This window comes from Cnephaeus nilssonii, assembly GCF_951640355.1.
Source record: "Cnephaeus nilssonii genome assembly, chromosome: 9".
NCBI lineage: Eukaryota > Metazoa > Chordata > Mammalia > Chiroptera > Vespertilionidae > Cnephaeus > Cnephaeus nilssonii.
Window position 1 is genome coordinate 35,137,746 of NC_137080.1, and position 72,089 is coordinate 35,209,834.

Consider the following 72,089-nt stretch of genomic DNA (forward strand, 5'->3'; position numbering starts at 1 on the left):
GTGTTCTGTCTCCTTTGATTAAGCACTTAAGGATATTTGAAATAACTTGGCAAGGTGATAGGCTGCTGTTATTTTTACCCACGGATTAGCTCTAAGTACAGAAGTTAAAGTGACTTTTCCTTGTCAAAATAATTTTGGGCACCATGGAAGATAGTGACTTCAAGGGGTAGGAAATTTTAAAGTAAAGATTCAAGGTCTTTAAATACAGGGAGAGAGAGAGAATATAGAAAGAGGAGGGAAGACGAAAAAGGTGAGGGGAAGGAAGGGGACAAGAGGAAAGGAAATAGAAAAGGTGAAAAAAGAGAAGAGGTTTCGTATACTGACTGTATTCAGTTTACCCTCTGACATTTCCTCTCTCAAACAAAAGACACAATCCCAACTCGTTTTTTTACATTAGAAACCAGAGCACCAGTTCAGAGTCCTCTTTTACCTTCTCAGAGCCCTCACTTAATCAAGTACCAAATTCTCTAGCTCTAACTTTAAATACCTTTCCTGTCTAATCCCTCACCCCTTTCATTGGCACTGCCCTGACGCAGTCGCTATCATCCCTTTCATGGACTACTGAAAGAACCTCCTGGCCAACCTCACGGTCTCCTTTTTTTATTTTTACTAGCATCACCAATTCACTCCCCACTCTTAAATTAAGATGAGAATTGGGAAATATAAGTCTTATCATGCAAGTTTTATACCCTGCAATGGTATATACTATCAAATCTGTTCTTTACTTTTCTGCTTTCCATCCTTTCTCAAGGGGTCAGTTTGGTGTCAACTATTTAAGGAAATCTCTTTACAGCCTAATCATGCTCTAGGTGCTTTTCTGATTTGGTAATCTTCTAAATAATGTACACAATTTATTATACTAGTCTGTTTCATTTTTCCTCAGGATACTATAAACTGCAAAATTTTACAGCAATTGCTTATTTTGGTTACCATGTTATTTCTAGTAGTTAATACAATTTATAGTATTAAATATTAAGTAGATACTCAATAAATATTTGTTAAGTAAATGAATGAATAATTGAATTTTTCAGTGTTCCCTTTGTCATTTGGTATCTATTGAAATGGACAACATCCATCAAAGAAAGGTTAACATTAAGCTGAAGCAAAATATTTTTATTTGTTCGAGCATTCTTGGCTATATGATATTCCTACATACTAAATCATTTATGTGTCATTCGAGAAGAGTGTATTGATTTAATAGAATGGTCAGTGTTTGATATTAATCACTTTTAATTACCCAATCAACTAGACTAAAAAATCTTTTGAGAAAGGAAAAGAAAAACATAATCCAGAAGAGTATTTGACAACTTTCTTTTCATATCCAAATCTAGAAATGTAGAGAACTGATGATTACATATATGCATAGAAATACTGAGAAATCATCAAGCAGAGGAAAGTTTCCAGAAAACTAAAAAGGTGAACCCATTGGCAGATAATGGAAAAGCAGAAGCATCTCAGAAAGAGCACACAAGTAATCCTGATGCTAATGCCCACTGCAGAAAAAGAGAACAAGGGGAAGTTGGTTGGTCAGATATCTGGGTTTTAGTTGACACCTTTAGTCTTCAATGTTTTGTAGCAAGTAAAAAGTTTATATAATCTCAATTTGTATTTAGAGTTTTTATAACTGTATATCAAGAACTAAGAATCCTTGACTGTCTTTGGATGGCTAACACCATATAAAGTATTGTGTTAGAGTCTCAGCAATTGTTTGTAAAAGAAACATTTGTAACTATAAATGTGTATAAATAAGGCAATCAGTTTATAAAGGATTTAAAACCAATGGCAAAAGAAAAAATGAAAAAAATATATTTTGAAAGATTAAAGAGAAACAGAATATATCTATTTTTAAAATTTCATATGTAGAGTATGCTATTTATCCTACATGGAGAAAGAGTAGAGAAGAGATGTTATAAAGGAGAGAGGGGGGAATGGAGAGATGGAGGGGCCACTTTCTTTCAAGAAAAAGGCTCGAACTCTCCTACAGAAAGTGCCCTATGCCCATCCATTTGCAAAGGTGATGCAGTGCTCCAAAATTTTGGCAGATTAAGATTCCCCTTTCTTTGGACATGAGGAAAAACTGAAAGCCTCCACTAGGATATCACTTTTAATGTTTGCATTTTTTTAATAAAGTGATGAATTTTAAAATTGACTACTAATACTAGTAAGTTATACAGTTCACATACTATTTTTCTAAGCACAAGTGCATTATAGTTCTGTCTCAGCTACAAGGAATGAATTAAACGGTGATTAGCTTGGCATCTTTATATTCCTCTCACACACCACATTATTTTACATTCGATTTGTTTGCTTTGTGAGATTAGAAATTTAAAATGAACTGAACCAGGAATTTCATAGTTCCCCGCTAACAGTAATTATAGACAAGCTGGAATTAAAAAAACAAATAAATAAATCCACCTGGCAGAGTCACTAAGAAATGATTTCTGAATGACCTGAGTCCAAAAGGCACATCAAAATGTTCTCAGACCGTAAATGGGATTCTGCCAGGGCTACATGTCCCAGCTGGCATCACTGCAGGCCGGGCAGCAAACGCAAAGCACCCAATCATGGAACCATTCTGAAAGACACTATCTGCTGGAAAGGAGCAGGCTCTCTCTATTTAAAACCTAAGTCCCCTCATGAATAAAGCCTCTGGTTCTTTCCAAACAGCTACCTTGAAAAAAAATGAATTGGACACAAGCAATTTTAGGTAAATCATTCCAATTTTAGTTAACAGTAGGAAATCACCTTTTTAAAAAACTACCTGGACCATGTGATTAAACACAAATAAGCATAAGATCCTCACACATGATTCTGCTTTCTAGTGAGATCAAACTAATTTATTTCGATGTGTAATGTCCCCATAAAATAACACCATAGTAATTCATCATGCTCACCATGACTTTGATGGTCTCCGACCAAATACTACATTCTCTTGTTACTGTAAATAACTTTGGGAGACACAAATCCTAAGATTGCGGGGGCCTGATGTGGCGGGGATCTCCCTTTTCCGCGTCCCGCGCGGAAAGAGAGATGAACGAACCGGTTCTAAGTGGAGGCGGCCAGGGATTGAGAAATAGTAGAAATAAAGAAAACAAGACGCAGAAATAGATTCATGAAGCTGGGGCTGGGTGGGACGCCATCTTTCCTCTCTCATGGAGAGGCAGCATGACGACGACGACGAGCCACCCAGCAGGTTTATTTTATATCCCCAAAATCCAGGAAGTAACACCAAAACTTAGGATCAAAGGAGCTTATTTGCATTCTTAACTAGGCCCCAGCATTACTGGATTTACATATCTAGTCCCGCCCCTGCTGACACCTGGGCTGCTCTCTACATCTCACCCTTTCTTTTGTTTTTAAGCTGCTATAATAAAAGTAAAATTTAAACATTAAGAATAAAGCTCTAATATTAACACAATTGCAAACAATGCCAATGCAAAACTAAACTATATACATGTTATCATTTTCAAAACTTGAATGTCAAGAGCAAAACTCTGGCTATTAAATAATAGCTATTAAATAATAACAAAACAACGCCAGTGCAAAACAACAATAAGAGAAATCAGAACTATGGACATGTTAACATTTTTTGCTACTAAATGAAAGAAAGTCTCTCTTGCTGCTGGTGTATATTTACTCAGAGTCCTTGGACTTGGCTGCGCCAAGATCTTTGCAGAAGACTGGCAGCTAACAGATGCTAGCATAAGCAAGAACATGGTTGAAGAAGTAGCTTCAACTTCTTGCTTTTCCACAATCTGCTGCACTTCAGTCGTTAACTTCTTCAGCTGACTCCATGTTGGCACGTCAGTCCCTTGCGTAGCTTTCAGTTTTCTTCTTCTTCCCCTTTGCTGTCATGGGGCAGTTCTCAGTCCTTTTGAGTGAAGGGACACAGGAGCTTCTCTGGGTCCATTGTGGTGACGGATGTAACGCTCTGGCACCCAAATTGGCTGCATTGCTCCTTCTGGAAAAATATAAAACACAACCTATTCCCCACATTATTACTGAATCTGATAAAACTCTTGTCTGGTTTTGTGCTTCCTTCCACCTAGCTGACTCAGTGAAGGCTATTATACAGGAGGCCTGATGCCTTTCACCTGCTGTACAATACTTTGCATTACAATTAAAAATTTTTTAAAGTATAAAAAGCATGACTGAGCCTCTTTAGAGGTGACACATAACACCTGTCTCCCCCTTTTTGTTTTAATAAATGATTTTAAGAGTACGATTGGCTCTTTCTACAATTGAGTGACATCCATTTTGTCAGATTTGATTAGGTTTAAGTCCTCGGGGATTTACCCCTAAAGTTGGCACAGAGAGGTGGATAACACACTGAGGACATTGCTTCCAATAAAACATGGAAATTGTCCTTCTCTAATAACATTTAAAAGGCTGAAAATTAAATGAAAAGTTCCACTGAATTAGTGTGCCCTATAGTAGCTGTTACAATAATTTTGGCCATACTTACCACATAAGCACTATTACTATAGGTTGATGGGCTCTGTAGCAAAATCTGTTAAGGCACAAATAAGAGCTTGTATTTCTACTGAAATATAAAAAGTTTGAAGGATCTTTACTTCCCTGCTGCAGTAGATCCAGCCTTTCCAGTACTGGATCCATCTGTAAAAATGGTTAATGTCTGAGGTATATTTCTTTTAATGTGGCAGTTAATACCATTCCCTGAGTTAGAAATAAGGCAAGACCCCAAGTCAGGAGTCCTGATAAAAACACAAAACATCAAACATTGACTTCTATGCAGAAGGGTGTGCACACATGGTCTGGAAGCATGCACACCGACCTTCCTTGCCCTTGGTCCTGGGCAACCTGCAGCAATGCACAGGTGCTGACTGCTATCATGGCAAGGCATCTTCACTATTTTTATTTCTGGACTATTTCTCCTCTGCTCTTGTGGGCCACTGCCTATTCTGTGGCTGCAGTAGTCCTATCAGGTCCTCTCTGGGATCTGTTGTTGCAGGAATCCACATGGTCTTGGAGTTTTCTGGAAATATAAACATATTCTCGACCAAAGGTTAATAAAGAATTCTTTTCTATAAATTAGACTTGGGATCCTTTTGATTTTTGCCCAAACAATTTTCCTTTGGTTTATTTTGACACCATGTGTGTTTTTCATGGGTGTCTTGCTGTTTGTATTACAAATAAAAATTGATTTTCAAAGTAAAAAATTTCTAGATGTAATTTACTTTCAGGATATTTTTCCTTATAGAATATTACTCCACTATCCCCCCTTATTTTTATTTAATTATTAGGAGGCTTTTGGAAAATTTTTATAATGAAGTCTTGATAACTTTAAATTTTATTTTTTTTGCACAAAAATATGACTGCTTTAGGTTCATTGCATGTTAAGTAATTTTACCATGAAATGAACTATCAATAGAAATTTTGGTTAATACTTTAGGAACAGCTTTTGTACAATTAAATTTTCTTGAATATTCACTTATTTCATTTTGCCAATTTAAATTAATCTGAAAACTTGACTATTTTAGTGTCAAATTTAATACTCTAACAACAATCTTAGTTTACTCTGTAAATATTAATGGAAAGGATTATTTTGCATCCTTGAGAAAGCCCCGAGCATTCCTGGTGCTAGGCTAGATTTAGACATAGGGCAGCTGCCATTGGCCAACTCTCTGTTGCCTGGGTCTCTTTCAGATCTGAGCTGGGCCAAGTCTCTGTTCGCTGCCTGGGTCCCGATCTGAGCTGGGCATGGGAAGCGTGAAGCAGCCATGGGGCAGGAGAACTCCCTCAGAAGGGGCGAGTGTTCAAGCCCCTGCAATGTTGGGGGGATGAGGTTCTGTGCCCCACCTCTGTTGACCCCCAAATTCTCTCCTGATGGCCCCTCTGCGACTGTGCCTGTCTTAGGTTGTTCCTCCCTTGAGGAATCTTACCCGTCTTTGACTAACCAGCCATCCTCCGGGGCCAAGCAGGGTGATGTGAGGTTCAGTTCTGTCTCCTTAGTAGCCTATGCCCCTATGGCCTCCATGCCCAGCACCTGCCTTGGGATCCCCTTGCCGGCTGGCGGGGCCCTGGCATTGATCACATATCTTGGGGAACCCAGGTTTCTTTTCCATGGAGGGCGCCCAGCTCACGCAATTGGGCGAGAGAAATATCCATGGTACCAGCCACCATGAGGCTTCAACCTCAGCATGAACTGAAAACTCAGGCAACAGCTGTGGGCAATTGGATTGTGAGAAGAGGGTCCCTCTTGGCAAAAAGAGCAAGAAGGGCCAATATAGAATGCTCAAATGCTTTCCTAGGGGCCCTTCCACACCGTGGAAGGGATTAAATCCTTTCATGTCCTTTTTAATTGCTGCCAAACATTCAAAGAATTATTTTGTAAGTTTGGGATAATTGTACAATATGCTGTTGTAAAATATCAAAAATTATAATGAAATTGTAGAATATCATGTAAGAATATTCTTTGTTCTAGGCCATGGCAATTCAATCTCAAACTGGCTATCAATTTATTTTTGTATAGAAAAGGTTTTAACCAGTTCAAGTCTCCTAATAATTTCTAAAAGTCATTTAATCTTTTCTTATCTACACCTTCTGAGGCCTAATGCATTGGTTATCAATGACAATCTCTATGATATTTGAAGGAAACCTCTCTTTATTTTCTTCCAAAATAATTTTCAGGCTATAGAGAGTTTTATTTAAGAATCTTTGTCTCTCTTTTTATAATAAGCAATCTGGATGGTTACAGCTTGAAAGGCAAGCCTCAGGCAACTAGCTAGCTATATTACAAGTACTCTTACGGTAAGGCTGACTACTAATTTACTCTCAGATTTAACATTTTAACAATAATCTTAGTTTACACTGTAAATACTAGTGAAAGAGAATTTAAAATTTTAAAATTTCTCCTTATAATAAATTTATAATTATATTTTTTAAGTATCTTCTTAGGCTTATTTGCATATACAGAGGGATCATGGGAAGCCTTCAGTAACTTTCTTAAAAGATTTATTTAAATTGCTTATAAAGACATTGGCTTATTCAAAGGAAAGGGGTTGGCCTTTGTTATTTCAAGATGGCGGGCAGTAACCACGTGGCCAGAGGGGCAGACAAGATGGCGGCTGCCTCACAAGCCGCAAATGTTGCTCCTCCTCTAGCTTAATTAAGAATGCAGGCTACTACGAGTCAGGATTCAACTACTTATAAAAACATTGGCTTCTCATGTAACTTAATTTATATGAGACCTTGATTATATTTTAAAAATCTAATTTATAGGGTAACTTAAGTAGGTATCTTTATTTAAAAAAGCAAAGAAACTTATTCAGTAAAACTTACAGGTTTGATACTTTATTGGTCTGATCCAAAAGCATAAACAGTGTCCCACCTCCAGCCGATTCAAAAATGCAGGCTGCTTGAGGCTTTTGTCTTGCTTGAAATTCTACTGCTATTGAAAATTTTGGCTATATTTAAGAAATATATTGTTTTTGCCCTTCTTACAGGTGAAAACTTTCATAACACTTAATATATATGTATATAAGTAAAATATATTAATTAATTTTTATTTGATAAAGCTTTCCATGAGATTTCAAGTATCAATCGGTTTAATTAAAAATATTTCTTTTAAGAGAATAAACTTTTGAAATACATTTCAAAGGCCCAATGAAATGCCCAAAAGCCGCTCTCAAAACCTTGAAATACACCTGGAAAGATCAAATATATGACATATATGATTTAAAGATTATATACTTAAATTATCTTAAAGAATATCAATTAAATTTAAACTGTATCACAGAATTCTCTTTTTAAAAAAAACACATTTTTATATTTTAGGTATTATACCACATTTATATAATTTCTCTCAATTCAATTTGCACTTTAAACTTTCAGAGCTTGCAAGTCAAATATTAGCAGTTCTTTGATTAACAACTCTTTTATATTCTTAATAATAAATTTCTAAAACACAAGACATAATCAAATAGATTCAATGCTGTCTTCTAAATCTTTCATGAGGCAAATTTAGATTAATAATTTAGCGTTTTTTCATTTCAAAATATCTAGATATTTAATAAACTTTTATTATTTATATAATTAAGCAAACTTTTAAGTTTTTAAGCACCAAAGCCAAACCTATTTAAAGATGGCGAAACAGGTTTGGTCTATTCAAATGTAAATGACATTCTTAAAAATGGCTATTGGCGGGAACTTGCCTACCTGAATGCTGGGGGAAGGGCGACTACGCCTTCCTGCATTAACAAGGGGCATAGCCAGTCTTTATCTGGGCTACTTTATTTTTATATGTTTTTCAACAATTGTGAGTTTCAAATCCAATTCCAATTGTTTTAAGGCATTTACTTTGGATAAATTTTGTCTTGAAGACCTTAAGGTTAAATTTTTAACACCTTTCATTAGCATTTTAAAAACTACTCTTTATTATGGAAATGTCAATCTGCTGCTGGAACTAGCCTTTTTTTTTTTTTTTTTTTTTTTTTTTTTTTTGGTCAAATCCGCCATTTCTAAGGCTAAAAACAGTCTCGGGTTTTTATTCTGTACACAGCAAAGAGTTAAGTTCAGCTCAAAACTATGCGCACTCGTTTTTAAACTGGCCTTTCCTTTACATGTGCACAGAAATCCCGGGTGCATTTATGAATTTGTAAAATCTTTAAGTCATTAGCTGGAAAATAAATAAAGATGGCGAAGATGAGGCCTCTCAAAGTGGCCTTCTTGGGGAGTGGCGTCCATATTGGATCGCCACGTGTCTCCCTTCCCCACCTCCTTGTTTCTTAGGGGGAAGATTCAATAATGGTCTGGCATCTACTGTTTTTATTTTATTTATTTTTTCCAATTTTTATTTATTTTTATTTTTAAGGAAAAAATGATTTTTAAGATAAAGAATTATTGGCAGTTGCTGAGAAACTTCTTTTAATCTTTTTTCTACTTGGTTACAAGTAGTTTACACGTGGAGGCAGAGGAGGTGCAGATGGTCTTAGAGACTTGCACCCTTCCACTGCAGGCTGTAAGGCCGTGGCTGCACCCCACTTAGACATTCTTAAACTCTCCTGTGCTGAATCAAGCATGCAACTGCTTTCTGACCTTTTCCCAGGATTCATCAACAAAACTGAAGAAAGAAATCAAGAATCTGACTATGCTTAACAGAGCATAGTTTAAAGCATTTTTGAGGATTACCCATGTTTTACACCCGGCTATTTCAATTCAGTTCAATACAATACACTCCCCATTACCTTACATTTCTTAAATCTGTGGCGCGCGCAATTCTTGGGAGCGATCCCTTGCCTCTTACCTCTTGTTGCCTCTTTCATGCCCCACGTTGGGCGCCATTATGCGGGGGCCTGATGTGGCGGGGATCTCCCTTTTCCGCGTCCCGCGCGGAAAGAGAGATGAACGAACCGGTTCTAAGTGGAGGCGGCCAGGGATTGAGAAATAGTAGAAATAAAGAAAACAAGACGCAGAAATAGATTCATGAAGCTGGGGCTGGGTGGGACGCCATCTTTCCTCTCTCATGGAGAGGCAGCATGACGACGACGACGAGCCACCCAGCAGGTTTATTTTATATCCCCAAAATCCAGGAAGTAACACCAAAACTTAGGATCAAAGGAGCTTATTTGCATTCTTAACTAGGCCCCAGCATTACTGGATTTACATATCTAGTCCCGCCCCTGCTGACACCTGGGCTGCTCTCTACATAAGATCATTAATAGTTCTTCAATAAGCTATTTGTGTATCTGAACTACAGCTATAACATTTAAAAATATCAGTTGTGTGGAAGGACACATTATCTTTTCAGAACTAGCATTTCATTGAAAAGCCAGGTCTATAGAAGAAGCAAGAAAAAAATAACTCTTATGAATATCACCATCCACACTAAAAGAACAAAATACCCATATTTTAGAGTTTAACATTGAAGCCATCCAAATTAATTTTAAAAGAGTATACTATTCTTTAGTTTGAGTACTGTATATAAGTCTCCTGAAATGCTTTCAAGACTGGATTGTGATCTAACTCAATCTAACTTGTAAACTTTCTCTCCCCCTAGTCCTTTTTCTGAGTTGGCAAATTCATCCTTACACTAGTGCATCAAAACAGTAAGTGGGATTTTTCTTGTTGCCATGGAATTGATGACTAGGGCTTTCTTGTTGGGGACAAGAGGAACCAAGAACTTCACCTTTTAAAAGGAAGCTTAGACATGAACTACCCTGCCATAATTTGCACCTCTCTCTCTCTCTCTCTTTCTCTCTCTCTCTCTCTCTCTCTCTCTCTCTCTCTCTCTCTCGTCTCACACACACACACAATTCTGAAAAATCTGGAGATATAAAAATGAAAATAAAGAAGGAATTGTTAGAGCTATGAGTTCCCAATCTTGCAGGACATAGAGTGGGTTTTCTTTTACCATTTAAGCCAATGGAAAGAAAGGGTGCAACCAAGAGAATTGCTTACAGAGACTAAGACCCCCCTCAAGAAGGTACCATTGGTATCCATCTTCTGTGCAATTTCTACTAAAGCAATGGATTTCTTGTCTGTTCCCTGTACCTTATACTAGTTACCACATTTGAGCCAATCTGTTTGTATCCTGCCCAGCTCATTCAGAAATGCAGGTTGTTGAGTAAGGAGCACAGTAGTGAAAAGCTGGGCAGAATAGAATGGGAGGGGGTGTACTAGCACATGCAGAGATGAAATGATTATTGACACAGAGGTTTGTAAGAGATCTTGGGTATACACACTTGGGAATATCCCATATCTACAACACTAGTGTGCTCCTCCCCGCCCCCGCCACTACCAGTTAATACCCCACTGAAGAACTAACTTCCTTATGTACCCCAGAGAGTGTCAGCATTTGAATGTTTGTCCTCAGACACCTTTCGGGTGCCGACAGCCACTCAGTGGTATCTAGAGAAAGAGCAGCAACCAAAAGACAATTCATGTTAAGTACTTGGAAATGTGTTATACACAGTCAGTGGTCAATAAATATAGACTATAATTCTTTTATCCTTGGGACTCTAGAGTTCTTCTGATTGACTCAGAAAGTATTTGGCTAAAGGGCAAGATTAAATATAATTAATGAATACTTAAGTAAAAACTTAAAATATGTAATATATTATGAGATACATAAGTGACAACTTCTAAAATATGACATTTTTTATTTTTGCTTGAGATTAAGAAGAATATATGCTGTTACCACAAGACATAGATCACTGCATATAATGTATTAATGCAATTAAACTAAATATAAATTCAATCAGAGCTCTTAAAGTCACTGTCTTTAGTATTAATCACTGACAAGATATATAGAGTATTCAAGGAAAGTCATGTGGTTTTTCTCCTAAACCTAATTAGAAATATCCAATAAACATACCAAAGAACATTAGTCAAATCAAATTAGTATGGGGCACAGCTAATTTCATTAATTTGAAAGCTAAAATTTAAGAGAAAAATTATAATTCACTTAGAGATGTTAAAAAGGTAATTGATTAAGAAAATATATCTTTTTGGGTCATAATGTAATTGTCATATAATTTTACAAAGGAAAATGAATAAAAATTCATTTCACATCACCTAACTCTTGTTCTTCATTTGCTTTGATATTATGTACTTAGGTAGAATAATTTAAATTTTCTTAAATAACTAAGGTAAAATAAAAAAGTATTTGAAAACTAAAAGAGCAGGCATATTTTCATGCCACATATTTTAACTATTTCACTCATTTAATTATATTATAAACAAGCACTAGCTCTTATATTAATTATCTCAGGAGTATATAGTAATTTAATCATCTTTTAATTAAAGTCTGGTCTCACTTTGCTTTTCTAGTCTTTTGAGTATTATGCTGCTAATTGCTAGCTCAAAGAGTTGTCAATCAATTGATTTTCATCTCATAGTGACACAACACCAAGTAGAGTTGGATCCATTGCCAACTCTGCTCTAGAATATGAAGTGTGACTCACTGCAGCATCACTGTATCATAGAAGGCACTGGTTGTTGAAGAGAGCAGATACAGACTACACTTTGTTAAATCAAGCAAGGTTTTCTTATCTGAAAGAAGGTTTGAGTTTTAGCACCTGAATTTCCCCCAGGAAGGTACATGGTTATAGACTATAGCATCTGAACCAGGCTCACATTAAACTCTTTATCCTGCTAACTATTGACCTAGTTCAGGAGACACCTAATTTATCTAATGTAATTAATTATAGTATTTTCTTCTTTTTAATCAATAAGTCTATTTTCATGGTTTTAATATTTTGTTATTAAAAAATCTAGAATTTATCTCCAAGTGCTCCCTCAGTAAAGTTAATACTAGTATTTCCCTATTTCTGAAAATTTTCTCACATAAAACCAATTCTAATGCAAATGCATTTAGCCTACTGGAGCAGCATTCACAAAGGACACAAGAGAACCACATGCCATATATGGGGAGCAAACGATTTCAACAAAGCCATTACTTGCATCATGCAATAGAAAACTAAAAAGATTTTTATAAGATCTCACAACAATTCACTGGGTGAATTGATTTAAATAGACGCCTTATCACATCAAACTTAACAGGAAAAAATTTTTAACGTATCATGACATTTAATATTTGGTGATTAATTCATTCATCAAAGTGTAGGGTAAGCCAGTAACATCTGTAAAATGGTGAGTCATTACACTGCTGGTTACTAAGAAGGAATATACATTTCCTTGAATCCGAAAGGCTCATTTTTGTCTTCAAAACACTTGACCCCTTCTTCCCTTATCTTAACGAATTATCAAGTATCAGGAAATAGGTATACCACATTGCTACTAAAGTAGGAAAACTCATCTTGCATTTGGTACTAAGATTACTATAAAAACAGAACCTCATGCAAATAAACAAGTATCTGCTGTGCAGCAGGGCTGCACTGAGCACTGCACCCAAATAGTGGTCTGCATGAGAAGTAGATGGTGCTCTTTATGTAACTTAATTCTCTGTGAAATGTGTCATAAAGGCGTGCTTAGCAGGATAAAGAGCCTTCCAAACCCCTGAAAAGCTTACCTCACTGAATGGAAGCCAAGGCACCACTTGCTCTATTGACTTCTTTTATATGGAATGTATGATTCATGAGCAAGTTGGCTCTATCAAAAAGTTGTGGCTTCAGCTTATAGCCTAAATGGCTACATGAACTCCACCACGTGTGTGTGTGTGTGTGTGTGTGTGTGTGTGTGTGTGTGTGTGTGTGTGTGTGTGTATTTAGGGATAAAAAGTCAACAACAGCAATACCACACACGCAGTTGTAACTACACAATGAAACCTTAAAGTGGACTGCCCTAGGAGGTGACCACTTATGCTGGAAGAATTCTATCCACATTAATAAGGTCACATATGTGCAATTCACATTCACAAAAGTTTTTGTCTGGAGACAGAAATGTAAATCATGGAAAAAGCATGTCTCCATTTCACCCATGGGCTGATGGGTGAATCTTGTAGTCCTGGACCTGTTCTCAAAAGGGCCTTAGCCTTTGCCACAAATAAGCAGCATGCCCTTGTTAGATTCATGTCATCAAATTCCTGAACAGCCTTATAAAATAAAAACTGCACATGGTTTTCATATTTTAAGGAAGTCCTGAATGGGTATGTTCATAGGTCAATGCTCAACCGTTGAGCCACGCCAGCTGGGCAAGTGAACTGTATTTTTAAGATCTATTCCATTTCATGATATTTAAATTATATCTGGATTTTTAAAACTATGAAGTAAAACGCTCTCTTAATCACATTCACCCCCCACCTACCACCTATTTCTCTGAATCCCTTTAAATGAAAACTCTGATAGAATTTTCTATTCTTGCTGTCTCTAATTCATCCTCTCCCCATTATCCCTTGAACATTCTCCAGTCATGTTTCTACCTACTCACTCCACTGAACTTATCTTTTCAAAGTTATCAATGACCTCCAGTTGAAAAACCCAAGGTCAATTCTCATTCCTCCCTTGATATGATCCATCAGCCACACTTGACATAGTGGATCTCTTCCTCCTCCTTAAGACTTTTTCACTTCACCTCCAGGACATTTTTTTGTTTGTTTGTTTGGTTGGTTGGTTGGTTGGTTTTCCTTCCACCTCACTGACCACTTCTCCCTAGAATATTTTCCTGGATATTCCTCCTCTCCCTGATATCTAAGTTTTGGCATGTTCTCGGGTTCAATCCTCAAATGTTTCTCTAACCACATTTATGCTCTAAGTAGAAATATTAAATCCTATGACTTCAAAAGCAAAACCAATTAGGCCAGTAATTCTCTAATGTATACTTTTAGCTCTCACCTTTCCCATAAATGTCTGACAATGATCTAACTGCTTATGTAATATCTCTCCATAGAATTGTCTTCTCAACCTTAAAATGTGCCAAACAGAATTCTTGCTTCCCTATACTCTACCAAAATCTGCTCCCTTTCAATTTTCCTCATCCTACTAATGTCCTGACCATTCACCTGATTGTTACACTGTAGATCACTGAAAGTCTTATATGGAAAATGTACCATTTAAGAAGTACTGTTTAGAGTCAGATATTTTTATTAACATTCTTTATATTTTTTTCCTATAGATAATGATAGAATGAAAGTGTTTTGGACCTGCTGGTTTGAGCTGCAACTAGAGGTCTAAAGGGAGAAGCCCAGTTTATCCAAATAATCAGTTGGATATTGGATAAATAGCTTTGAAATTCAGTGGAGAGGAGTAAACAGAAATATATTCATTTGGGAGCATCTTACTGCTAGGTTCCCTAGAATATAAGCCTGAAGCAAACCATATGTCCTTAGGCTTTCCTGAGGAATAAAGTCATAGAGAAATTGTTTTACTCAAACAATAAATCAGAAGAGCTAATCTCACTGAGCAAGAGACAGAGAGATGCAGGAATGATGTGGGAGGGAGGGAAGGAAGTGGAGAGAGAGAGAGAGAGAGAGAGAGAGAGAGAGAGAGGCTGTATTTAACATTCATGATAGGACAAGAGAGAGGGAGGCACTGGAGTGGAAGTAAGGAAGAATTCATAAGAAGGATGATGACTGAGGTGCTAAAATCAGATGGGAAGATGCGTTAAGTTACAAATTTAAAAAGAGTGCATTGAGCTTGCAAGCTGGAGATTATCTTGGATTTATCTTCTGCTCTGATTCTTCTGACCTTCAGATGAACTCATCTATCCAGCAGGTCATTCCTGCTTTCATTAACAACAAAAATAAAATAAGACAAAGGAAACCCCAAAATGCCCTATATCAGTGATTCTCAACCTTTTTTCACCCTATGGCACATATAAACGAATTACCAAAATTCTGTAGCACACCAAAAAATATATTTTTTTGCAAATCTGAGGGGAAAAAAAGTATACTTTTGATTCATTCACACCAGATGGCTATTATGTTGGCTATTGCCATTTTTTTGTTTGTTTGACAAGGTAAGGGTAAAGAGGTCAGAGCCCCTGATAAAAGAGTCAGGTAAAATTCTTGTGGCACACCAGTTGAAAATCACTGCCCTAGATTCTATTCTTTTGATAGCTTTTAAAATTATATTTAAATTTCTGGACATTTTAGCAAGTCTTTCCTGGCACTTCAGTCTCTCCTTGTTACTTACCTCCAATAAAGAGGGGCTATATGGCCACAGGGAACACGATGGGTGCCAGCTTTTAGTCAGTCTCTGATCAAATGGACTTTACTATCTCGCTGAGAATATGGAAACTTAGCACATAATCAAAAGTATGGTGAGTGCTACAAAGGACAAGTTTGAGATGATATGGGAGTTAATCTCTAATATAAATTGGAAGCTCATCAAAGTCTTCCCAGAGAAATTAGCATTTAATCTGAGACATGAAAGAACTGTAAGAATTATCCAGGTGAATGTGTTTGGGATAACTATTTCAGGGTGAAGGTATTGAGGTATTAAGAAGGTATTGTGATGGGAAAGAGCATATTTGATTGATTAAACCAAAATATGTTTGATGCGATTGGATTTACAGAGCAAAGAGAGGATTATGAGATGAAATTGAGGTTATATATAGGGTCTGTGGAATATATGTATGGTCCCATAACCATAGTTTGGATTTAAGATATTATTCTAAGTTAAAGGGAAGCTAATGAAGACTTGTGAATAAGTGATACTGAATGAGATTCACATTTATAAAAGCATGTTAACATTTAGAGAAAAAATTGAAGGGCACCACTATGGATTCAGAGATGCTTGATAAGAAACTATTATAATAATCTAGGTAAAGGCTAATGGTACTTGAACTACGGTGGAGGCCGTGGAGATAAAAACATGGAGAAATTAGAGATACTTTAGAAATATAGTTAAGAATAATTAAGGACTGATATATGTGAGAGTTAAGAGAGGGTCAAAACAATAATGACTCCTAGCCTCTAGGTGAGCAACTTGGGTGCTAGAATGTGTAATTTATTAAAATTGAAATAATGAGAAAAATGTATGGATCTGTGGTGGGTGGGAGTGTTTTGGACTTGCTGTTTTGAGTTGCAACTAGAAATACAAGTGGAGTAACCAAGTTGACAGTTGGCTATTGGATACATGGCATTGGAACACAGAGGAGTAAAGCAGAAAAATAAATCTGTATCTTAGGCTAGATTCTCTAGAAAATAAGCCTGAAGCAAAAGCATATGTTCTTATACTTCACTGAGGAAAAAAAAACTAGAAAAATAGAGGTCAAGGGGAAAGGGAGAAAAAACTGCACAGAAAAAAAAGAGTAAATGTTACAGGTTACAAAGCAAATAATTGATTACTTGTGAATGTCTCTAGAGAGGCCATATGAACTATTCCCCTGAAGATAGACCAACTAGAGAAAAATACTTATCTGCTGCCTCTCTGTGTTCCTTGGCTTTCATTGGTCAAACTCCTCTTATCAATACAGGAAGTTACTCCTCTGTACCTCTCCTTATAACATCTGTGTTCTCAAGAAAGACGATGGGGAAACCAAAAGGCCCTACCAGTCAACTCCCACCAGTGAGCAGACCTGCGGATGGATCTGCCTTTGCTAGTTGGCCTTCGTGCAGGACTTCTCAGTCTTCAGCGATTGTAGCAGCAGTAGCAGTGACCTGGTTCCAGGGATCCAGGTACAGCACAGGCATTCCTGGGGTAGTTCAGTAACTGGGTTTGCTATGGAGACTCTGTGAATCGATGGAGAGCAAAGACCTGAGAATGATGAACTTGCCTGACAAGAGACGTTGATATGAAGAAAAATGGACCCCAAACAGACAGCAAAGGAGACACTGGAGAGTAAAATAATAAGGAAGAAAACTCACAATACTAATGTAGGTGCCTTCAAATTCAAACAGTATTTTAGAAATAAGTACACTTAATTTTAGAGAAACGGACTTAACAACAATAACAAAAAAATACAGAAACAAATACACAAATAGTGCAAAAATACCCATTAAGTGCTAGCTAGTATATATAAAATATCATAGAAATTTTAAAATGTCTGCTTATTTGTGGAATTTGGGTCCCAGAAGCACTGGATGTTTTAAAAAAATTAGGAAGGAAGTCAACTGGTCTTAGAGTTTTTATTAAGGAAAACTTCACAGTGAAAAATATTGTCTGGAAGCAAAACCTTCCCAATATTTTAATTTCACAAAAAATTCAAAGAAGTCACAAAAGTGAACAGTATGTTGGATCATTCCGACTACTCCAAGGAAAGAAGTAGATGGAAAAATGGGTCCATGTCAAAGAAAGGCAGGGTTGGTGTGACTCCTAAATTAAGGTGGACTAGTAAGTGGCATTAGTCTGCTAATTTATCTCTACTGCAGCAATGTTTTTTCTTTTAGCAGCACCTGATTGGTACCCTATCTAATAAAAGAGTAATATGCAAATTAACCATCACTCCATTACAAATATGGCAGCATCCATAGCACTAGGCCGGGATGCTGGCATCGTCGCTAGCGAACCGCACCCAGGCTGCAGAGGGAGGAAGGGCTGCCAACAGAACGCTGGGCTGCTTGGCGGGGGGGGGGGGGGGGGGGGGCGTGCCTGGAGCCGCAGCATGGCTCTGGGCACGCCCCTAGCCCAGCAGACAGAAGCCCAGCGGATGGAAGCCCAGCAGACGGAAACGGCCACTGGGCTGGGGGCGTGCTCAGAGCCGGCCGCTGCACAGCTTGGAGCACGCCCCCAGCCCAGCAGACACAGAAAGTGAGCTCTGCGCTGGGGGGTGAGCTCAGAGCTGCTGCCACTCGGCTCCGGGCATGCCCCCGGCCCAGTGGACAGAAGCCCAGCTGACAGAAAGTGGGCGCTGGGCTGGGGGTGAGCTCAGAGCTGCAGCTGCACAGCTCCAGGCACACTCCCGGCCCAGCAGACCCAGAAAGTGAGCTCTGGGCTGGGGGGTGAGCTCAAAGCTGCAGCTGCACAGCTCCAGGCACGCCCCCGGACCAGCGGACAGAAGCCCAGCTTACTGAAAGTGGGCGGGGGGCGTGCTCAGAGCCTCCGCAGGGAGGCTTGGGCAGGCCCTCCGCCCAGCAGACAGAAGCCCAGCTGACAGAAAGCGGGGCCGCTGGGCTGGGGGTGTGCCCCTGGCGGCCCCTGCAATGTGGCTTGGGGCATGCCCCCAGCCCAGTGGACAGAAGCCCTGTGGACACAATGCAGGTGGTCCTCTGCACATGAGCTGCAGAGGAAACACCTTTTCTGAAGGCTCATTGGCTAAGCTCCCTGTAAGCTGCCTCTCACAGTGTTCTTGGTAACTTGAGTAATAAGAATCCAAGAAGGTGATCTAGGGTTTTTCCACCCCACTCCTGGAGGAAAAAGTAAGGTCTGCTGCTGGAGGGGCTAAGAAATGTCATATCCTGTCCCAGCCAGTTTGGCTCAGTGGACAGAACCTCGGCCTGCCAATCGCTTCTGATCAAGGGCAATGTACCTAGGTTGCAGGCTCCTCCCTGGCTGGGGCCCAGGTCAGGGCTCATGCAGGAGGCAACCAATTGAAGTGTCCCTCTCACATTGATGTTTCTCTCTGTCTTTCCCTCTCTCTTCCAAGCTCTCTAAAAATCAATGAAAACATATCCTCAGGTGAGGATAAAAAAGAAAGAAAGAAATGTCATATCCTATGAAAGACACATCTTGAAAATGCCTAAAGAAAGTTGTCAATATTTCATGGTGAAGGGACTGGAGTTCGTGTTGATGAAAGCACCTTGGCGGCTGTGACAGTGGCAGCAGCAGCAGGGTGATGGGATTGGCGCCTTCCCCTGATCAGCCCAGTCACCTCCCGCAGAGGAAGGCCAGACTTCGGCTTAGGCCCGCTCCCCGTCAGTAGGACATCTCCTGAGGACTCCCAGTCTGTGAGAGGGGGCAGGCTTGGCTGAGGGACTCCCCCCCGCCCCACCCAGTGCGTGAATTTCATGCACCGGGCCTCTAGTCCTATCTAATAAAGAGCTAATATGTAAATGGTCATCATGCCCTCGCGCCCTCACATCCTCACGCCCTTGCATCCTCGTGCTGTGCCCCCCACCCTACGGGGTTTAACGGGGGTGGGGCCAGCTGGGTCTGGGTCTCACGTGATTTCGAGGCATGCACGGGTGGTCAGGGTCCTGCGGCGCACCCCAGACTCTGAAATGAGGGAGATTTTCATACACATTTTACTAATTTTCTTGCATCTTTGACACTTCCATTATAGAGAAAGGGCAAATAGCAATATTAAAATATTTCCTCTAATTAATTCCCTTTTAATGTGCATGAATTTCATGCACTGGGCCACTAGTAACAAATAAAAGTGACACTGCTTTGCTTGGGAAGGGGCAAGGTACCAAGAAACTTCAGATGGTGCTCTCATAAAGGTATGCTCCCTATATTTCAATCCAAGTTTCCAAATTATGTATCTAATGAGACCAAAGCACAAATTAGAAAGGTATGCAGTGAGATAATCCTTAGAAAGAAGGGGAAAAAATGATTTGTTCAAAAATAAGACTTATTGAAATTCCAAATTGGCTTTAATTCCCCAGGAAACTGCCAAACTGATTTGCTGATTGAGGAAATATGGCCGATAGTGATTTATATAGATAATGTAACCAAAATAAAATTCAGGAATACTATGGTCTTAAAATGAATAATACTTAAGTTGAAAACAAAGATGGTACATTCCAGCTATATAAAAACTGGAACCCACTTTCATTAGAAAACTCACTAAACCAGACCGCACAAAACACCCTAGTGCACAGAATACCAACTGCACAGAATACCAACAGGTCTCCTACTGAGTTAACCGATTGAAACAACTGTTAGCTTTTCACGAATACATTGCATTCCAAAGGAGACCTTCCTGGAGGCAGAGGGTGACATTACAGATGGGAAATACGTTTTTCTTCAGCCCCTAACAAACCAAAGCTTTCTTCTTACAAAAATAAAATAAAAACAACAACAACCAAGCTTCAGATTAGTATCTGATAGATGTACCTGTTGTTCAACAGAATATTCTGACACTTCTGTCAAAGATGACTTTTAAGTATGCCCAAAATAAACCCTTTAACTAATCAATGGGAACTCGCTTTTAAAGCTCTGTTTAACTTTATTTAGTGAAGGTGACAAGTTTTTAGAGCTTTAATCACCTAGGATAGAAATTGTTCGATTTAATGTCTCCACATGAAGGCAGGGCTCCTCATCATTGGGGGCCTGGTGATGTCCGGCCAACAACTGAGTAGCAGGTAAGTGGAACAGTGTAGAGGAGATGGCCAATAATTCTGTATCACATTGAGGAAGAAGAGCAAGTGGTTATATATCACAGGCTACCAGGTAAATGTGTGTGCACCTTGCTTTCAATAATAATAATAATATGAATAATAATGTCTTTTAAGGAGAGTACTTGGTAAACTAAAACATAATATGTGCATGGAGAAGTTTACAATTAATAGAACATGTGCACTGTGTATGTATCCATTTGTACTTTGTGGCAATGTCCACTCCATATGCTGTCTTGAGAGCTGCAGGCATTCAATTTTCTTGTGTTTGTTGTTGTTTTCTTGGTGGGGTTTTTTGTAAAGAAAAAAATAAGTGAATTGTTGAGAGAGAAATTATATTCTCTACCTAGATCTTGACAGCTATAACTTCATTTTTAATGCTCAGTTTCCTCATTCTAATAATTCTATCCACTCATGAGATTTTTGTGAGCATTAAATGAGAAAATATATTTGACTCCCTTAATAGGTTTTGGCATATTAGCACAAGGTCACTATTTCTGTCAATGTTGTCATTACTGAATATTTCACATAGTCTTTCTGTTTACTGTCCCTCATCATGACTACTACGCTTAATTCCCCTGGTTATTTCATAGTCAAAGCTCTCTTGCCCTACCAGGCTCCTAAAGTGCCAGCATCTTCCACACACCAAGGCCTGCAGCCTTAATCCTGGAGAAGAGCTTGGAGACTGCCTTGCTAAACCTTGAAATCAATCCTTGGAAATGCATATTCCATTATACCCATATTTATATTAGAAAACTGAGGTATGGGAAAAGGTTAAACTAATCTCCCAAGATCATAGTTAGTATCTGATCTGTTATTCAAATCCAGATCTTACAACTTAACCTTAATTACACTTTCCTTTGAAGTCCAATTCCTTTATGATATGATCCTGTGCTTTGGTCACCACCTTGATGCTTCTGTTACACTTACTCAGTAAGCCTGCAAATATTTTTCTGAGCACCATCATCCATATCAAACAGTATTGCTCTTCAGAGAAAAAAGAAACTAGGCTTTTACAAAAATTTGCATATGTAAAATAGAAATGATTTTTAATAAGAGACAAAGTTTAGAAAGCCAATATTTGATCAGTCTAATAAAAATTTAGAATTAATTGAATCTGTCAAAACATGACTGTTTGACACTAAATGCCCATTACTGCAAGCTTTCAAGGAACTAACTTTTTTTTGTTCATGCAATAACTAGAAAACACAAATATGTAATTTGAGCTTTTTAAAAAAAATCCTTAAAATAAACTTACATTTTCCCTATGGTATTCCTCTTATACAAATAAGTTAAAAGTTCTTACATTTATTAATAGTATCATTATGTAAAAATGAGATGCAATAGTTACACACTGCAACTGAGTGCCTCCATTCTAACCATCTTTCTGTGTTATGACATTTGCAAAGATTTTCTGGAGAAAGAGCTTTTGTGCAAAGGATCTAATCAGAGGAAAAGTTCAACCTTATTCTTCTATGCAAATTTAGAGGTGGAATTCATTTCGTATTGTCAGAATTTTTCAATTTCTGTTAAACTATGTCCCAGAATAATTGCCCACAGGTAAATTATTGCATGTCTGGCCTGTTTTTCCAGTGGTTCTCATTATCAAACTGCAGATGTATGTCCATGGAAAGTATGTGCTTCTCGAAGAGAATAAAAACCATAACTAAAATGGCTTGAAGGAGAATTACAGTTATCATTAATAAAATACTGAAAACACTGACACTACAAATACAAGAAATGATGAATTAGAAATGTTACAAGATTTAATAAAATGTGAACACTACATTTTCTAATCCTTGTGTCACATCTGTAATGTATGTTCTCTTATTTTGGGAGGAACAGTGATAAGGAAGATATACCGTAATTAGATCAAGTCAACCATCCCTGCCGTTTGCTTCTTTTCTTCATCACTCTATAGAAATTCTGTAAAAGTTCAGAAAACCCCTTACTATTTATTTATTTTTTTTGCATAGCTCTCCTCATTCTCTAAATATAGGAGAAACGACTATTACCTTGTGTGTCAGTTATCTATTGCCACAATAATGCTGTGGAACAAAAGCCCAAAAATCTCATGGGATTAAAACATTAACTATTTATTTAGCTCATAGGTTTTAGGTCAGTACTTAAGGTTGACCTCAGCTGGGAATTTCTTTTAGTCCCAGCTGGACTTGCTCCTGCATCTGAGGTCAACTGTAGGTCAGCTGGGATAGGATGACCTTGGCAACAGAGCTTTGCTTTCTAGCTGACTCTGCTCTGTACATCTTGTCTTCCAGCAGGCTAGCCTGGGGATATTGTCAGTATAGAACTCCAGATATATGATCATGGTAATTTCAGAGATACAAGAGAAAACAAAGCTAGATGAGCAAAAGCAAACCACCTAAAAATTAGTGGCTTAAAATAAGACCTATTTATTATTGTTCATGAGTTTATGAGTCTGTAGGATAAATCTATTGATCTTGTCTGGGCTTCCTCAGGAGTGTTCAGTCAGATGCAGACTGAGTAGTCTGGCTTTATCCTAGAGACCTGAGCACTGCTTCATAAGTTTCATCATTCAGCAAGCTGGCATGATTTTGTGGACAAACAAAAAAGGGGTGCTGTAATAAATGTAACTGAAAGTAACTTCATAGGGTGATCTATCATAATTTCCTAACTATGCAGGTCATGGTGGGTAGTCATGTGTAAGGCCTAAAACTTCCCTAGTAAAAGGTTTATCTTTGCCTTAAGCAAGCCCTGCCCACTGTGTTTGTGCATCTTTGAAATGCCTCTTTTTCAGACCAGTAACTACCTGAACTGTAACTACCCTCAGGAGAGCACATTGTCTTATTATCCTGAACCTTGCTTTCCCCCACTTTTATGTAATCTTCCTTACATTCCCTCCTTACTTCCGAATGTCTAAAATGAATTGCAAAGTTGTTTCTCTGGAGTATTTGAATCTTGCTTCCCAGCAACATTATCAGTTTGGCTCCAATAAATTCTTATAGAAGTTCTCTACAGATGTGGATGTTCTTATATCTACAATTTCATGATGATCACAGAGGAAAAGTGAAAACATGCAAAAAATTTTTCTTCCAAGTTTTGTATCTGGTTCTTGACTTTTTCTGTCTGACTTATTTCACTTAGCATGATATTCTCAAGGTCCATGCTTGTTATTGCAAATGGCAGTATTTAATCTTTTCTAATGGAGTAATATTCCATTGTATATATGTATGGTATCTTCTTTATCTAATCATTTATCTAATCATCTATGTAGGAACACTTTGATGCCTGTCATGTCCTGGCCACCATGAACAATAATGCAATGACATTTTTAAAATTATATATATATATATATATATATATATATATATATATATATATATAAAATTTTATATATTATATAATATATATATATATATATATATATATATATATATATATATATATAAAGTTTTACATATGTCTCCGTTTTCCCCAATTGACGCCCACCCCCCCAGCCATTTTCACCCCGGGCAAGCCCCCACTGCCCCAGTGTCTGTGTCCATTGGTTATGCTAATATACATGCATACAAGTCCTTTCGCTGTTCTCTAATCCCCTCAACCCCTGCCATTTGTCTCTGAATCTATTCTTGTTCATCAAAATTATGTTGATCATTATATCCCACATATAAGTGAGATCATGTGATATTTATCTTTCTCCAACTGGCTTATTTCACTTAGCATAATGTTCTCCAGTTCCATCCATACTGTTGCAAATAGTAAAAGTACCTTCTTTTTTATAGCGGCATAGTATTCCATTGTGTAGATGTACCACAGTTTTTTAATCCACTCATCTGCTAATGGGCACTTAGGTTGTTTCCAAATCTTAGTTATTGTAAATTGTGCTGCTATGAACATAGGGGTGCATATATCCTTTCTGATTGGTGTTTCTGGTTTCTTGGGATATAGTCCTAGAAGTGGGATTACTGGGTCAAATGGGAGTGACATTTTTAAAATGATAATATTAAATACTAGTGAAGAAGGACTAGATCACTCTTACAAAGTTGATGGAAATTCAAGATGGTACAGTTACTTTAAAAAAAAATAATTTTTATTGATTTCAGAGAGGAAAAGAGTGGGAAAGCGGGACAGAAACATCAAAGATGAGAGAGAATCATTGATCAGCTGCCTCCTGCATGCCCCCTACTGTAGATCAACCCTGCAATCCGGGCATGTGCCCTCACAGGAATCTCCTGGTTCATAGGTTGATGCTCAACCACTGAGCCTTGCCGTAAAATCCACTACTATATAACCCAATAATCCCTCTCCTAGGTATTTAGCCACAAGAAATGAAAACATATTTTTATAAAATTTTGTATATAAATATTTATAAAATTATTTTATTCAGAATTGTCCAAAACTGGAAATAATCTATATCTTTCAACTAGCAAATAATTTATGATATATCATTATAACCTAATACTACTCAGCATGATCTGGATACATGCAATAACATGGATGAATCTTTAATATATTATACTAAGTGAAAGCAGCCAGACTCAAAATGCTGTTCAATATATGCTTCCATTTTTATGACATTCTCTAAAAGGCAAACTATAGGAAGAGAAAACAGCCCAGTGGCTGCCATGGGCATAGGGGCAGATGACTGGCTACAAAAGGGTATGTGGGAAATCTAGAGTTATGGAAATTATCTGTATTTTTATTTTGATGATGGATACAAGAATCTCTGCATTGTCAAAACAAACAATATTGTAAATTTAAAAGAGGTGAATTTTACTCTTTGTAAATTATATCTTCACAAACCTGACTTACAAAAAAATATATTACATGTATTACATTATAAAGCTATTTGTCATTTGAAAGTAAATGCTATTACTGTGCCAGGATCATCTTGTAATCCAAATGGTATACTCCAAGATCTGTTGCAACTATTTATTTCAATTTGACTAACATCGAAGTTTTCAAAGAGAGAACACCATTTATTATTTATCTAAAGCAACTAAATGTGATGCTGCTCTTTTCTTATAATTTACCAACATGTAAACTAACTTCTTTTTCTTTCATTGACTAAATTGATCCTGCAGCTATTCTCCCCCAACTCCCCATGGGCATACACTAGAAACAACAACAAAAATGTTAATCTGTTAAAACAAACTGTAGAACTGACCAATGAACTTGTAATAAAATATTTAGTTAATATCCATCTAACCCCCGAGTTGATTAAAGGATGAATTAATAGAGAATTTTAAAGCTCTTATATGTGCTGATTTCAGAAATGTTAACCATTTTCCACCTTATTCTTAAAAATCTGAAGTCTGTCAATACACCCTATTGGAAATAACTCAGAGATCTGGTCCTTCATTAATTGCTAAGGATAGTTACGCATTACATTGCTTTACATTTATTTGCTTCAGATATACAGTCAGAATCATAAAACTTGGAAAATAAAATTATGAAGGTGGTAGAAACATCATCTGTAAGAGCCCAGATTGAAATTTTAGGAACAGACTACTTTAAACTGTTATGCATTTTAAAATTTTAAAAAATTAATAATACATTACTGCAGAAACCACTCCTAATTTTAATTGTGAAAGTTGAAATTTGGTTTGAAGTAGAACGTTTACACTTTTAAATTCAGATTTGTATAGAGAACATAAAATTATTGCTAGCAAAATACAAAGTAGTAATAGATCACAAGATTTTCTCGAAACTTTGTCAGCCTGCTCAGATTGGCTGTGAGTAATAGAACAAGTCAGCATGACTGATCTGCACAACAAAACCACACAAGATAACGAAAAAGGCTTGTTCTGCATTTTTAAGGCTTTGATAATCCATGCAGAACTGGGACAAGCATATTTGCAGGTTTTGAATCTGATTTACCACTGCCTTCCAGATCTAGCTGTCCAAATGAGATTCATGTAACCACAAGACCATCTGTAAATGTGTGCTTACATTCCAGTTATCCTCCTGGCGAGACACACTCAACGAACCACATGGCCCTCAGCAGATGATTAATCTCGTAATCTTTTGGTTAGATGTTACACTTTATCCCTCTACTTTCAAAACTTCTCTCAAGAAATGTGAAAAGTATTACCATCTGCTTATATAAAAGCAAGTATTTTGACCATCAGACTTACCTGCATTAAAATATATAATTTCACTAAGAATATTTAGCAGATACATTCGACTTTCTTGTTTCTTCCAATAACATCTCCTCCATTTAAACCCCTTCAACATTTAAGGAAAATTCTATTATTAGGACTATATCTAAATAAAGCAATGGTCTTTAATAAACTTTCAATAAGTCTGGTGACTCTTACTCCATAGTAATTTCAACAGAATTCAAATGTTTAAAGGAGTACAGATGTGGAGTTCCTAACTCAGTGGAACAAGTTGAGCAATTATTTCCAGGGGGATGGTTAATTGCACTACTTTTTTTTAGTCCTTACCTAAGAACATATTTTTAGAGAGGAAGGGAGGGGGGAGAGAGAGAGAGGAAGGGAGAGAGAGAGAGAGAGAGAGAGAGAGAGAGAGAGAGAGAGAGAGATAGAGAGAGAGAAACATTAATGATGAAAAAAAAAACATTAATCAGCTGTCTCCTGCATGCCCCGCATTGACGATTGAGCCCACAACCCAGGCATGTGCCCTTCCTGGAAATCGAACCGTGACCTCCAGTGTTCACAGGTTGATGTTCAACCACTGAGCGACACTAGCCAGGCTGTAATATAATCTTAATTTGATTGTTTCCCACGTGCATGATACAATTTTTATATAGTATACAGACCCAAATCGCCCTCAAGCATCTAAGAGAACAGTGTGTTAAAATAAAATCAATGCAAGAAAATCATTTTTAAAATAAATTGAAAAAATGATAGTCCTTATATTTCAAAAAATATAAGATCCATATAATATTAAAACATGGTTTGAAGATGCACTAAAGATAACACTATAAGTATTGATTAACTTATCTCCATGAATAACATATAAGTTGCATATATCTCCATGCATACTGTATTAATTGCATACCAAGATGCATTTCAAGTAACTGAAAAAGTCAACATCAAACTATCATCATAAGCATTTGCATAATTGTCCTCTGAGTCATAAAGACAGCTATAAAAACAGGATCTATGCAGAATCTGGAAAAGCAATAAACAATTGGGGAGCAAGAGTGTTTTAATATATGTATCATTAGTGGATTTAGCTTCAAGCATGTTCCCTTAAAACATCTGTTTCTAAGTTGCACTCTGTGTGCAATGGTATGATTATTAGCAATCTTGTTACTTCCAAAAATATAAAGTTTGTTATTAACATTGATAAGTATATAATTTTACTTGGCTCTTTCCACATATGTTACTGACATAAGATGTACTGTTTATTTCTATTTCATTTTGGCACCACTTTCTATTCTTTTGGTAAACAATTGAGCTCACATTTTGAGTGTTTCCCATGTGGATTATGAAGTATACAATTGAAACTAAAGAAGACCTCCAGCAGAGTTTTGTAATATTGTAGAGTCCAATGAAAAAATAGCTAAATACAAAGGATTGGCTCTGAAGAAAATATAGAAGATTTTTTTACCCCCCAAAAAAGTAATAAATAAATAAATCATCATTGTAAAAATATTAATTTGTAATGAAATATGTAGATGAAGTATAACATGGTTGGAGTGCGTTCGTATGATTCCCGGAGCAGGTTATTCAATTGTAACCAATTGGTGGAGGGGCTGACCTGCAGTGTCCAAAATAGTTTCACTCTCGTCTGGTGCCTTTGTGGGATGATTGAAATGCTGAGCACACCTGGGACTCTCCATCTGTACCTCCCATGGCCTCTCCACTATGATGACCTCACTGAAGCTGGATTTCTTACATTTAGTTCAGAATTCTAAGAGCAAATGTGCTAGCAAACAAGGCAGAAGCCACATGGCCTTTTACGACCTACCCTCAGAAGTCACTTTGAGTCATTTTAATTGTGCTCTACTACTCAAAGCAGTCGAAAGCCCACTCAATTTAAGGGAAACTCCAAACTCAAAGTCTTGATGAGAGGAGTGTCAAAGAATGTGCAGCCATGCTTTAAAACTGTCACAGTGCAAAACCAATAAAATTTTATTGGCCACATGGAAAACACGTGAGCAGCCTGCTGTTGAGAGCCTCCCACATCTGGTGTAGCTGTGAGAAGATGAGTTCGAGCTGAACAGGCAAATGCACAGACAGTCCGTATTGCTGAAAAGATGGAGGAGGGAAACGCAGCAATATGAGGAGCCTTAAAGCTGCTAGTCTCAGTTGACTAGTGAGGAAGAAACTGGAAAATAGTACACTAAGAACCACTGTTGTAACGAAATTTTCAGTTTTCCATAAGATGGCTCTAGTCCTTCTTGCAAATAGCTAGTTCAGGAAATATGAACCTTATTTAAAGATGTTGAATCAAAAAGGACCAAAACAAAATGGTAAGAACAAAAAGGAAGAAAAAACAAAAATCTAAATGGTAAATCATCCTATCTAATAAAAGAGTAATATGCAAATTGACCGTCACTCCAAGACACAAGATGGCCACCCCAATGTGGTCAAAGATGGCTGCCCCCATGTGGACACAAGATGGCCTCCACAAGATGTCTGGCAGCGGGGGGGGCAGTTAAGGGTGACCAGGCCGGCAGAGGAGGGCAGTTGGGAGAGATCAGGCATGCAGAGGAGGGCAGTTGGGGGGGGACCAGGCCGTCAGGGGAGGTCAATTGGGGGAGACCAGGCATTCAGGGGAGGACAGTTGGGAGGGACTAGGCCTGTAAGGGAGGACAGCTGGGGGGGACCCAGGCCTGCAGGGGAAGGCAGCTGGGGGTGATCAGTCCTATAGGGGAGGGCAGTTGTGGGTGATCAGGCCAGCAGGGGAGGGCAGTTAGGTGACCAGGCTGGCAAGGGAGGGCAGTTAGAGGTGACCAGGCCTGCAGGGGAGGACAGTTAGGAGAGACCAGGCTGACAGGGGAGGGCAGTTAGGGGTGACCAGGCTGACAGGGGAGGGCAGTTAGGGGCAATTGGGCCAGCAGGGGAGTAATTAGGCCAACAATGGGCAACCTTTTGAGCTTGGTGTGTCAAACTTCACCAAAAAACTGAGCATAACTTGGGTAGTGTGTCACTTTGAGGAAAAAACATTATTTTGCAATATTTATAGTTTAAATAACATAAATGTATAATTGTTATATATAATTGTATTTAATAAACCAAAAACTAAATATTTAGTGCTGACACGCGTATCATAGGTTCGCCATCACTGAGTTAGGCGTTGATCAGGCTGACAGGGTAGTGGTTAGGGGTTGATCAGGCCAGCAGGCAGATGTGGTTAGGGGCAATCAGGCAGGTAGGCAGGCAAGCAGTTGGGAGCCAGCAGTCCTGGATTGTGAGAGGGATGTCTGACTGCCCGTTTAGGCCCGATCTCACCAGGATCGGGCCTAAATGGGCAGTCGGACATCCCTCAAGGGGTCCCAGATTAGAGAGGGTACACCCCCCCCCCCCCGTGCACGAATTTTGTGCACCGGGCCTCTAGTAAATAATTAACTTTTTAAAGTTGTTAATGTTGGTATAAACAAAAGAAATTATGTCTAAACACACAGGTATAAAATTAAAATTTTTAAACTTAATGAAAGTCACTTCTATGATATAAGAATTTAAAATAGAGCTACTAGAGATCAGGAAAATATGGTGCGACTATGTAAAAGAATAATATATAACCTTGCTGAACATATTTTAAAAATTAAAGAGAAAAGAAGATCCCACAAGAATCTACACTAAAGAAAGAAACATTACTGACAACACAGGAAAGACAGGCAGGCCAGGATTTGAGTAAATGAGCAAAAAGAAATGAAACCAAGTTTTTTTAATGGAATACATTGAAATTTTAAATATGGAGTATAAGTCTAAGAAATGCAAAAAAATCCAATAATTGGAGTCCTAGAATAAAGTGAGGAAAATAATGAACAGAATACAACTAGTTAAATATAGAGTTCAATATGTGTTCCAGGAGTAAGAACAACTTGAATCTAAAGATTGAAAGGGTGCACTGTATCCCAGGAATGTAGAATAATCACTACCAGACATAACTTAGTATATTTACTGAACATCACAGATAATAAAGGAACTTTTGGTTGAAAAGGCAAAAGACTATGGTATGGGGAAAATATTGTTACAGTGGCTAGAGTCCAACTTCTTCACAAAACAGTCAAATTTCAAGAAAGTAAAATAATGCCTTACAAAGACATCAAGAAAAGAAAATGATACCTAAAAAATGTTATGCCTAGAAAAATTGTTTAAGAATAAAGACAAAGGAAAGCATTTAAATAAGCGAGAACTCATGGATTGTAGATTTCATGAGCCCTCTTAAAGAAAGTACTGGAAAACACACTCCAGTCAACCAAAAACTGATAAACAATTATAAGAGAGTGATATTGAATATTGAACTATTTAACTATAGGATTAAGACAAAAACAAATACCATGATTATGATGATAGAACAGAATGTAAATAGCAATAACCTGACAAGGTAGAAATGAAACAGCTGATACAAGTCAGGAAGGGAAGAAGCAAGAAGGTAGGAGGTAATAAGCATGCCGATTTCCTAATTTTTATATCAAAAAGAATATCAGTAGAGATCATTTAAAATTAAGAAAGCAATAGGGAGATATTTAAAATAGGGTATAAATATCAAATATTTGAATTAATTAAAATATTCTAGTGCAGGGAAGGGACAGAGAGGGGAAGAAATTGAAAATAATACCAATTTCACCATTTGTTCAGCGGTTTCAATAAGAAATAGATTCATGACTAAAAACTACAAATGAAAGCATCACAATTGTTAAAATATACATACTTCAACAAAATTTTTAAAACTTCCCCCACACATGCACACATACCAGGGAAATAGAAATCATAACACAAACTATAATAACAGAACTAAGACCAAGCCTCTTGTTCATATAAAACTATAAATAGACTAAACACAGGTAGTAAAAGAAAAAAGAAATCTCAACTATATATCATATACAAGTAACCAGCCAAAGCAATGTTACTTAGAAAGATGTTTCTTATTTCACTATAGAGCAGAAGAAGTAAGATACTTGGAAAGATTGAAAAAGAAGGAATTTGAATTATATACTATACAAATGTAAACATAAATCAGAGGTTGTGATTTTAATATTAGATAAGATCCAATTCAGAGGAAAAGCATTAAGATGAAGAAGATAAGACTCAAGTTTCAAACTACATGAATATCTATTCTAACAGCATGAATATATCTGTACCAAATAGCACTGCATTAGTATACATGAAGAGAAAAAAGAGGTGAATACAAGAGATAGAAATATATTAATAATAGGAAACTTTAGTTCACTTCTTACAGCCAGTTAGTTCAAGTGGACACAAAATTATAAGAAAACTAGAGGCCCAATGCATGAAATTCATGTAAGAGTAGGCCTTCCTTCCCCTGGCTGCCAGCACCGGCTTCCCTCTGGCACCCGGGACCCAGGCTGGCTTCCCTCTGTCCCCAGCTTTATCAGGAAGGACTTCCGGTCTAATTAACGTATTACCCTTTTATTATTATAGATAGGAGACATAAATAGCATGTTTTTTTAAGGTAGATCTAATTGATGTGCACCAAACTCTATATACATGGCAATTTCTTTCTAAGAGCACATAGAATATTCACAAAGAGACAATTACTTATAACAGGTAATAAAACAACAATAAATTGACTGTATATGTGTATATGTATGTATATATGTTCATATGTGTAGGTATATATGTATATATATCAGCATTTACAATCACTATGCAATTAGACTAGAATTTAAAAAAAAAGAAACACCACCTAGAAAGTTTACTACCATCTCCCTCTACCCACCCATAAAAGTCTTTTCTTAAACAACTCAAGTGTTTAAAAGAAAATAACAGAACATGTATTATAGTTAAAACAAGGCTATAAGGAAATTCCAGATCCTTTTAAATAAGTATATATATATATATATATATATATATATATTTTTTTTTTTTAAATATATTTTATTGATGTTTTTACAGAGAGGAAGAGAGAGGGATAGAGAGTTAGAAACATCGATGAGAGAGAAACATTGATCAGCTTCCTCTTGCACACCCCCTACTGGGGATGTGCCTGCAACCAAGGTACACACCCTTGACCGGAATCGAACCTGGGACCCTTGAGTCCGCAGGCTGATGCTCTATCCACTGAGCCAAACCGGTTTCGGCTTAAATAAGTATATTAAACATCCAAATAAAGAGGTTAGAATATGATCAATCAAACCTATGAAAAGAAATTTAGAAAACAGAAAGCAATTAGTTGGAAATGTTAAAATGCTAGAATTAATTGTTTTTCATAGTTTTATTTATTGATTTTAGAAGAATGATGAAGGAACAGAGAAAGAGAGAGAGAGAGAGAGAGGAGAATGAATCATTGATTTATTGTTCCACTTATTATTTTTATGAATACACTAGAAGCCTGGTGCATGAAATTCATGCATGGAAGGGGTGTCCCTCAGCCCAGCCTGCACCCTGTCCAATCTGGGACCTCCTCAGGGGATGTCTGACTGCCGGTTTAGGCCTGATCCCTGCGGGCCTAAACTGGCAGTCGAACATCCCTCTCACAATCCAGGACCACTGGCTTCTAACCACTCACCTGCTTGCCTGCCTAATGCCCCCAATTGCCCTCCCCTGCTGGCCTGATCTCGCCCCCAACTGCCCTCCCCTGCTGGCCTGGTCGCCCCTAACTACCCTCCCCTACCAGCCTAATCATCCCCAACTGCCCTCCCCTGCTGGACTGATTGCCCCTAACCCCCTAGCAGCCTGATCTCAGCCCTAACTGCCTCTGCCTTGGCCCCCACCACCATGGCTTTGTCTGGAAGGAAGTCAGACATCCGGAAGATGGCCGGTTGACCCAGTCTAATTAGCATGTTATCCTTTTATTAGTATAGATTGGTTGCTTCCTGTCTGCACCCTGACCAGAGATGGAATCCACAAACTTGGCATATGGGGATGACAACTCTAACCAACTGAGCTACCCAGCCAGGCCTAGAATTAATTTTTAATAGTTAGTAATATTTATTTAAAGAAAAATAGAACAATTGGGTAGATTTAACCAAAAAAATAAAAAGGGAAAGGCACAACTTACCAAATAAAACTTAAAAAAGAAGAAATAGCAATGAAAAAGTTAATAGAATCCTAAGTGCCCACCTTGATTAATTCTATGAAAAACAATGGTGAAAATCTCAATGAGATAGTTTTCTAGGAAAACATATATTTCTTGAAGAAACCTCATAAGAAGTAGGAAGCCCTGGCCAGTATTGCTCAGTGGTTAGTTTTGGCCCATGCACCAAAGGGTTGCAGGTTTGATTTCTGGTCAAGGGTACATACCTGGGTTTCAGGTTCAATCTCAGGCCCCAGTGTGTGGGAGGCAACCAATTGATGTGTTTCTCTCACATCAATGTTTCTCTCTTTCTCTCTCCCCATTCTTCCCTTCCTTCTACTCACTCTAAAAAACAAAAAATCAATGAAAAATATCCTCAGGTGAGGATTAACAGCAACAACAACAAATAATTAGGAAGTACAAAAATGCCAATTACTTACAAAAAATGATACCTGTCCAATAGATACTGGGAAGGGTTATTGTAACGATGTTCCCCCCTAAGCTTTTAAATACAGATAATTTCAGTCCTATGCAAAGTGACCCAGAACATAGAAAAGGAAGAAAATTTTCCCAAATCTTTTAATAAATTAACTAGAGGCCCGGTGCATGAAATTCATGCATGGGGGGAGGGGGGGAGGTATCCCTCAGGCCAGCCCACACCCTCTCCAATCTGGGACCCCTCAAGGGATGTCCGACTGCCCATTTAGGCCCGATCACACCAGGATCAGGCCTAAACAGGCAGTCGGACATCCCTCTCACAATCCAGGACTGCTGGCTCCCATCTGCTTGCCTGCTTGCCTTCCTGATTGCCCCTAACCGCTTCTGTCTGCCAGCCTGATCACCACTAACCACTCCCCTGCCAGCCTGATTGATGCCTAACTGCTCCCCTGCCAGCATGTTTGCCCCTAACTGCCCTCCCCTTTAGGCCTGGTCACCCCTAACTGCCCTCCCCTGCAGGCCTGGTCCCCCCCAACGGCTCTCCCCTGCAGGCCTGGGTCCCACCCAACTTCCCTTCCCTGCAGGCCTGGTCACCCCCAACTTCCCTCCTCTGCTGGCCTGGTCACCCCTAACTGCCCTCCCCTGCAGGCTTCATTGCCCCCAACTGACCTCCCTTGAAGGCCTGGTCCCTCCCAACTGCCCTCCCCTGCTGGCCATCTTGTGGTGGCCATCTTGTGTCCACATGGGGGCAGGATCTTTGACCACATGGGGGCAGCCATATTGTGTGTTGGAGTGATGGTCAATCTGCATATTACTCTTTTATTAGATAGGATAGAGGCCTAGTGCACGGGTGGGGGCCAGCTGGTTTGCCCTGAAGGGTATCCCAGATCAGGGTGGGGGTTCCCTTGGGGTGTGGGGCAGCCTGGGTGAAGGGCCTGTGGTGGTTTGCAGGCCGGCCACGCCCCCTGGTGACCCAAGCAGAGGCCCTGGTATCTGGAATTTATTTACCTTCTACAATTGAAACTTTGTAGCCTGGAGAGGAGCCAAGCCTCCTGCTGGCTCCGTCGCCGACAGCCATTTCTTTTGGGGTTTGTGTTCTTCTATAATTGAAACTTTGTAGCCTGGAGCAGAGGCCTAGGCCAGCCAGGGCTGCAGAAGCTTTGCTTCCTCCATTGCCGGGGGCAACCCAAACCTCCCGTTCTTTCCAGCTCAGTGGCTGCCGCCATTTCTGTTTGGATTTGTTTACCTTCTATAATTGAAACTTTGTAGCCTTGAGTGGAGACTTAGGCCTGCAACGGCACACAGAAAGCTTGCCTTCCTTTGTTACCGGGGAAACCCAAGCCTCCCTCCTGCTCTCTGTGGCTGTAGCCATCTTGGTTGGGTTTATTTGCATATTTGCTCCTGATTGGCTAGTGGGCGTGGCTTGTGGGCATGGCTTGTGGGTGTAGCGGAGTTAGGGTCAATTTGCATATTACTCTTTTATTAGGTAGGATAGATCCTTGATTATAACATCCAACTAAGGGACACCAAAAGGAAAACTAGTATTTCTCAAAATGTGCTTAGGGCACCTTTTGAGGTCCCACATGACACTTCTAAGGATTCTGGGTGATATAAACTATTTTTGAAATAATATGATGACATTATATCTCTTTTTGACCATGTTGACATTTGTACCCATGGTGAAAAGCACTGGGGGTAACCTTGCTGGCACCTTAGCATGAATCAAATTGTTGCAACACACTGATTGTATTCTTCGCTGCTGTGCACTTGCGTGAAAAGATAAGCCAGTTTCACTTAAGAGTATTCTTGGGGAAGCGGTAAAGATTATTAATTTCATTAAATGTCAGCCCTTGCGCATGCTCTTTTTAATATTCTGTGTGAGGAAACAGGAGGTATGCATAAAGGGCTTCTGCTGCAATAAGAGCAAGGCTGTTTAGAGGAAAAGCATGGTGTGATTGTTTGAACAGAGAGCTGAACTAGCCACTTTTTTCATGGAAAATGCTTAATACCTGTGAAGGCCTGGCATGCCATATCATCTCACCTTGGGTTACTCCCCTGGAAAGTGAAAAAAGAGCAGGACACTTAGAAAAGGAACTCTGCAGTTACACCTACTTGTTGATTGCAGTAGCTAGATGTGAATTTTCATGGAGTCAATGCAAGGCATGAGAATATTTCACTTGATTTCTAAGAACATATATATTTAAATACAGAAGAAGGGAATTTTAATCATTTCCAAAAAATTTTTTAAATATATTTTTATTGAGTTTAGAGAGAGAAGAAGGAAGAGGGAGAGAGAGCTAGAAATATTGACGAGAGAGAAACATCATCAAATGGCTACCTTGTGCATGCCCTACTGGGGATTGAGCACATAACCCAGACCAGAGCCTTAACAGACAGTCAAACCCGTGACCTCTTGGTGCATGGGTCCACGCTTAACCATTGAGTCACACCAGCCAGACCATTTTCAGAAATGTCATTCTATATTTATATGATGGCCTCTCTGCCAGAAAGGCTGGCCTCAGGATTTCTTCCACATATTCTTAACTTTCAGAATGTGTCCAGATATCAAATATGTTTTATCTTTCAATATAAATACTGCCTGGGCACTCCATAATAAAATTAAACATTTTTACCTCACTCTGTTGCCACCAATCCAGGTACACAACGTTTCTCTTGACCTTCCTGATAAGAGAAGAGTATGTTGCTTTGAGAATAGACACAGAGGGGCCATGTACCTAGGATCCCCACTGGGGGTTGCCTGCAGAAAGGCTAAAAATGGGTGTTGTAGCTCTGTTAGGGTTTCACTTAGTGTTTTTGTAGTCTTAAACCCCCAGGTGTAAAGCAAATGATTCTATCTACTTATCTTGTATCCACATTTTCAGATAAATGAAAATAGCTCAATAAGTGATTTGACTCTCATTTTGAATTATTTTAACTCCACCAGTTTATAAGTGGGAATTTGGAATCCTCAAGGAGTCAAAGGGCTTCCCCAAAGTTACTGATGAGTAACTGGCCAAGCAGAATCAGAATGTAGTTCTCACACCCTGAAATTCAGGTATTTAGAACAAATAATAATTAATGTTCACATACTACTCCTCTCTACCATATCAGGAAAGCAAGTGTTCATATCCTTAGAATAGTCGATCTTTAAGGGAAATTATATATATACTAGAGGACTGGTGCATGAATTTGTGCATGGGTAGGGTCCGGCTGGCCCACCACTGATTGGTGGGGGAGGGGGGTAATTGGGGCTGGGCCAGCTGGGGAGAGGGGCCACAGGAAGTTGGCTGGCTACAGTGCACATCATAGTGACTGGTTCTTCCAGTCACTTGGCTTTTATATATATACTAGAGGCCCGGTACACAAAATTCGTGCACGGAGGGGGGTTGTCCCTCAGCCCAGCCTGTACCCTCTCCAATATGGGACCCCTCAAGGGATGTCCAACTGCCCGTTTAGGCCCGATTCAGTAGGATCGGGCCTAAACGTGCAGTCAGACATCCCTCTCACAGTCCAGGACTGCTGGCTCCCAACTGCTTGCCTGCCTACCTTCCTGATTGCCCCTAACCGCTTCTGCCTGCCAGCCTGATCACCCCCTAACCACTCTGCTGCCAGCCTGTTTTCCCCCAACTTCCCTCCTCTGCCGGCCTGGTCACCCCTAACTGCCCTCTCCTGCAGGGTTGATCACCTCCAACTGCCCTCCCTTGCAGGCCTGGTCCTTCTCAACTGCCCTCCCTTGCAGGCTGGGTGCCTCCCAACTGCCCTCTCCTGCTGGCCATCTTGTGGTGGCCATCTTGTGTCCACATGGGGGCAGGATCTTTGACCACATGGGGGCAGCTATATTGTGTGTTGCAGTGATGATCAATCTGTATACTACTCTTTTATTAGATAGGATAGAGGCCTGGTACAGGGATGGGGGCCAGCTGGTTTGCCCTGAAGGGTGTCCCGGATCAGGTGGGGGTTCCCTTGGGGCATGGGGCAGCCAGAGCGAGGGGCCTGTGGTGGTTTGCAGGCCAGCCATGCCCCCTGGCAACCCAAGAGGAGGCCCTGGTGTCTGGAATTTATTTTCCTTCTACAATTGAAACTTTGTAGCCTGGAGCGGAGCCAAGCCTGGGGCTCCCTCCAAGGCTGGCAGCCATTTCTGTTGGGGTTATAATTGAAACTTTGTTGCCTTAAGCGGGTGGGCCTGGCCAGGGTGTGCGGAAAGCTTTGCTTCCCCTGTTGCTGGAGGAAACCCTGGCCTGCTCACTCAAGCTCCATTCTGCCGCCATTTGTTTGAATTTGTTTACCTTCTATAATTGAAACTTTGTAGCTTGAGTGGAGGCTTAGGCGTGGCAAGGGTAGGTGGAAAGCTTGGCTTCCTCTGTTACCTAGGAAACCTTGCTCTCTGTGGCTGTAGCCATCTTGGTTTGGGTTAATTTGCATGTTCAATCTGATTGGATGGTGGGCGTGGCTTGTGGGCGTGGCTTGTGGGTGTGTCAGAGGTATGGTCAATTTGCATATTTGTCTATTTTTAGATAGGACTAGAGGCCTGGTGCACAAAAATCATGCACTCAGGGGGAGAAGTCCTTCAGCCCGTCCTGCACCCTCTTGCAGCCCAGGAGCCCTCAGGGGATGTCCGACTAAGAGCTTAGGCCTGCTCTCTGGGAAGCGGGCCTAAGCCATCAGTCAGACATCCTTAGCACTTCCACAGAGGCAGGAGAGGTTCCTGCCATGGCTGCTGGTCTTGCCAGCCATGAGCCCGGCTTCTGGCTGAGTGGTGCTCCCCCTGTGGGAGCACACTGACCACCAGGGGACAGCTCCTGTGTTGAGTGTCTGTCCCCTGGTGATCAGTGCACGTCATATTGACCAGTCATTCCACTGTTCAGTCGATTTGTATATTAGCTTTTTATGCCTGTAGAATCAGGCCAAAACCAGCTCTCCAGCATACCCTGAGGGATCCCAGATTGCGAGAGAGTGCAGGTCAGGCTGAGGGACCCCACCAGTGCACGATCAAGGCCAGGGAGGGATAAAGGAGGTTGGCCAGCTGGGGAGGGACCGCAGGAGGGCCCCAGGGCATGTCCAGCTCTTCTCGCTCAGTCCTGATTGGCCAGATCCCAGCAGCAAGCTAACCTACTGGTAGGAGCGTCTGCCCCCCTGGTGGTCAGTGCATGTCATAGCAAGCTGTTGAGTGGCCTTAGCATATCATTAGCATATTACACTTTGGTTGAACGGACAACCAGACACTTATCATATAAGGCTTTTATTATATAGAAGATATATATATATATGTATATGTATACTAGAAGCCCAATGCACGAAGATTCATGCTAGAATGGGCTTTCCTTTCCCTGGCTACCGGCACTGCCTTTCCACTCCAGCCCAGCCACTTTCCGCCCTGGAGCCGCCTCTTTCTGCTCCGGGAGCCGCCTCTTTCTGCTCCAGCTGCACCTTCCCATGCTTCCCAGAGGCCCTGAGAGACCAGGGTTGGGGCAGAACACCTGCGTCCTGCCCCCGTCACTCGGTGCCTGTGTATGCAAATTAACTTCCATCTTTGTTGGGTTAATTTGCATATCACTCCTGATTAGCTGGTGGTGTAGTGGAGGTACAGTCAATTTACATGTTTGTCTATTATTAGGTAAGATTATTAGGTAAGATATGTATATATTAGATCTATAGTATATGTGTATAGGAATAGATATGTATATATGTGTATATATACTCCAATTAAAAAAACTTGAAATGATTATAAACCTCTGGAAGGGAAATCTCAGCATATTTAAATGCAAATACTGCACAACAGTGAGGTCTGCCAGAGGCCTCTGTGTGTTTGGCTGATCTTGACTTCATAATGAGCCCTTTCCCTCTTACACTCTGAAGCAGTCTGCTCAGTGGCTTTACATAAGCCAAAGTACATTACCATGCAGTTTATGTCATGTCCTAGAGATAACAGAAGGACAAGGACCCAATATACCAGTATATAATAAGCAGTTCAACAGCTGAGAAAGCTAGCATATGGCAGTGGAAACGTAAGTGTTGCTTTGATTTTGGAAAGAGAAGTAAGAAGCATTCCTGAGTCAAAGCTCAATGCCACATGAGTGAGATGATTTATTTTTATGCAACAGAATGATCTTCGTGTAGGTGCAGATTTATGGCAAGTACACAAACACCTGCACAGATCTCATTAGAGGTTTAAAGAAACACCATTTTCCCATGACAGAAATGATTACAGGTGCAATAATAGTAATATTTTTATTTAATCAAAGTGGCATATTTTTTAATTCCTAAAATTACAAAATATTTGTTAAAATGAATTAACTTATTTTCAATGAACTTTTCAGCAAAAGAGGGAATAAATGAATGGCATGTAAACTCAAACTGACAGGATTACAGGATAAAAATAATAGGTCTCTAAGTAAAGTTATCTTAATTTTAAAATCAAATAAAATTAATAGCTTTATTATAATAACTCTTTAGAAGTTTTCTACCTGCCATCTAGTTTTTCTTTCTTTAAAAGGTGAAAAGTGCAATATAAATTTATCCCCCTACTTTAAAAGCCCAAACAGGTCAATTTTTAATGTTTAATTCTCCCTGTTTTTCTTCTATTTTTTATCATGTTCCAAAATGATGGAATATTAGAATATATATGTTAAGTATATGTAGCTTTTTTTTTTTTCAATACCACCTACTTCTCTGCCCCATCTCCAACCACCATGGGCTAAAATTGTACAGTAAGAGATTTTTCCAGAATCATTATCCCTTCTAAAAGTCCAGCAATGGGGTAATACAGTATTGGCCATGTGGTCTTGGCTGAAATCCCAGACAAACCTTGGTGTCAAGGACAAGGTTTTCAACCTCTAGACCTGTTTCATGACTAGAACAGGGAACCAGCTCTTCTAGTCATTCTTATTAGACCTCAGACACTCTCTTTCCCACTCTCCCTCCCCAAATCTACTCTTCCTAAGGCCCAGCTTAACCACCCTCGTCCACACAAACGTGTCAATGCCTAATGTTAATAATATCAATAATTATATAATAATAATGCATTTTAAGAAGCACCTTTGGAGCAGTCTTTATGAGCTGTATCACTCCAGAATCAATGAGATATAGCTCAGTTAGTGGGGGTGGAATGGAGTTGTTTGTTGTTTTTTCAATTACAATTGACATACAATACTATGTTAGTTTCATGTATACAATAGAGTGGTTAGACATTTATATACCTTATGAGATTGTTTTTAAGTTTATAAAGTAAAATTTGAAAGAGACTGTCAGGGGCTACTCCAGTGCTTCTCAGCTTGCTTTTAGGATTTAAATTCTCGATTAGAAACATTATTTTCCTCCTGACTTTCAAGAGAAAAGGATATGCATACCATCATCAACATTTGTGTGTTTTATAAAATCCCTTATTCAGTCTAGTTTCATTTTAATGTTTTAAAATTGTGCATATGAACTTTTAATATCTCATGAAAACCCACAAAACTGGATGGATTAGCAGGGCCAGTACTTTACTTTCATTGCTACCTTGGAGGGAGATGTATGCCTACTGCAATTCAGAGAATGAGTGCTCAACTGCACCAGGTAAACTTATTGCACCCGTCTCATGCACCAGGACCCAGAAAATGTGCTTATGATGGAAAGGCTGATACTAATACTACCCTCACCCATGAAGTCATGGTAAACAGAAGTGCTAGAATTCATCACAACCCGGCACAAGAATAATACACAGACCACTTGGCTTACCCACCTGTGGATATGAATAAATTCACCTTAACATTAATAATTAATACTCAATAATGTATCTGTTCTTGTTTCTGCCTGCAATGAACCTCAGCCATGTCCACTACAAAGTCACCCCTTTACAAAGTCATCAATATTTCTGAGAAACACTAGGGGACTTCCCAGGTCCCTGGGTTTATGCCAATAGCCATTGCATGATGTCCACAATGTCTGTTTTGCCTGACATCTTTGTTGATGTCTACTGCCCATAAAGCCACGGGGAGAAACTTCATCATTGCCTCTGCTCACAGTGCCCCTTAGAACAAGGCCAGTGCTTTTGCTAAAGATGCGTCCAATGGCACAGTCTTCAAGATCCACAGCAGTGTGCACTCTATCTGTTTTGTTCTCTACCCTGTTTTCAGCATTAGCCACAGTATTTGGCAGAAAGCAGACAATATCCAATGAATAAAATAGGACGATTCTCAAAACTGGGTGCTTTTCCTAAATCACCAATATTTTTAAGGTACTATAAAAATTTCAAATAAACATACTTTGTCTTTCAATACAGGTTATGTGACACACTAAGAATTTATTTTCCATTAGAGTAAGAAAGGCTAATTCATGAACTCTTAGTAAATTCAGTGATGCACAAAATTGTTTATAACAGTGCATGAATAGGGTTTGCTCATTGCGTTCTCTCATGGTCTGTTGCACAAATATATGGATGTTCTTAAGCTTCTCTTAGTGATTTTGGAATCTTTCACCTTCTTTTGCACACAGTTGGAATACTGGCCCCTGGCGCCTTCCTGAAAGTGTATTTATCCTAGATTTTACATTCTCATGGGCATCTTTGTGACCTATTCTGCCCTTCTAATATAGTCCCATAGCATTCTCTACTTGGCAATATCTTAGCACTCAGCACATGGTGCATCTGCCGGTTTCAAGGTGTGCATATTCCTCTAGATGCTAGACACTAGCCTATCTTCTTGGAGGGGAGCAAATGCTTCCTTGTTCACCTTGTATCCTCAGTGCCTTGAATGGGGCCTGGCAGATATTTTGTGTCCTGTGAGTATTGAGAGAATGATCTAATGATGCTTCATGTAGAGAATATCTTAGATATATTAAATGTCTACGGGATACTTAACAAAGTTGAAGATGAATTTATTTAGCCATAAGGAACCTTATTGATTGAATCCTGTTCAATTAGAGAAAAGCTTGTTTTCGCCTCTGACTGGTCAATGTCAAGTGAATTATACTCTTGAACCAGTTTGTTAATACTACTTACTTAAACAGCTATTGTGGCTCATGTAACATCCCAGCTATTTTCTCTTGTGTCTGATGTGATTCAACTGAATAGGTTTCATCTTATTCAGTCACTATTGCTTTCCTGTTATCCATTTGTTAAAAATGTATTTAATGATTACATATGATATACCAGACATCCAAGGTACTAGTAATACAACAGTGAACAAGACAGCCAAGGTCTTCCCTCTCTTGGTATTTATATTCATGTGGATGGAGGTAGACAGTAAATTAAATAATAAGTAAGTAAATAAATAAATAAGAATATATTATGTAATAATAAGTGCTAAGGTGGACATATATTAATGTGCTACCTTAGAGAGACACCAAGGAAACTTCAGGTTGGGCAATTACGGCGGTGTCAATTAAAGAGGTGCCATTTAATTTAAGGCTTGAATCACAAGAAAGAGTCAGCCATCAAAAGGAAGTCTGGAGGGCTGAAACCGGTTTGGCTCAGGGGATAGAGCGTCAGCCTGTGGACTGAAGGGTCCCAGGTTCGATTCCGGTCAAGGGCATGTACCTTGGTTGCGGGCACATCCCCAGTAGTGGGTGTGCAAGAGGCAGCTGATCGATGTTTCTGTCTCATCGATGTTTCTAACTCTCTATCCCTCTCTCTTCCTTTCTGTAAAAAATCAATAAAATATATTTTTTTTAAAAAGAAAAAGAAAAGAAGGAAGTCTGGGGGAATAGCTTTCCATCTGAGGAAACAACTAATGCAAACACCATAATGTAGGTGACATGTTCCTAGAAAGAGGATGTCTTCCTTTCCTTCAATTCTCACGTTTTTAAGATATATGTATGTTTGTCGCCTGCATCTAAATACCCATAGATGACCATGGAAACAATACATAAGTGACCTCATTCAGAAAACAAAATCTTAAACTTTATTATTTAAATTTACATAAGAGTTTCTGAAGGGAAAGTCTTACAAAAACCTGAACATTTGGACAAGTGACCTCAAATTTTATGCTATGTATGGCATTCAGGGTTTTTCATTTTGGGTCCCATTGCTACAACACAGAGAATACACAAGATCTAGCTGGTCACCTTTCAAACTCCAGTCAAATTCAGACACAATTTCTTTTTTGGTTTCCTGTAATATAGTGAAGACAAGCCTACATAAGTATAAGTGTTCCCAGAATGTTGGCATCACCCCCAGACACCTGGCTGGCCTCTCTGAACCAGGCTGCCTCCTTGTTTCAAATCTGATCTAAATCTATCTCTTGTCTTGTTATCAACAGATTAAAAACATTCTTCCTTCTAAAAAATTCCATATTTCCCTGATTTGAAATTACCAGTGAGTGTGTTTCTCTACGTTAATGTAATCTGAGAGACAGAAATAAGGGAAAAGGAAGGCAAGGAGAAATAAAAATAGGAACAAGTATTTGTTTAGTCAGGCCTCTGTGTTTTCTTATCCAATCTTCTCAACAATCCAGTTTAATAAATATTATCACTACCAGGTCTTAAATCATGAAATTGGGACTCAAATCATTTTTTTTTGTAAAAGCCACACATAGTAAGTGAAGAATCCAGCCTGGTTCTGCCTTTTGGTGGCCAGGGCTGGTTGATGGGCATGAAGTATAGATTCATAAACATGAAATTCCCATGAAGGTAATGGGAATCTCCCAGCTCTGAGAAGAGAAATGATACTACATAATGTGTGGCCAGACACCTTCCAGGAGCATGGTCCCACCTTGATGTTTGAAATGACATGCTTTACTGTTGGTGAGATGGGGGAGAGGGGACCTGGAGGAGGGACAAAGGAAGAAAAGGCAACAAATTAAGAGATGCACTTGAAACACACAAGTGCTGTTCACTGGGAAAAGATTTGCAAAATAAAAAAAATTTATGCCAAACAATGTAGACTAAACCTAGGACAAAAATAAGAAATTACTTCTTTTCATTTATCCAAACAAAGATAAAAGTCAGTGTTTTTATCGATCTCTAATTGGAAAACACAATACTCTGGAGCAGAGTAAAGCAAAAAAAAAAAAAAAGGAAAAGGAAATTATAGGTTGTTTAGTTAATTTTATCAACCATCGAGTGCAAGTAATTTTAAGATCTTAAATCCAGAATATCTTTCTTTTCAACACACGAGTCACAGTTGCCATCATTAACGGGGTAGAGGAGTTAGGGATGTGTGTGAGTATAGAGGTGTGTGCACGTGCAAGCGTACTTTGACTTGGCATTTCTCCCACGTTAATTGAAATAGCAGTGTATGAAATAGTTTATGAATAAATAAGTGGATTTCACTCCGAGTTCAGTATGTTTTCAGCTGAATGCAATTCAACCTACCCACTTTACTAGTTGCAGGTGCCTCATCTTTAATGTATTGTGTGTCTTTATATATTTATAAATACTTACACATATCTGTATCAGTTTGTTTCACAGCTTGGTTAAGTTGTGAAACATCAGATAGAAAAGATTTCTGCTTGATTCAGCCTTTCCAACCATGTTCGACAAAATCGGTGTTATGTTGTTTTACTCCTGGAGGCTTTATGAAACAGGCTTTGAAACTATGAAAAACGATGAAGAATTAAAACTGTGGAGAATTAACTTCTCTTTAAATGACTGTCCAGTATCACTACTTTGATTCATAGCAGCAAATGCTGAAATTTTTATAAATTACACTATACTGTCATATTTAATAAGTTAAAGAGAACAAAGGGACAAAGCTTTACTCTGGAGAAAAGAAAATCTGCTATAGAAAAGTTTTTATGCATGCTTTAGGCTACTTTGAATTCCAATTGTCCTGTAGTCAGTCATCTTACAGCTGTCTTTCTAATAAAAGAATCTAAACATTTTCAATCTTAGATGGAAGGTTAAAAATAACACCTTGCTTTCAAAAGTGTGAATTTGAAATTAGTTAGCAAGTAGGTTTATACTTTAGAATTTCCTGAAGCTAAAAAACACTGGTCGTGTGTGTGTGTGTGTGTGTGTGTGTGTGTGTGTGTGTGTGTGTGTCACAGTTGCCATGGTAATCAAATAAGCAGTGCTGGGCTTTCTCACAGCTTCACTGTCATTCAGATTACATTTTTCTCACCATCATTTTTCAGCAATATACTTTAATGAAAGCGATATTATGTTTCTTTGCACGTTAATAGAGACCCAACAGCCATTAATTCCCCAAGCATTTGTTTTTAATGGTTACGAAGTCCATGTCAGAATGTAAAGTGCCAGAATGTTATCCTCATCCAGCCATTTTGGGCAGAGCACTCACAGCTGCAGAGCAGCACATAATCACATTCCTTAACTGCTAAGTTCATAACTTAACCTTTGGGCAAGGACCCCCAGAGCCGCCATGGCATAAAGCACCTCCTGCCTCCCGATATCAAACAGGTTCAGAGAATTGTCGGGGCCATGGCAGCCTGGCATCAGCAGCCCAGCCCAGCCCAGCCACGGGAAGCTTCCTGCTGGCTGACTTCCAACTAATTTTAAAATGAAGTGCTTGAACTCTTTAATCAGGATCACACCACTCTGCAGAGCAACTCTAAAAATTGTGTTTCTATGGTAACAACTGGAGACGTTTTCACAAGTCCTCATATTGCCTACACAACCTATTTAATTACACAGAAACCATTAGACCGTGTGTGTGTGTGTGTGTGTGTGTGTGTAATTAAAGTTATATATATACATATATATGCAGGAATTTAATCCTGCATGGAATTAATTGCCAACACTCATTACTTTAATGTGATTTTAAAATACAAAACTAGAAAAGTCTTCAGCATTTATGGAAAAAGATAGCAGAAAATGAAAACCCTAATGTATATTTTGGGATCTGACCTTAATTGATTTACAAACTCTGCATTAAACTAAAACCAATGTTTTCACTCCTCATAAAAATTGCTCTGGAATGCATGTTGTCAGTATTCCTAGAAGTAGTAAATGATTTACCTGAAACATAAAGACCAATTATCCTGTCTTTGAATTCATTTGAATTTTAAACTTAATAAATAAATACATAAATGAATCAGGTGGGTAAGGCAGCATAGGGGAGTGATAGATTATCTGTGTGTGTTTTTTCCTTTGTCTCCAAAGTATGCATTTATTCATACATTGTGCTGATCAATCAATGTGATAATATCAGTGAAGTCAGGTTCAGTAAAAGATCTTGGGGACAACGCCATAAAAGACAGAAGCAAATGGTACATCTTAAAATTGATGAACACACCACGAGCAGTGGCAGTGTCTAATGCAGACAGTGGGGATGTGCCAAGAAGGCTTCCCTGGAGCAGGTACAACCTAAGCTGAATTGTGATGGATGAGGAAGAATCTTCCTAGTGAAGTGGAGTGAGGGAAGGATTAAAATATCCCTTAGAAAATAAACAGCATGTGATGAGAAAAGAAAACACTTTAAAGAAGTTCAAGTGGAATGCTGTGACAGGGGTAACAGGTGGTCCAGCTGGAAGGTGGGCAGCCACCAGGGAAAGGGGAGATACGAAAGGGTTTTGAGTAATATCCGAAGTTTTGAAAGGTCATTCTGGTGGCTGTTGAACCATATACTGAAGAGGGCTGAAGGTGAGGAGACCCAGGTAAAAATGAGAGAGCTTATGCTGAGGGAGCCTGTTCGAGATAGAGGGTGGGGATGCATATGGAAAAGAAGAAGCAGGACTACCAGTTTTGGGTGATTGATTTGGGCAATAAGTGAGAGGAGGAGTTTTCGGTGGCAGCCAGGTTTTGTGTTTGGATTATTTACTTTTTCAAATAATTATTTGCAATTACTGCCTTCGTTTTCTCATGTTAACTTCATTCTTCAACCCACTTAATTCTGGATTCTACTTCCACCAGTCTACTAAAATAACTCAAAGTAAAACATTTCTAACTTCAATGTTTCTAAATCCAATGGATTCTCATTCTACCACATCCACTTACTTAGAGCATCCTTCTTCACCATCAGTATCTGTGATATCATAAATTCTCATTCTCCTTCTCCACTTTGACTGCTCTTCTGGACATCACTCAGTTAATCTCTGTAGGACTCAGATTTCTCCAAGTTACCACAACTCAATATATCAAATCCTAAATTCACCATATTTCCTCCCTGCCCGTCACTTCCACTCCAACACTATCTTCTTAGTGTTCCCCATCTCAGGAAGCGGTTCCACAACCAATCTTAGTATTTCAAGCCCTAACACTCATGTGTTTTTTTATTAACTGTTTCTTCTTTCTCAAGTTCTATAATCAACCAATCACCATGTCCTATTGATTCTATCACCTAAAATCTCTCCATTCCCATTGCCCCAACCCTAATACAAACTACTATCATCTCTTTTAACAATCCCCTGATTGCCTTTCTCAATTCACTCTTGTCCCTCTCCAATTTGTTTTCTAAACAGCAGTGGGATTTTTTCAATGCAAATCTGGTTTTGTCACTTTGCAATTTAAAACTTCCCAATGGTTTTCTATTTCATTAGGATAAAGTCCAAAATTGGTAACATGGCTGTGCCAACCTTGATTGTCTTCTCCCTGCCAACATCTCCATCCCTGCCTGGCATCACTTTCCCCCTAAGAACTGGTGCTTAAGTTTGCAGAAATGGAATACTAGTCGGCTGGAAATAAAAGAAAGATGAAATAAAGAAGTAAAGGAAGGAAGGAAGGAAGGAAGGAAGGAAGGAAGGAAGGAAGGAAGGAAGGAAGGAAGGAAGGAAGGAAAGGAAGGAAGCTTGTCCTTTGTGACAACATGGTTAGACCTGGACAGCATTATGCTAAGTGAAATAAGCCAGTCAGAGAAAAACAAGTATCATATTATTTCATTCATATGTGGAATCTAATGAACAAAATGAACTACTAAGCAAAATAGAAACAGACCCATAGAGAGGAAGCAGGTTGACAGCTGTCAGAGGGGAGTGGGGGTTGGGGGCTATCTGGGGAGGGATTGAGAACAAAAGAAAAAGAACTCATAGACATGGACAACAGTGTGGAGGTAGCCTGCTGGGGAGAGGGGAATGGAGGGAGGTAAAGGAGAGTAGGGTGGGATGAATGGTGATGAAAGACTTGACTTGAGGTGGTAACACATAATACAGTGTACAAAGTTGCGTTGGTGGTATAGTGGTGAGCATATCTGCCTTCCATAATACAGTGTACAGATGATGTGTTGTAGAACTGTACATCTGAAATCTGTTCATTTTATTAACCAGTGTCACCCCAATAAATTCAATAAAAAGGGGAAAAAGATTGCAGAAATGTAATATTTTCTATTTTTTACTAATATCCAATATGTGATCAGAACAGTTTAAAAATCAAAGAGTAAAAGGTCAAGGACTTTGGAGGTGACAATATGTCATCTATGTGGATACTAAATACACATGAGATGATGGCAGAAATTAAGATCGAAAAAATAATAATTCTCCATGAATCCTTTGTTGGTTTGGTTGGTTGATAAGAGTAAATTTATTGATAACACTAACAAAAAAGGTTGAATAAGACAAACGTATCCTGTGAGCTAAAAGACCAAGTTTTATTCAAGAAAAAGAAAGTAATGCTTCAATAACAACAATAAGATAATCCAATGTTTATTAATATCCTCCATTCTTGGTACAACTTAGGACACAGAACATTGTAGAAAGAGTTAAAAGCTCTGGTTTCAAAAGATTTGATATCCCCCCTCCCTCAATTTTCTTCTCACTTTGCACGTTGAAATATCTGAAACTCAATAGTCTCTTCAATAAAATGGGAATTAGGCCAATGTATGGAGATGCCATGAAGATTAAATGAGATAATGTGCACACATAAACTCTATGTGCTTAAAAAATTCTAAGACCTTGGGCAATTTGCTTTCCATCTTATTTTCATACTACTGGCCTGGTGCACAGATTCATACATATTGAAAGGAAATTAGTTAGACTTCCTGGGGCAGCGCCACAGCTCAAAGGGTGTCTGTGGAGTGAGCAGGGGGGAAAAAGAAAAAGAAAACTCAAGGCTTATTGTCTCTAAATAAAGATTCATTGTTTATTATCCAGAAGTCATTTAAGAGCTATAAATTAGTTAATACATTACCATCAAATGTCTATGAGTTCTTCATCATCTAGTTAAACTTACCAAAGAAAGGAATCAGCAAAGCAAGGCAAAATAACCAATAATGCAATATGAGTGGGGGCTCCCCACCAGTAGGCTTTCAGAGTGTGTGCATGCTGTCCTTTGCAGGTGTACTTTTTAGGATCAGACCATTTTTGCTGTCTATCTCCTCTCCTGCATCAGTGAGAGTCCTAGCTTCCAATTTTTCACTACTGTCCCCTCTTGGCAATCACAACCCTCCTGTAATCCAGCTGGCATTCTGGCCTAGGCAACATGCAGGAGACAGTTAAGGTCACCCATTCCATAACTGGTGCCACAAAATGCAGAACTCAGCATCCAAAGAAGGAATGAACACTAAGATTATATCTGAAAAAAAGACTAGTGAGCAATATGTTGTCTGAAAATAAAAACTAGCCATGCATTGAAAGAGGCAGCTCCAGGTCTGAATTATGAATTGACATGACAAGCTTTGTGACACTCAAACCCCAAAACATATGCCTAATGCTCCGAGCAGGGAATTCCTATTCTAAGTGATGTAATCCACTTTCTATTCTGTGTTCCCCTGGATCAAGAACAGTCCTTCATGAAACATAATTCTTGTGTGTAGGCAAGTGCAAATTTAATGAATTATTAAAATTATTGGGTTTTCTTCTCAAAATCAAAATTCAGGGGGAAATGTCTGCAAATTTAGTATGTGTTAAAGGGTTCCTGATCCTTAGTCTTATGCTTATATGGTTTATAGCAGTAACACTTAACCCGTGACAGTTGGAGAGCCACTTATTCTATTAGCATAGCTGCAAGAAAGCAATGTAATTCTGTCTGAATAGAAAGACATGCTGAACTCATGTTCATGCAGTTTCCAAGTCAAACGATTAAAATAGACTCTTACAGACTTTCTGAGGTGATTGTGTCTTATATTTGATATTTCATGTTCACCTATATAAAATAAGTGATCAGTAGCAATAAGGGATTTAACACTATTTTTAGTAACAGCATAACAGGTTGTTCTCTCTCCCATCTCAGATGTATCATATTTTCAATACAGATCTCTCCATGCAAACATTATACAGTGATGGTTCTAAGATACTGGCATGTCCTGCTTAATTTAAGCCCCAGCAATAGGATGGAAATAATTTCTTCTTAATTCTCTTTCTAATCACCTACCCCAGGAGAAAAAGGGTTATAGGATTAAAGCCATTGCTGTCACATCAGGTTAATATATCCACATGTAAATTAGATTCAGAACATAGATCTGTCATATGCTCTGGGCTATAATAAAAAAAAAAAATCTTCCCAGTGGTCAGATAAGTGGACATCACAAAAAATTGGTTACAGAGAATATATATGAAGATAAGTCATTGTGACAGAACTTGATGGAAGAATAAGACTGTAGAAAAGCCATAAAAATGTCATATTTGGGATATAGTTGAAACTGTAATAAATTTTCAGAACGTGAAAGAATAAGAAAGATTTGTTTAATTCGTTTAGTTGGTAAATATTTACTGTGCCTCTGCTACATGTGGGCAGTGTTTCAGATCTAGGGAAATCAGCATTAAACCATACAGAAAACTCCACCTTCATGAAGCTCATATTCTTTTGGAAGAACACAGATAATAAGTAATAATAGAGCATGAAATTCTTCTTCTGGCCATAATGAAGTAACAGGAAATCAATCTAATTTCTTTTTTTTTTTAATATATTTTATTGATTTTTTACAGAGAGGAAGAGAGAGGGATAGAGAGCTAGAAACATCGATGAGAGAGAAACATCGATCAGCTGCCTCCTGCACACCCCCCACTGGGGATGTGCCCGCAACCAAGGCACATGCCCTTGACCGGAATCGAACTTGGGACCCCTGAGTCCGCAGGCCGACGCTCTATCCACTGAGCCAAACCAGTTCCGGCTCAATCTAATTTCTTATCTGACACAATCACAAAATGTAAAAATATACACAGAGTGGCCAGATTATTATGATCTCTGAATGCATAATAATCTGGCCACTCAGTGTATATCCTATATAATAAAAGGCTAATATGCAAATTGTCCCCTCGACCAGGAGTTCGACCAGCAGACAGTCTGGCCAACCGCCCATGTCCCCTCCCCCTGGCCAGGCTGGCCGGACCCCACCCATGCACGAATTCATGCACCAGGCCTCTAATATATATATATATATATACACACTGAGTGGCCAGATTATGATGCGTTCAGAGATGATAATAATCTGGCCACTTAGTGTATGAAACAACAGCTTTCAAGATACTGAACATCCTATATAATAAAAGGCTAATATTCAAATTGTCTCCTCAGCCGTGAGTTCGACTGGGAGTTCAACCAGGATGTGGGATCAGCCAGCCAACTGCCCACAGCCCCTCCCCCCAGCCCCCATCAGGGCGGGCTGGCCGGACCCCACCTGTGCACAAATTCGTGCACCAGGCCTCTAGTCTATATATATAAAAGCCTAAGCGACCATTACGATGGAATGACTGAAACAACCAGTTGCTATGATGTGCACTGACCACCAGGCAGCAGACACTCAGTGCAGGAGCTGCCCCCAGCCTGTGTCCTGATGGCTGATGGGGCTTTCCGGCCAAGCTCCCTGTCCATCCCCTCAGCCTGGTCCTTGGACTGGGATGGGGAACCGGGGGTGGGTGATGGCGGACGCAGCCCCTTTCCCAGGGGGGCCGAGGGTTGGCTCCCTCCTCAGGGCCAGCGGCCAACATCCTGGGTCCCTCGCCCTGTCTCTCCTTCAACCAGCATTGTGTACTGTTTCTTGAGCTCTAATTTATAAGTAGCTACATAGCCTAAGAAGCTGATCCGAAAATGGCAACTAAAAGACTGAGAAGCTGGGCCTTACTACTAGAAACTTCATGGGGCTGGGAAGACAAAAACTGGATTTGGGGACATACAAAGGAGAAATGGCACTGCTAAATACCCCAGGCATCAAGCTAGGACATTAGGGGAAATATCCTATAAGGGTAAGAATAACCTGGACATGGGCCAATCCTAACCAAAGACTGAAAACCAGTTTCCAACCAAAACAACCCTATTCTGGATTAAAGTAATCTTTCTTACTCTAATTGCCAACTGGAAAGAAACACCTGTGTCAATGAAGATAATTTTATCCAGAGCCTCAGAATGTTTTTATGAATTTTCAACCACTATAGCTGGCATTCAAAAAAAATGACCATCAGTCAAGGCAAAGTAAGCAAAAGCCAAGAGAAGAAAAAAAACAAAACAAAACAAAACAAAACAGAAAATAATGTGGAGAGAAAAAGGTCCATTAATATAGTATCTATACAGTATGATACTATTTATTTACTTAAAGTTTTAAAATAATTCAAGCAATAATACATATTATTTATCAATGTATATAAAAATGGAAATTGTACAAAGACAATATAAGTGATAAACACCAAGTTCAGATGGGGGTTATTTCTGATCAGGGAGGGGAGTGAGTGGGATCAGAGAAAGGTAGAGGGTGGCTTCAACTCTACCAAAATGTTTTATTTTTATTCTTTTAAAATCTAAAGCTGATGCCATTTCTTCTATGCTAAATGCAATGCTGGTATATGCTTTTTAATATGAAGTTTTATATGCATACTAGAGGCCCGGTGCATGAAAATTCATGCACTGGAGGGGGGGGGCCCTCTCACAGTCCAGGAGCCCTCAGGGGCAGGATGCAACCCGGCCATCAGGAGAAGGTGATGCCCCATCATACCTCTGCTGCTACCACTGCTGGCAGCGCAAGCCTCGGCCCAGCCTGGTTACCAGAGCCTCAGGCAGCCCTGGGTGGCTGGGAAGCCACCATCCAAGGCTTGCCTACACCTTGGGCCAGCCCTGGGCAGCTGGGCAGCCGACATCTGAGGCTTGCCTGTGCCTCAGGCTATCCCTGGGTGGCTGGGGGGCTGAGGGGACTGCGGGCCCAGCCTTGCCTTGCACCTGCCGCCCCGACGGGGCTGAGGGGACTGGGCACCACCATCTTGTGGCTGTGGGCACCGCCATCTTTGAGACGTGGCAGTCAATTAGCATATTCCTTCTTTATTGTCTGTGGGTGCCATCATATTTGAGGTTGGGGCAGTCAATTAGCATATTCCCTCCTTATTGGCTGTGGGCACCGCCATCTTTGTGACAGCATGAGGGTCAATTAGCATATTCCCTCTTTATTAGATAGGATATGCATAGTCCATGGACACAGACAATAGTGTGGTGAAGGCCTGGGGGAGGCAGGAACCGGGTGGAGGGGGCATCAGGGGAAAAATAGGGGACATCAGTAATACTTTCAACCATAAAGATCCTATCTAATAAAAGAATAATATGCAAATTTACCATCACTCCAACACACAAGATGGCTGCCCCGATGTGGTCAAAGATGACTGCCCCCATGTGGACACAAGATGGCTGCCACAAGATGGCCAGCAGGGGAGGGCAGTTGGGAGGGACCAGGCCTGCAAGGGAAGGCAGTTGGGGGTGATCAAGCCTGCAGGGGAGGGCAGTTAGGGGTGACCAGGCCAGCAGAGGAAGGAAGTTGGGGGCGACCAGGCCTGCAGGGAAGGGCAGTTGTGGGGACCCAGGCCTGCAGGGGAGAGCAGTTGGGGGGGACCAGGCCTGCAGGGGAGGGCAGTTAGGGGTGACCAGGCCTTCAGGGGAGGGCAGTTAGGGGCAAACAGGCTGGCAAGGGAGTGGTTAGGGGGTGATCAGGCTGGCAGGCAGAAGCAGTTAGGGGCAATCAGGAAGGCAGGCAGGCAAGCAGTTGGGAGCCAGCAGTCCTGGATTGTGAGAGGGATGTCCGACTGCCCATTTATGCCCGATCCTACCTGGATCGGGCCTAAACGGGCAGTCGGACATCCCTTGAGGGGTCCCAGATTGGAGAGGGTGCAGGCTGGGCTGAGGGACACACACCCCCGTGCATGAATTTCATGTACCGGGCCTCTAGGAAATAAATAATAGAATAATAATATTTATTATTATTTATCACCAAAATTGAAAAAGATTTCAGAAACCTACATTGATGGTTAAGTGACTGTCAAGTTATTCTCAAGAATTTTATTTTGTTTCAACAAAAATAATCACTTAAAAAAATGAAGAAAATTGGTTTAATAGTTACAATCTACTTTATAATTTATTAAATTATTCCTAACAGTTCTGAGGTATGTGCTGAGTACTGTACTACCTTTAATTTCCAATAGACCGTCACTATAACCCTGTATACTCTTGATTTACTCCAACAGTAGTTTTTTAAAATATAATTATTTTTTTAAATGAAAAGTCTAATATGCAGCTTATATATCAGACAATTTTGCATTAACACTGAAAGTAGATTACACAATACCTTTAGAAACACATTGGTTATGTTCAAACAGCAAAAAGACAGTGATCTTACAGCATTAGAAATTGATCCAACTATAGTCGTAAACTATTTACTCAATCAAATATCTTATTTATTTTGAACTACATTTTTCTTCTTTTCATTACATAAAACAGGAGAATAAAAAACAGAGTACAAGAAAAAGTTACTCATAACTATTCTACTCCAACAAATTAAACTGCTGTTAACGTTTTGTCTCCCATATTGAGCATAATTACATACAGCATGTTGTACACATAATCAGCAATAGATCCATCAGGTACTATTGCTTAAACCAAGTTGCCAACCCAGCCAGCCCAACCTAGTGTCCCATTATTTGACTTTCAATGTCTGTTTGCTTTCACTCCATCCAAGAAACTTTCTAAGAGCACATGACTCATAGTGTCCACCAAAATCCAAGTTTTCTTTTTCTTCATGGACTGAACCCTCATTCTTGCCTGTGGATGTAAGTAAGTGATGTGTGTCCTTTCTAGACCAAGCTAGTAAAACACAGTTGTGCTTTATCCACATGCATTTCCTCATCTCATCTGTTGGCCCAATGAGGACCATTCAGTGCAGGGCTCAGAGGGCTTAGGGAGCTGCAGAAGCAAGAGGAAAGACTGTCTCTGAATGACTACAACACACACTGTCGTGTGACATGAACTAAAAGTAAACCTTTATTATGTTAAGAGAATGGGATTGCATAGTTTGCCTGAATAATAGGTAGCATTATTCGCCCTAATTAATACAATATTAAAGAACAAAAGAAGACTCTTTCCACTTTTTAACAAAGTGAACATAAAGAACTAATGAGAAGAGTTGTATTCGCAGGAGGCCTTTCATGATCACCTGCTTATCTGCATCTGACGCTCCCTTCTATATTTTCTCCACAGCACATATCACCATGTGATCTAGCATGAATTTGACTTATTCATCTATTTATTGTCTGCCTCTCCCTGTGAGAATGCAAGTTCCATGAGGGAAGAGGGGGCTTTTATCTATTGTTTTTTGTTCACAGATTCATCCCCAGAATCTATAACAGTGCCTGCCACCTTATAGTTGCATAAATACTGTTGAAATGCAGTTTCCATTCAGAAATGTTAAAATAGCTAACCCCATTCAATAATCGGAACTCCAAGTTATTTAAAGTTGAATTATCTTTCCTTCAGCTAAGGTCTTCTGTCGGAAGAAGTCCTTCTCTTCCCCCACTTTCCATCCTCCTTCCCCACCTAGCTCACCAAGTTCCCTCACCCCTTTTGGATTTAGAACTTACTCTGAACATATGTTCCATCATTCTTCCAGGTAGTATTGTTGAAAAGAATTAAAAACATCATAAGGCAGTTCTATCTCAGTCCACCTCTTAGTCTACAGGAAATATGCCTGGCCCCAATAGATAGCAAAAGAGCAATATAATCTTATTCTAGCATCAAGCTCTTTTCACTCTGCCATTAAAGCAGCAGCCAAGCATCTTTCCTCCTCTTAGTCTTCTCACTGCAGCGAGACAACAAATCCTCTGAGTGGCTCTATTGGAGGCTCTCAATTTGACTTGATTAGACTGTGGAGGCACACCTCTCTCTCCTACTTAATGGTAGGGCCAAGGAGAGGGTTATGATGGAAACATAGCGTTGTCCAAAGAAATTCTCTTTACAATCCTGCTTAAATGTCCACAAATAAACTGCTTATACTTTTTATAATGGACTAGAGGTCCGGTGCATGAAATTGTGCATGGGGGTGGGGGGGAGGGGCAGTCCCTTAGCCCAGCCTGTACCGCCTTGCAATCCAGGACCCCTTGGGGGATGTTCGACTGGGGGATATAGCTGTGTGTCAAGTGGCAGGTGGACAGGGAGGAGCCCGAACCAGGGCCAGGCGCTGCACCACTCATGCTCATCCCGGCCCGCTATGCCTGCTGCCACTGCTCCCTGCTCAGCAGCGCTGCCGCAGAGTCAGAAGAGGCTCCCTCCCCCACAGCTGCACTCACCTGCCATGAGCCCGGCTTCTGGCTGAGCGGCGCTCCTCCTGTGAGAGCGCACTGACCACCAGGGGACAGCTCCTGCATTGAGCATCTGCCCCCTGGTGATCAGTGTGCATCATCACAACTGGTCAACTGGTCATTCCGGTCATTCTGTTGTAATGGTAGCTTAGGCTTTTATATATATAGATAAGGGATCTAAAAGGTATGAAATCTAGTTTTTGCTTATATATTTCTCAAATGTTTTATAGAATGGCTTATCTCACAACCCACTTTGGTATCTGATTTTATTATATCTTAGGTTCTCAACTGAAACTCCAAAATTTATATACTTATAAATATACTTTATTTATATACTTATATTTATACTCCCTTTTTCTTTCTACTTGTATAATTATTCATCACTATACAACAAATTCCACACTAATACCATAAAACAACTATGTTATTATTATTATTATCTGTCTCTCATGGTTTGGGAGTGACCTCAGCTATGCAATGCGGTCTCGTGCAGTGTGGAGGACTGAAGTTTTCTGAAGGGCTTCCTCACTCACATGTCTAATACCTGAGCTAGGAAGACTCAAAAGCTGGAGGCTGGAACAGCTGGAGCTTATTGAGCATGTCTCTCTATCTCTAGGTAGTCACTCCACAGATTCTCTCCAGAGACCAGCATGAGGGCTTTAAAATAGCCAGACATCTTTCTTGGCGACTCAGAGCTCCTAAGTTACCAAGAGATAGAAATAGGTGGAGTTTTCATCACCTTTTATGACCTGTCCCCAGAAGTCACATAGTGTTATTTCTGCTATATTCTATCAGTCCTAAACCCAGACAGGTTCAAGAAAAAGGAATATAGCTTCCATCTCTTGATGGAGAAGTGTCAAGTTTCTAGAAGAACGTATGGAAATGGAAATATTTTTGGAATCTATATTAGTCATGTTTCTCCAGAGAAACAGAACCAATAGCGCATCTATATCTATATAATCTCTATCTATCTGTCTATCTATCTATCTATCTATCTATCTATCTATCTATCTATCTATCTATGGGATTGGCTCACATAATAATAGAGGCTGACAAGTCCCAAGATCTTCGATGGGCAAGCTAAAAACCAAAGAAAGCTGATGGTGCAGTTCTAGTCCAAATGCCTGCAGGCTTGAGACCCAGGAAGAGCTGATGTTTCAGTTCAAACCTAAAGACAGAAAAGAAACAATAACCCAGGTCAAAGCAATTCAGCCAAAGGATTTCTCTCTTACTAAACACTTTTTGTTCTCTTCAATCATCAATTGATTGGGTGAGGCCCGCCAATATTAGGGAGAGCAATCTGCTTTACTCAGACTACTGATTGAAATGTTAATCTCATCCAGAGACACCCCACAGACACATCCAAAATAATGTTTGGTGAAATGTCTGGGCATCCTGAGGCCCAGTCAAGTTGACACATGAAATTAACCCTCACAAAGTTTTGTGGTTTTTTTTAATACAATCTATCACAATGCATATATCCAAACTACAAAGAAAAGGCAATAAAGCATAGTGTGGTACAGTGTAGTACCATACTATTTGCCATAGTATAGGTTAAATGTTAATATTCAATTTCTCTTTCCTCAGTATGAAAATGATGATATACTTCACTAGGAATGTCTGAGGGATATATCTTTTCCCTAGTCTTACCTAAATTCTCATTGTTTATCATACTTCTGTGCTGTACAGTGCTCTTGTACCCTTTCCTGTACCAGTTGATTTCTGCTTCCTTGCCTCAAAATATCTATGTCTACTGCTAAAAATTCTCAGCAGATCTGTCTGCAGTTATTTAGTGTTTAGACTTTGAGCCTTCATCAATTATCTCACAAGCCCTACTCCTCATTTGCATTTTTCACAAAATCATTGCAACTCTAGAACTCCAGGGAAACTTGTTGCTATTGAGTTCTGAAAAATGCCTGAAGCAACCTCCACTTGCCAGTAACTGCCTCTTCCCTTGTACAATGGCTAAGCAAATGGGTTTGGAATCAAGCAGTTCAGGCTTCACACACTGGCTCTGCTGCTTACAATTTGCATCCCTTTGGGATATAAAATTTATCACTCTGAGCATAGTTTTCTCACCTTAAAAACAAAGCAGTTAAGATCTTACAAGTTTGTGGTGACAGCAAATTAGATTATATTAAATATTTAATACAGTGGTTGATACAGAAGAGATTCCCAAGCATTGTCAAATTATTGTTATTTTGATGGTTTTTGTTACTTGTCTTTGCTGCACCAGCTCTGGAAGAGTGTTTATATAGGCCACTTTAACTTTGGCAAGAAGTGAATGGTTTCTAGCCAGGGGACTCACTAAATAAGCCCACAGAATGCTGGACTCTGAGTCACCCTGGCATGAGTAGGAGATGGTAAGCAGCTTCTTGGCCTGTGAGACTGGCCAAAAGTTTACTCTTTAACAATTGTACATGCTAAGAAGACGACAAGAGAAATAACATTAATTAGAACCAGATATGTGCCTGCCATACTGTTAACAAGTTTACAATTTAACTTAACCCATCTGAACCTCAGTTTCTTTATCTCTGAAATGAAAATAAGAATAACACAAATAATGTTACTGTAACAATTAAATTACATAATGGATTAAAAATACTCACAGTGCCTGAGTAAATTATTACTATAACTCATGAGATGTCATTAATATATAAGTATTTTATTTAAAAAATATATGTGCGCATATATATATATATACATATATATATATATTCTACCTAATAAAAGAGTAATATGCAAATTAACCATCACTCTGCCACACCCACAAGCCACGCCCACACGCCACACCCACCAGCCAATCAGGAGCAAATATGCAAATAAACGCAACAAGATGGCTACAGCAACAGAGAGCAGGAGGGAGGCTTGGGTTTCCCAGGCAATTGAGGAAGCCAAGCTTTCTGCCTTCCCTTGCTGACCTAGGCCTCCACTCAAGGCTACAAAGTTTCAATTATAGAAGGTAAACAAATCCAAACAGAAATGGTGGCAGCCATGGAGCTGGAAAGAGCGGGAGGCTAGGGTTGCCCCCGGCAATGGAGGAAGCCAAGCTTTCCGCACACCCTGGCCGGCCCAGGCCTCCGCTTAAGGCTACAAAGTTTCAATTATAGAAGATACATAAACCCCAACAGAAATGGCTTCCACCACGGAGCTAGCAGAAGGCTTGGCTCCGCTCCAGGCTACGAAGTTTCAATTGTAGAAGATAAATAAACCCCAGATACCAGTGCCTCTGCTTGGGTAGCCAGAGGGCATGGCCGGCCTGCAAACCACCACAGGCCCCTCGCTCAGGCCGCCCCACGCCCCAAGGGAACCCCCACCCTGATCCAGGACACCCTTCAGGACAAACCAGCCGGCCCCCACCCATGTACCAGGCCTCCATCCTATCTAATAAAAGAGTAATATGCAGACTGACCATCACTCCTATCTAATAAAAGAGTAATATGCAGACTGACCATCACTCCCACACACAAGATGGCTGCTCCCATGTGGTCAAAGATCCTGCCCCCATGTGGACACAAGATGGCCACCACAAGATGGCCAGCAGGGGAGGGCAGTTGGGAGAAACCAGGCTGACAGAGGAAGGAAGTTGGTGGTGACCAGGCATGCAGGGAAGGGCAGATGGGGGGGACCCAGGCCTGCAATGGAGAGCAGTTGGGGGGGACCAGGCCTGCAGAGGAGGGCAGTTAGTGGTCACCAGGCTGGCAGAGGAGGGAAGTTGGGGGTGACCAGGACTGAAGGGAAGGGCAGTTTGGGGGGACCCAGGCCTGCAATGGAGAGCAGTTGGGGGGAACCAGACCTGCAGGGGATGGCAGTTAAGGGTGACCAGGCCTGCAGGGGATGGCAGTTAGGGGCAATGAGGCTGGCAGGGGAGCAGTTAGGCATCAATCAGGCTGGCAGGGGAGTGGTTAGGGGATGATCAGGCTGGCAAACAGAAGCGGTTAGGGGCAATCAGGAAGGCAGGCAGGCGAGCAGTTGGGAGCCAGCAGTCCTGGATTGTGAGAGGGATGTCCCAGATTGGAGAAGGTGCAGGTTGGGCTGAGGGACGCCACACCCACCCCACCCCCGTGCACGAATTTCATGCACCAGGCCTCTAGTATACATATATATATGTATATATATATATATATATATATATATATATATATATATATATAATTTGCTGCATGATATTTGTCATAAGATTTTCTTACTACACTTGGGAAAACTACAAATAAATGAAAGTTCATGTCATGTTTGAGTAAACTTGAGGAACTGGTCAGAAGAGTAGGTAAGCTACATAAAGTCAAAGTTCCCCTAAGGCATAGAGCTTTGACTCAAACCCAAGTCTGTCTGTGCTCTTTTCAATACACTGCTTTCTCCCATACACCCATAATTTTTAAGTGGTTATTGTATTAGTCAACAGAGATCACCATTTCAAAAACTTTCAGTCTCAAGACTCTTTTAAACTCTTAAAAATTACTGAGCACCTAGGAATAAAAGAAACCAGGTGTCTTTGTAGAAATGGCTCATTTTAGGACTGAGGCAAGGACTATACAAGATAAGCCTGGAGTATCTTGTAATGCTAGAATGTATGGGAATAATAAACAAACAAAAACAAACAAATAAATCCACATTGATAGAAGTACGTCACAGGTACATAGGAACCAAGTGAAAGATTGCTCAGTGACCAAAGGCGGAGAAATTTGAGCAACAAAATAAATAAAATAGGAAGAAATTAAGCTCAGCATATAAAATAAGTATTCATGAGTCATACTGTTATAAACAAACAAATTGGGAAGAGACAAATCTGCCATGCAGAATTACAAATAATTTATTTATTGACTTTCTTCCAAAAAGTACAGTATGGAAAGGCAGGGGAGGAGGAATAACTTTACATTGGAGAAACCTGACAAATACTTCCTAAGCCTGGTAATCAAGATCAACATCAAAGGTGATAAATCATATTGATAGTAACCTTGATATGATGACATGAAAATGATACTTTATCACTGTGTTGTTTATTCCCCAAACATATAACTCAAGTCTAATCATGAGGAAGACACTAGAAAAATTCCAATAGAAGACCATTCTATAAAACATACTACCAGTATTCTTCAAAACTCTCATGGTCACCAAAACCCAGGAAAGTCTGAGAAATTGCCACAGTTAAAAGAAGCCTAATGAGACATGAAAAATTAATGTGATGTGGTAACCTAGATGGGATCCTAGAACAAGAAAAAAAAAAGCAGTTCATTATGTAAAAACTAAGAAAATATGAATAACTTATGGACTGTACTTAATAATGTATCAATATTGGTTCATTAATTATGACAAAAGTACCATATTAATGTAAGATGCTACTAATAAAGGGAACTGGTGTAGAGTACATGGGAACTCTCTGTACTATATTCTCAGTGTTTCTATAAATCAAAAACTGTTCTAAAAGATAAAGTAGATTTAAAGTTATCCAAAGAAAATATGGAAGATATTTATAAGAATGAGTTATTGGCACAAACCCCTTTGCTATATTATTTATGTACTTGTAAATATGTTTAAATTTTTTTGTAATTAATATATTTTTAAAGAATGTTTTTATCAGAAAATCCCCAAAGGAATCTAATTGGTTGAAAGAAAACTGAACTCTTAAATTCATAAATACTAGCAATAAGAATTATTGGAAATTTCTGAAAGTTATTCTTAAAATTAAAAAATCAATAAAATTTTATAATATGGAAAAGTATTGAGTACCTTTTGAGTTTTTATATATGTGAGTTATATCTACCAGGAATTACCTTGTTATAAATTAAAACCAAAAGCTTTAAAACACAGGAAAACAAACACAAATTTCATTAGTCATCAGAACTATGGTGTCATTATACGTTATATAGTCTCTGGAAAACACTCTACACTCAGGAAAGAATAAAGTGAAAAAAGATAATGAACCTAAAAACCCTGGGATGAAGTATTTTTTATATTACAGATTTTTGAATTTGTTTGCTAATATTTTATTGCTGCAATGATCATTTTTATACATAAATCCACACATGTAGATGCTTTTAGTTTTGATTAATAATTTCTCAAGCATGGGCTGAATGGTGTGAGCCTTTTGAATATCAATAGATTGCTATCCCAACAGGTTGTACCTATTAATTCTTCCCTCAGTCTATGAAAGTGTTTTCCCAAAATCGTAACACTGAATGTTATTAATACTTTTGATTAATAATTCTATTAAGGAAAATAATATCAGAAACCTCTAGATTTGATATAGATTATGTTAATAAATATTTATAGGACAATGTGTAAACATCCCACACAACTATGAAATAAAAATCAAATTTACAAATTAAATGTAAACCAACTAAAAACCCAATAGAATTAAAACTTTAATTTACTGTGAGAGTTGATATTGATGTGCTAAAACAGATAGCAGAAATTGGAATTAATATTAGGGAAATGTAGCCTCAAGTCTGTTTCTACATTTAATCTGTTTCATTGTTTTCACTTCAATTATACTGATGTAGAGAATGAATGCCTGTTCACAGCAGCATGCTTTATAAACTGGCATTCATAACATCAAGGTTTTGTTGTTGGTACATGATAATTAGGCTCCATACTTAACTAAAATTCTGTTAGTAAGCCATCTACAAAAGTAAGTTTTGTTGTAGTGTCACTTAATAACTCTTTAAAACTCTCATGTGAAGGTAAGGTTGTTGTGTGGCTCCACTGAAATCTGCATTAAGTGTTACTAATCTGTGCTTTATTCATTATGTGCCTTTATTTTCTTATTTATTTAGTTGCTTATTTTTTTATCCTTTTTCTTATTTCTACAATTTAATATAAACTCCATGTCTATTCCTATATCCCTTCACCTAATCCCAATCCTGGCCAAATAAATAATTCAATAAATTAATATGCAATGTAATTACTGGTATTGCTGGAATTAGGGCAGAAATGACATTCACTGCTTCTTTACTACCACGTTTATAGGTAATGTATTATGTAAGTGATATGTACATAAACAAGGTCCATTTAATGCATTTTTTTTTCAAAATGTGGTTATACTACCAACATGTTCAGTGCCTATAACAAATATCACTTGGCCAATTCAATGGCCAATTCAATCTTAGACAAATATAAATAGGAAAACTGAAATTGCTTAGCAGTTCTTCATTGTAAGGCAGTTATTTTAATGACTGAGAATTCAGTTTTATTAAGTGTATTTTTAGATCAATAATGAAATGAAAGCAAAAAATATTAAATCTCAAAGACAGTATATTAAAGAATTTATTAGCATTGATTTAGCCCCTTTGGGAAATACTAGTGTGCAATGTATATCATGTTGTCATTTGGCCTTTGTTGGAGAAAATTGTTTCCTCTAGAAAATTTATGAACTCCATATTGAGAAGCAGTTGCATTAAAGACTGGGGAGAAGGTTTCTGGGGTCAAGTTAACCTAAGAAATTATGGTGGAATAATTCAGGTGGATACGAGACAATGGTCACAATCACAAAGTTTATAGCTACACAAAAAATGGTTAAGGTCAACTGAGCCTCTACCTACTGCTGAGAATCTAAATCCTAAAAGAAGATTTTTAGATTTAGGGACTGAAAGTAGGTGTCTTCTGGAGAATATCTTATTTTTCTTTTCATATCTGTGGAAATTAAGTTTTTTCACTTGTAAAAGATGGTTAGGCTTGATAAACCCTCAGGGCCCATCCTAACTTGACAGACTTTTTACATAACTGTGAGTGTATTTACAAACTCTGAGAACTGCCAGTTGCCAGTCATAAATTATTTTGCTACATGTATCATATTAGAGTGATAAAACTCTTGAAGTTATGCACGAGAACATAAAAAATATTTATTATACATTCATTTTACTTGAATGCTTAGAGAGTATATTTCTCACATTTTATAAGTTAACCTTAAGCAAAACTGTAATTGGTTTCTTCAAGAATTATAAATACATTTGTATAATATCTGGTGGAAGACAGTTTACTTTATATTACTTTTATACTTGAACAATGTAAATAAATCTAACTCATTCATTTTAATGAAATTACTTTCTATTTTTTACATATATGTATATATTTAAAAAGTGAACATCCTTTTTAAAATATTCCAATTTATAGCACTTCAATTAAATATACACTTTACTTATCATTGTAATCAAACTAAATAAAACGATTAGCTATCAATGACTATTTATTAGTTAGAGAATATGCATTTTAAACTATTGCTTGACTACCAATGCAGAAAATTTCAACTCTGATTCTGCCTTTTGCTCTTCAAATAGCTATAGGAACACATTTTTCATGTCAACAATTCGAATATCTGGTCTGAAAGGAACATTTGCATTTCTTAAGTTATAAAAGAAAGTCTTCAAGTATGCTGAAATGTTAACAATTTCTAAGACATTTTTTTAGATCCTTTTTCTCATTTCTACACTAGAATGTAAATTTCATGTCTATTGCTATATCCCCTCAGATTAATAAGATAACATAAGTTACATTAAAGACCATGACTGGCATGTTTCTCACTATATTCCCAATGTGTATAAATTGTAGGTTCTCACTCTTTTTTAAAAGAATAAATTGAGGAATAAATGAATGAATGGCAGTAACAACAAGAAGAAGAAGGAGGAACTACATGGCTTTCAGGAATCATCTCTAAAATGCAGGGACACATTTTTAATGAATCACAAACACAAAATAGTACCCTGTGACTAGCCAACTATAAACAGGGCATGAGTCGTAGTAAAGAACTCACAGATACCCAGTCTGGCTCCATCAGATATTTCTCAGGAACAGCTACAGACGTGGATCAGCTGTGGTGGCCCATCTGTAGACAGAGCCACTGAGCTTCCAAGACAGTGTAGAGCTGATGGTATTCACTGATTCAGGAGGAGTATAGCATGGGGAAAGGAAAGGGGAGTAAACATAAAGACAATTTTGCTTTTGTTAAGAGAGATTTCACTCCTTGTTTCTAGTTAAAATGCCTTTATAAAGGAATTTTAGAAGGCATGAAAAAGGGATTGTATTATCCTGTTTAAACATTTCTCACTGCGTAATAAGATCTACTTTTCTCCCTTCCCTGGAAAGATGAAAATCCATTTGAAAAATATCAACCTGCTCCCTTGACCTCCAACTTTTACTTGTCTTTGGCCAGTGGGGAGCCCAAGAGATCCAAGGGAGAGAGAAGAGTAGGTCGGGTACTTTTTCCCAGGGCTCCCTCCCTGCAAGGTCTCCTAAGCTGTCAGCATCCCTTGACCAGTTATCCCTGCTCTTTTCAAGGTGATCTCTACGTGAGGCTCCTTTCCCAGGTTTAGGTCATCCCTTCTGTTCCTAATGCTGGACTATGATTCTTCCTCTCTTAAGTCCGTAGATGGAAACATTGTAAAAACTTCCTGCAAATTAACCTATTTCAAGTGGGCTTTTTTCCTTATTAATATCCAATTGATGGAGCAGCACATTTCTTTTTCCTGATTTCAGCTAACTTGTGTTCCTACCTGCACAGTTCCATCTCTTCTCCACTTCTTCCATCCTAATTTCTAAGAGAAAACAAAAACGGTCCTTGTTGCCTACATCCAGTGGTAATCTCAAAATAGGAGCTGCCACTTAGGTCACAGAGTTCTTAGGTTACATTGAGAGCATAGGTTTGAACACTTTTTATTTATTTATTTTTTTTGACTGGGAAATGAAAACAACTGCTGAGAAAGCTCACTTTCTTTTCAAAAGTACATATTTTAGTTTTTAAAAAGCCAAAGTCTGTTGGTTTTTTTTTTTGTAGCCTCAGTGTATTGGCTCTAGACTTGGCACTTTGGAACATTCACATATCCCCTTAATTACAGGAAGTAATTAACATCTGTTGAGGCCCTACTACTTGCCATATGATGCACAGGGTACTTACTCTCCATTTACCACTGAGCCCAGGGAAATTGTTGAGGAAACACTGGTTAGTTCACATCCCCTGTGTGCACCCCGGAAGTGGATGTCAAAGCAGAGAGTCACATAGGTCAGTTTCTCTGCCTTCACATCGTACTCTCCTTCCTGAAGCCATTCAGTTTCTCTTCAAATATGTGAAAGAATTATCTTGCCTCCCATCCATTGTTTTCTTCTTTATGTTAAAAGAATGCAGTTGCTTAACCATTCCTGTGTAACATTGATTTTAATCACTTTCCCATTTGGCCACTATATTGTTCTGTGGACACTTACAAAAATATAACCTCTTTTTTTGTTTTGTGTTCATAAGTGAATGCAGTTCACCTAGGACCACCACCCTTTTGTCTTACATGATACCATCTGAGCATGATGTCTAAGAGCACCTGTTCTTTGAAACCCACATCGCACCTTTAACTCATGTTAATGAAACCTCTAAGTCTCTCCTATATCTACCACAATCCATAATTTTTCAGTTGGAGTTTCAACCTGAAACTTCAATGTGTTGTTTATCCTGTGAGTATTCCATGTAACAGTCACCCTGTCCTTCTAGCCTCCTGAAATGTCTCTACATTGTGAATCTATGTACTGTTAATGTCACAAAGCCAAACAGCCTTCTTGTCATCTGAATGCATCTCCAAATTCAAATAAACATCAGCATGATCCCAAGAGTCTTAAAGAAAAAGCATCACATAGAAATACTTCTCTAAAATCTTTACCAATAACATCTCCCTTCCCCAAAATATTACACTATGGTAAGTACTACAAATCACACCATCTATACCTTAAAAATTCACTTCTGGCCCACACACCTCTATGATTCACTTCATGCATCTCCCAGCTCTCTCCACAAAGTTCTTTACCCACTGACACTCCTTCAAAGCCCATCACTGCTTTGTGACCTTGGCTTCATCCCACTCTGATTTTCTCATTGTGGCAGTTCCGTGGAATTCTGAGAAATAAATCCACTTTCTTTTCTTTCTATCCAGCATCATCCTAAATAATGCAATGCTCTTGTCTAGCTTCTTCTCATGTACAAATTTGATAAGCATTTCTTTTATATCTTTATCCAAGTCACAGCTAAAAATCTTTGCTTAGTTATTTACACCCTTTGTCGCAAAAAAAACTTAAGAGAGTTCAACCTCACAATAATATCTATCAAATGGTAATAAGCATATAAAGTCATGACATTACAAAGAAAAGGAAACAATTAGAGCTTATGTAATTACAGTCTGTGAATGTTACACTAAGCATTCTAGCAGCAAAAGCAAACAAGAGAAAGATTCTAAATACTATAATTTCTAATATCTGACAAAAGAAAACATAGCAATTTTTTAGGAGAAATAAACATTTTCTTCACACAGTGAGACATAATAAACGTCTTCTTTGTAACAGCCATATGGATCTTAAGCTCCTTAAAAAATGGAGACATTTTAGTGCCCTTGTCTCTAGCCATCTTTTCCTGGCTTCTACTTTGTTGAAGAAGAGAGCATTCCTGTGGGGACATGTGTTGTCTGACATGAGTGTGAGTGAGTTTTTCCCATGAGTGGTATAAACAAAGGAAGAAGTGGTTATTGTTTATGGACATGGTAGTTGTGAGAGAAGTAAACATGTTGACTAGATCTGTCTGTGAGGTATTTCAGAATGATCAACCGGGTAGGGGAAACATCGATTAGTTCCAGAGATGGAATAAAAGGTGAAGAGTAGAGGAGGAAAGGTACAAAGATGGAGTGAGCACAGAAGTAAAATGAATGCTCTCAAGTTGGGGGAATAGTAGAAGTTATACAGAGCAGAAGCAAGTTAAATCATAATGCTTTACATGGTTATGCATGGTCAGCATCCATACACTTGTTGGTAGCTCCTGTTTAAAGAGTTAATTTGACCCAGTTACCATGGTGTTCAACTTTGTCTGTCTTCCCACACCAAGTTGAAATCCTTTTCTTTCTGAAAGCTATGATGTTGGGTGAAAAAACACATCCTTGTGGGGGTACTCATTAGATTTTAATGAGCATCTGGGCAGACCCTGGGAGAGAGCTGTGTTCTCACAGTGCAAGGGCAGGCTCAAGGCTTTCAGCTGTTGGCACTGCTCACAGTAGATAGTGTTCCCAGGAGAAAGAGTGTCAGTAAACCTCCATTTGTGTGTGTGTGTGGCTGAGGAGAATTGGCTGCAAAAGAGAAGTTCAATTCTCTTGTTTCTGAAAGCAATAAAGAGGATTCCAAATGACTTCCTCTAATGTGTTTGGTAAGTTGCCCTCAAAGACTATTGTTTGAGCATCTTAAAATACAGACTTCAAAAGTCCCCCTTGTGTCTGTAATTATAAATAATCTGTGTAATATCTGTAAAGTTGACTTTGTTAACTAATTTTACCACTGCCCTTATTTGAGATTAATATGGTACCATGAGAAATCCTGGAAGAAGATAAAGAATGGGGAGTTCGTGTAGGCTATCCAATGTAACAGCTACCCAGAAAAATCATTTGACTACTCCACCATGCAGCAATTGAGGTGCTGATGGTGTTCATGGTGCCTCCTCAGGAAGAGAGAATCAAATATAGCTAGAGGTAACCACAGGTATGGAGTAGCTCATTATGTAACTTTATATATTCCATTCCATTCACCTAGAATACCTTTCCCTTATCACCCTAGTCCCTATTTGTTTTTAAACTCTTAATCATCTCTCAAAATCCAGCTTATTTTGTATTTCTTCTGTAAAGCTTTACCTAGGCATCTTCAACAAAACATGTTTGTTTCATTCTTATACTTAGTTCATGCATTCTCCAAACACTTTTTTTTTTTATCAGACCTCAATTGAATGCCTTACACTGCAGGTGGATGCTCTAACCACTATTCAGGTCAGGAAGGTCAAATCTGCTCTAGATAAACCAAGTAAGTTGTTACTTGATCCTGACTCCTGGCTAGTACTGATTGTTCTATTGTTCATCTGATCCAAACTGGGTCAATGAATAGTCATCCCTTTGATTTTGTTTGTTATTTATTTTAGATTGAGGAGAAAAAAAGTTAGTGCCAATATTTGCACTGACTTAGGCCATAGAGATAACATTCAGATGCTTATCCCATGTTTCCATTTTGGGACTAATGCCACTCTGCAGTGAGAGAGGAGCATGGAGCCAAAGAGCAAAGAGAAATGGAGATGAGTGATAAAGAACATCCAGATGTTGCCTGAGATCCTCTTTAGACTTTTCCTTTCTATCCTTACCATGTTTTTACCTTGGTTTCTGTTAGGTACCCAAGTTGGTTTATAATACATCAATTAAGCTTGGGCTGTATTTGTGTCATTTGAAATCAAGAGAGCCCTGACTGAAACAACAGTATTTTAGCTATCATTTGTCTCAACTTTTGAATTTATTAGTACACTAGAAAACATTTAAATGGTTAAGTGAAGATAAAAACCTTGAAAATAATGAAGGAAATATATATGCATGTTCCCTAAAATGTAGAACATGGGAATGTAAAACCAGATTTTCAGAGAGGTATCTCCCTATTCAAGATGAAGTATAGATAAGTTATAGGTAAGTAAATTTGGGGGCTTCATAGTTGCCTTAATTCTAGGTTAATAAAAACATGATTTTTCAGCTTTCAATACTATACAGGACATAATGTGTCCTTCAAATGAACAGAATTTTTCCAAGAAAAAAAATGAGATCCATTCATTGATTTCTAAGAAACCCATAAATAGTACATTTCAATGATGACCACTTGTTGTTGTTTTTTAAATATGATTCATTGCCTTTTTCAAAAAAATTATTTGTAAGTTACCTACAAGAGCAGTGGAATGACATTCTTCAGTTGCTGTGGTAACAGCAGAATGAGTTAAAGCAACAGGAAATTTAAATGCTCAAGCTTCATCAGGAGCCAGGAGTGGAGGGGGAGGGGTGTTTCATTTATATTCTGATGCACCTACCAGCTAAGTGATGATCTCTGCTAATGTTTTGGCTCCTTCAGACTACCTATTTATGGATTTCATCAGCTGTTAAAAGAAAAAATCCTGTGGTTTGTTTACTATCTAGAATCAGATTAAGTTCACCTCCTATCTATCTATCTATCTGCCTATCTGTCTATATTTTCTATTTCTCTTCATCTTCATATGGAAAAGACCCAGTGTCTATATATTAATAACCCCTCTGTGTCTGAATTTTCTCAGTTGTAAACTAGGGATAATAATTATACCTATTCCATAGGATTGTTATTAATATTAAGTTTGTTAATAGATAAAAAAGAATGGTGTCTGACACAGTAACTGCTATATAAGTATTAACTTTATCACTAGCAAATCAGATCATAGTCATTCACATTGTCAACCTAAAGTACAGTTAATAGAAGTAGCCTGCTCCTGAGAAGACATTGCTGCCTATTGTAAGCTTCTGAGGGTTACTGTACTTACCCAACAGATATGTATGAAACAGAGGTCATATCTACAGTACTGTGCTAAGAAGTAGAGAAGGTATAAAGATGAATATGACATGGTCCAACTATTCTTTAGGAAAATAATAAGAACAAAGTTGAAAACATAGGAGAAAATGGGGCATAAATGATCATGTATAAGAGAAGGCAGAAATAGCATGAAGAGCACAGAT